At 32.1% G+C, this 70,439-nt stretch overlaps 6 protein-coding genes across 6 annotated transcripts; all 6 read right to left on the reverse strand.

Annotated features, from left to right (window-relative positions):
- Positions 1-5,568: 5,568 nt before the first annotated feature.
- LOC133173846 (uncharacterized) lies at positions 5,569-7,428 on the reverse strand. Its single transcript, XM_061308920.1, has 4 exons — positions 7,316-7,428; positions 7,180-7,224; positions 6,481-6,615; positions 5,569-6,395 (listed from the first exon to the last, which is right to left on the reverse strand). Exons 1-4 carry the CDS (start codon positions 7,332-7,334, stop codon positions 5,569-5,571), a joined length of 1,026 nt encoding a protein of 341 aa, XP_061164904.1. The 5' UTR covers positions 7,335-7,428.
- An 18,590-nt stretch (positions 7,429-26,018) lies between these two features.
- LOC133173847 (uncharacterized) lies at positions 26,019-26,897 on the reverse strand. The gene has a single exon (XM_061308921.1). The coding sequence runs from the start codon at positions 26,895-26,897 to the stop codon at positions 26,019-26,021; it is 879 nt and encodes a 292-aa protein (XP_061164905.1).
- A 3,787-nt stretch (positions 26,898-30,684) lies between these two features.
- Positions 30,685-41,363, reverse strand: LOC133173848 (uncharacterized). The gene is made up of 7 exons (XM_061308922.1): positions 41,308-41,363; positions 41,156-41,208; positions 40,481-40,609; positions 39,453-40,371; positions 32,087-32,139; positions 31,670-31,801; positions 30,685-31,586 (listed from the first exon to the last, which is right to left on the reverse strand). The coding sequence occupies exons 1-7, from the start codon at positions 41,334-41,336 to the stop codon at positions 30,685-30,687; spliced, it is 2,217 nt and encodes a 738-aa protein (XP_061164906.1). The 5' UTR covers positions 41,337-41,363.
- Positions 41,364-46,100: 4,737 nt separating this feature from the next.
- LOC133173850 (uncharacterized) lies at positions 46,101-47,641 on the reverse strand. Its single transcript, XM_061308923.1, has 4 exons — positions 47,553-47,641; positions 47,293-47,348; positions 47,062-47,193; positions 46,101-46,879 (listed from the first exon to the last, which is right to left on the reverse strand). The coding sequence occupies exon 4, from the start codon at positions 46,818-46,820 to the stop codon at positions 46,101-46,103; it is 720 nt and encodes a 239-aa protein (XP_061164907.1). The 5' UTR covers positions 46,821-46,879; positions 47,062-47,193; positions 47,293-47,348; positions 47,553-47,641.
- A 3,359-nt stretch (positions 47,642-51,000) lies between these two features.
- On the reverse strand, positions 51,001-56,472 carry LOC133173851 (uncharacterized). Its single transcript, XM_061308924.1, has 4 exons — positions 56,360-56,472; positions 56,188-56,255; positions 52,317-52,445; positions 51,001-51,815 (listed from the first exon to the last, which is right to left on the reverse strand). Exons 1-4 carry the CDS (start codon positions 56,455-56,457, stop codon positions 51,001-51,003), a joined length of 1,110 nt encoding a protein of 369 aa, XP_061164908.1. The 5' UTR covers positions 56,458-56,472.
- Positions 56,473-66,517: 10,045 nt separating this feature from the next.
- LOC133173343 (uncharacterized) lies at positions 66,518-68,537 on the reverse strand. Its single transcript, XM_061308333.1, has 4 exons — positions 68,428-68,537; positions 68,170-68,225; positions 67,629-67,766; positions 66,518-67,377 (listed from the first exon to the last, which is right to left on the reverse strand). Exons 1-4 carry the CDS (start codon positions 68,445-68,447, stop codon positions 66,518-66,520), a joined length of 1,074 nt encoding a protein of 357 aa, XP_061164317.1. The 5' UTR covers positions 68,448-68,537.
- Positions 68,538-70,439: the final 1,902 nt, after the last annotated feature.

The following is a 70,439-nucleotide window of genomic DNA, read 5'->3' on the forward strand; positions in this document are numbered from 1 at the left end:
ATTGCAAAAGATCAAAGAAAACTAAAGTTTTTATCGGGAAATCAGTCTTTGCAATGCATGTATTTCTGACCTTGACCTTTTGACCTCAAAATCAATAAGGCGTCTTCATTAGGGAGTTGTATAAAATGTTATTGTTTAAGCACAAATGCTTTTAGAGATATCGTCCAGAAAGAAGAGTGTCACACGGACAGAATGTCATTGAGAGTTATAAAATAAAATTTCATTGACAATGCTCAATCAAAACTAAAGTTACCAATGGAAATCATTTTTTTTTCAATGTAAGAATTTCTTACCTTGACATTTGACCTACTACACTCAAAATCAACAGGGTTCTTCTTTATGCCGTAGGGGATTATGATATAAAATTTCATTAGAAAAGCTTCAAGTCTTTTGAGATATTGTCTGGAAAGGAAAGTGTTACAAAGAGACAGAAGGACAGACGGACGGACTGATCGAAATTAATATCTCCCACTTTCAGTAAGAACGGGGACAAAAGAGGTGTAATGTACATGCGTATATTTTACCGAGGTACAAGTATCTGTATTTTGAGTACACTCTGATCTTTTAAGTATTTGGGATGTCTTGCTTGATAGGTACACAAAACAATATAAGGGGAATAATACAATCAAAAGATTAAAACGGTAATATACATTTGTTTTACATACATTACATCGTCACAAATACACAAGTTAACGACTGAAATGTGTCAGCAAGTAATTAGTTCATTGATTATTATTTACATTTGCAAATATTTTTCTTAGATGAACCTATTGAAGAGAAAATATGTTCAATTCTGTATGAACTTATTAGGGGTCAGAGGTCATGGCGTGATCGAATCACACAGCGAGATGATATCTTGTCTACATATTTCTGTCTTCGGGCGTCACAGGATTTGATCACATTACCAACCAAGTTCATTTCCCAGAGAACTTTTTAACATTGTTGTTTATTTCTTAAATATTGACATGGATTGAATATTATTTATTTTTCTGAAAAAAATACTCTTAATCACTCCATTAAATGTAATCTAGTTTAAAGCAATCTGTATGTAAGACTTCTAAAGCAGTGGGCTTTTTCAACAAAACATACCATAACATACAATCAACAAGCATTCTGAGAGTATTGCATTAGCAATACTAGTCCCCTACCGGCAAGTGTAATCTGGTTCCCGCTAAGAATTGAAAATGCCATAATTCCGTCAAAAATGAATGAAGCGGGACGAAATGCAAACTTGATCTATAACTAATCAAGGTAAAGCCACATACCAAAAATCAGCTCAATATCTACAAGCGTTTAGAAGAAAATTGCGGAAAACCCTTAAAAATTGAAAAGGCCGTAATTCCGTCAAAAATCAATGAAGCGGAACGAAATGCAAACTTGATCTGTAACTCCTCAAGATACACTCAATACCAAAAATCAGCTCAATATCTGCAAGCGTTTAAGAAAAAAGTGCGGAAAACCAAGTGGGACAGACTGACAGACAGACAGAGGGACAGACAGACAGACAGACGGACAGACAGACAGACAGACGGAAGGACAGACTCAGAGGAAACCTATAGTCCCCTCCGGTTTCACCGGTAGGGGACTAATAATCCAATACCTTTATACGATTATCCATACAGACAGAAATGCCTTTTGTTCTTTGTTAATGAGGGATAAACGGTTACAACCATTGCAGAAAAAAATACATAATCCGCATACGCTCAATATCAAATGGTTAATTTATAAAAATTATAATACTGATTATCTATAATCGGAGACATACTTATGAATTAAAAACACAATGAAAATATTGATGTGTTTACCTTTAAATATTCAGATTATTACATATACGTAAAGCTCCCTTATAGATATGTTTTTTTAAAATGAAGCAACCATTCAGGATCAAAAACCTTTTGTCATACTTCTTTTACGTAATTGCACAGTTGTGGGTTCAAACCCCCGCCGTGACTGATTTAAGTCGATAAAAAAGGTCAGCAACTGTTCCTTCGCCAAGTGCTTTGCACTTAGAAGTGAAAGTCGCAGGTCATTTGGATGAGACCTTAAAAATCGAGGCCCGTGTCGATGCAGACGTATACGTAGGCACAATAAAGATCCCTTACTGCTCAATGGCCCTGCGTGCCGAGTAAAGTTCTTATTTTGAATTTAAGCATGTTCACTCGTATTTGGTGTCGTCTCTATATGAGTGAAAAATTCCTTAATGGGACGCAAAACAGCGATCAATCCTTCTTTCAAACTATGTATTGATTATAAGTAAAGAAAATGCAAAGGTCACAGGAAGATTATAAAATGTGTAAATTTCTCATTTTATTTAAATTTTCATCATTTTTGGTAAATATTGTTCAAGAAAACAGAGAGCGCAAGCATGTCTTTCTCAAATATTCACATGGCATTTCATTTGAACAAACTTGAATAAAATTGGAAGAGGGACGCTTTGTCCTAAGTTTGGTCGAAATTAGTTTACTCGCACTAAGAAAAAAACAAGAGGCCCAAGGGCCTTAACGGTCACCTGAGTATAACAATTTAGAGGATCTATAAACTGAAAAATGAAGCTTTTTTTTCCAAAAGCAAGAAAATTTGTACAATTAAGATCAACAAAATAATTGGTCTAGTATCTATCTATCTGTCCCCCATTTATCACTATTACCATGCAGACTTTTAACAAAATATCTATTTTTAACCCCATATTATTACCTCTCACATTGGCCTCACTTGGCCTTTTAAGAACATTTAAAAAGATAAGTAATTTTTGTTTCATTTTTATTCATCTATTATTTCCAAGTCTACCTGATCATTAAAACTAGGAAAGTACTTTTTGTACTATACAATCAATGTTCTTGCATAATTCTCTTATTCTATTAACCTTTCAAATACCTTATCTACAGTGATTAATTATCAAAGGTGAATGGCAAAGGGGAATAACTTCACTCAGTAGAATACAAATCAATAGAGCCCTGGCCAGGACCAGAACACTTGACCAAATGGTCCAGATGTTTAAAATTCTGGTAAGAATACCCTTGCTTATTAAAACTTTTACTCTGTTTGCCTCCAATATGCCCAGGAGCAGAGAAGATTTTCAAAGAAATAATGCATTTTTACTATTTAACACAGCTCTACGCTAACACCAGAACCCATGACCCAGGGTCATGAAATTTACAAATTTAGAAGAGGTACCCTCATCATCATAACTATGCAACTAGTTGAAGATTTTCAAAGAATTCACACATTTTCACTATATTATCAATAGAGCCCCCCCCCCCCCCCTCGAGAAACAACAGAACCCCTGGGACCACAAGTTTTAAAAAATTTGTAAAAGCATCCTTGCTCATCATAACTATACACTTGTTTCTTTGTTTTATAACCAGGAGTAGAAAAAAAATATTTTGAAAGAAATTATGAATTTTCAATATATAATCAGTAGAGCCCCCCCCCCTTCACAAGAACCCCTGACCCTTGGGCCATGAATTTCACAATTTTGGAAGAGGCATTCTTGCTTATCATAACCATGCACTTCCTTTGTTTAAATAATACTCAGGAGCAGAGAAGATTTTCAAAGAATTGATGCATTTTCACTATATAATCAATAGAGCTCTGCCCTAACAGCAGAACCCCTGATCCAGGGGCCATGAAATTCATAATTTCTGAAGAGGCACTCTTGCTCACCATAAATATGTTTTTATTTAATTTCTTTAACACCCATGAGCAGAGAAGAAGATTTTCAAAGAAATAATGCATTTTCACTATATAATCAATAGAGCCCCCCTTCACCAGAACCCCTGACCCAGGGGCCATGAAATTCATAATTTTGGAAGAGGCACTCTTGCTCATCATAACTATGTACTTAGTTAGTTTATTTAATACCCAGGAGCAGAGAAGAAGATTTTCAAAGATTTAATGCATTTTCACTATATAATCAATAGAGCCCCACCCTAACACCAGAACCCCTGACCCTGGGGCCATGAAATTCACAATTTTGGAAGAGGCAATTTTGTTCATCATAACTATGTACTTAGTTAGTTTATTTCATACCCATGAGCAGAGAAGAAGATTTTCAAAGATTTAATGCATTTTCACTATATAATCAATAGAGCCCCCCCTTCCCTTCACCAGAACCCCTGACCCAGGGGCGATGAAATTCACAATTTTGGAAGAGACATTCTTGTTTATCATAACTATGTACTTGGTTAGTTTATTTTATACCCAGGAGCAGAGAAGAAGATTTTCAAAGAAATAATGCACTTTTACTATATGATCTACATAGCCCCACCCTAGCCCCAGAACCCCTAACCCTTGGGCCATGAATTTCACAATTTTGGTAGAGGGCTCAATGCTTATTACAATCATGCCAACAGTCTGACTGCTTGATGTCCGGGAGTAAAGAAGAAGATTTTTAGATTGCATTAATTTTAGTGGTTTTTGCCCCACCCCTCAGGCCCCAGGGAGCAGGGACCCTGAAATTCAGAAATTTTGTCCCCCTTCACCCATACTATATGCCATATGCCAAATTTGGTTGAAATTGGTTGAGCGGTTTCAGAGAAGAAGCTGAAAATGTTCAAATGTTAACGCACGACGCACGCCGACGGACGAAAAGGTGACCTAAAAAGAGAAAAATGTTGCAATTTAACTGACACCAGACGACAGGTACGGACAAAGCTCACTTGAGTCTTTTGTTAAAAGTGACTAACATCTGAGAGCCATATCAATCAGCTCAAAAAGTTTTCTTTAAATTTAAGAGCTGAATACAAAATATCCTCCTTGTGGGGGACATCAATCACAATTAAAGTCAACATTTCCTAAATTTTATAATGGTATCAATGACCTTGTTTACAAGTAAATTTGAGATTCTCTATTTTACGTAGAGAGAAACATACTTGTGTTTTAAGATGTACCATATATCATTCAAAGTAATATAAACTAATATACGTGAAAAGGTCTAATTCTACCACAAATCACACCAGCCATGGAAGTTTTGATATTATAAATCACTACTTCAAAATCATGAAGACTGTTGTTCAGGGGGTAAAGATGGCTTTCAATCACATGATTGTATTTCCATATCAGGAACTTAACCATGTGCTGTGGTAATACGCTTCAATTCAGGCGACATGAATTCAAATTTTGGTAGAAGAAATTGCTTTTGTTAGTAATTTGAATCGTTTTCTTATTTGTGTCTAAGAAAAAAACTTTAAAAGATGAAATTAATTTTAATGTTTTTAGTCCAACTCTTCAGAAACCCAATCCAAAGCGGTTGTTAACTTTACCAATTATATGCAACATATATTTAAATTTGGGTAAAATTTGTCAGCTGTTTCAGAAATGAAATTGAAATGTAGAAATTTGAAGGGCTAACGGTAAGGGTCGACATTTAAAAATGGATAACAGTATGTTATTAACCATTGGTGGCCTAAATTGAATTTCTGATATTTTTAATTAATAAAGGGTAATAATTATGTTATTGGTGTTTTAAGAAAAACAACTGTTACATTGTATCATTAATCAGTTAACTTAGTAATACAAAATTCCACAGCATTAGGACAAATAATTAAAAAATAAACTTTTGAATTTGTTTTATTTGTTCGTAACATCAAGATACATATTAGTTCCATCAAAAATTTGGCCAATTCGGTCCATTCGATTTACGCATACCGGATCCCGCGGTAATGCAATATCATTATACTGTGTAGAACCGTGACTTGAGTCCGAATGCGCCTGCTCAGCAGAAGGCACGTGTATTTCCGGTGTTATTTCTATAACAGGGTCTAAATAATTATCGTTACCACTTTCTGCCATCTCCCTCACATCATCGTAATTAGAATCTATAACCGGGGTATATGTGTGGAGGGGGGCGTTTTCGTTTGGTGATATATAAGATTCTCCACTGCTGTCGGAATGAACGGTTCCTCCCGATCGTGTCTCTTCAGAAATCTGTATTTGTTGAATCTCATGATATCCGCGTCCAGGTAACTCTGGCACACGATTTAATATATTGTACTTATTCTTCTCCTTTGACTCATCTTTACGTCTTCTTGAGTCCAAATCAATTTCAGGTATTTCTTCGTATGTTTCTTGGGTATGATCTTGTTTCGTAGTTAGACGGCGTTTTTTTCTCTTACATTGCAGTATTTGTTTGTACCCAACTTGAATAATAAGAATGACCAAACATAATGTAATAGCACCTCCCACTGCAATTATTACAGTATTATTATTGTTGTCCTCACCTTTCAAGGATGGAGTGGTTAAACGAGTGGAAATTGAAACATGTTTTAAAGTGGACCAAAAAATTTGTGGAGAAGAACGTGTGCTCTTTACGGATTTCCTTGTAGACTTCTCTCTGTATGTAGAAAGGAAAGGTGTTGTTTGGTAAATTTGTGAAGTTAACTCAAGAGTTGAAATTTCTGGAAAAAAGAGAGACCCAGTCGCATTGAAAAATGCTATTTCTATAGTTGGAAAAAGAATGATAGAGATATAAGATGATCATACCTGGCTTCTCACAGCCATAGACAGGATGGCATTCGGATTTTGTGCATTTTTCACATATATTAACACACAAATTCCCGTACGTCCCGTTAGGGCATGCCGTGACACAATTGTTTCCAAAGAATCCCGGGGAACACGCTAAATGTAAGACATGAACATATTGATTAATTCAAACATAAAAATGCTTTCTTTGGTTAAAAGTATGGGGATTAATGTTGCAGCTGTTACCGAAAAAGTGTCCCGCCTAAGAGGTTTATTTGAATTTATTCTGCATTAGCTGTACCATTAATTGCCATACTATTCTAACAAAGAAAGAAATATCTTTTATTGTTTATATATCTGTGTGTATAAATAATCAAATAAAGTTATTAAGATTAAGTACGTTTAATATTGCATTATTGATATGTACATCAGTGTATGTTTTATTCACGGAATAGCCAAATACAGGTGGCTTACCGTGGTTTTCATAAATAAAGGAGATAATATTCAGTGAATGTAAAAATATAAATATTATTATATATCGCATGGATATTAAGATACCACTCATATGGCAAAAAAATGTTTTTAAAAAAATTAGTATAGGTTCTCAATGACATTTGTTATCTGCATTATAAAATTTGACGAACGAGTTAATGTAAATACGTTAAAAAGTACATAATTTTTTATGAGAAATTAATGCATTAAATTTTGAAAAATACTTACGCTCGCATTTATTGCCCACAACATGAAAGTTGTAACAACACTGGTCTGAAACAGGTCTGTAATGAGTTCACCATACAATATTATCAAGTTGTATTGAAGAAATAACTTTTCATAAGAATATGTGGATAAATCTTACCTTTCCGTGCATTCACCATTTTTTGTTTGAGAGAATACCAGTATAAAGAGACCTATAAATGCGAGGACAAGCAGCTTATCACTTTGTGAACGAAACATTTTAATCAACAAGACGGAAATATTGTTCAAGTTCTTCCTGAAGATTTTAATTTCCATTATTCATCATCATGAAGTTTAGTCTCAAAATAATAAATAGTTTAATAAGATATAGGCTAGTTTTGTTTATTTTGACAGCTGTTGATGAGTAAATGCATATCTGACTAAGTAAATGGTTATTTAATTTTTTTTAAAACCTTCTGTAATATTAATGGTAAATACTGAAAGAATCGAAAAGCTTAGGATATCGATGAACGTACGTTTCCTTCCTTATTATTCATGTTATTTTAGAGATGGCAACGATGTAATGCAGAATGTGTATAGTGTCTTTCTTTTCTTTAGATTTATGTTTAAACTGGTCTATTGATATTCACAGAAATCAACACATATCAGAAAAAACTCTCTCAAACTTGCTATTTTAATTTGACAAAAGAGGATATTCTTGAGTTCTCTCTTAGAAGTCCTTACATTAAGTAAGATATGTAGAAATGAAAAAAAATCATATTAAGGAAAAAGTATGCAAACATTATGCTATACAAACACTGAGATGGTTTTTTTAAAAATAAAAGTCTATACCTAAGTCGTGTCAGAGACATTCATTCAAAAAATCTCCACATGTTATTTTAAAGAATAGATTATCGTTTCTTATCCCTGAATGCAAATAAACTTTGATCTAACATTTAAATTCGAATTACCACCTTGCAAGAAAGATTATTTGTAAATGTAATCAATTTTTTTCCCGAATGAAAAAGGTGAAGATAAGTAATCGATCTCAAATTTTTCATAAACAATACAAATCTGTGAACAAAATCACAGACCCCCGAAAAAAGATGGGATCAGGTGCCTAGAAGGAGTAAGCATTCTCTGTTGATCGATCACACCTGGCGTGAGCGCAATGCACTGATCACGTAGACGGAACATACTGCAATCAAATCCAGTATTGAAATAGGGCTAACAATTGGTATAAAACACGTCAACCAAAATACGACCCAGTGATAGGATATGTTTGCTTTCTTCAACAATGATTTATTTGTTCATTCCCTTGTACAGTATATATACGGAATTTTGTAAATTTTGTTTTTTGTTTTCTTTATTCTCAAAAGAATTATAATTCAGGAAAAATTTCGTATTTTGTGCAGTAAGTCTTTTACCTTTAAAGAAGCATAATAAATAATGCTTTCTTTTTTATATCAACTCATTAAATACTATAGTATTTCCAAAAAAAAAAAGAAAAGAAAAGAAAAGGAACATTCTCTTGAAAATAAGAATAAGAAACGATTTTTCATCCAAGGTCTCTTTGAAGCATTGGAAAGACTAAAACTAAACAGAAAAAAACACTATTATAATGTGACGATTTTCGCTTTTTATTTTATCAGTTGAATTGCATGTCTATCAGGAAACCATGTTAAAAGACAAAAATGTCTGAGAAACATATCACAGTTTATCTCGGAAATAATCAAAATCTAATTTTATCTTATCTTTATCTTTTGGAAAGATGTCCTACCCAAATACCAAATACAATGTTGTTTATTTTCTGTATCTTTTTTTAATTTTTAATGGCGATCTAAATATTAATCCACTGGCTAATAAAGACGTACAGCACAGTGGGGGAGATGACTCTTGCGATTTGAATTAAACCTTTAACTTGACGTTAATTTTTTAAGCGTCAAATTGACGATTGATACGATCCTGATGTATTCAAGGAAAATGGCATTAGAGGCATTGATTGTGGTTTCTTTATATTTACAAAATCCTATCATTGATCATTTGCGCATTTGCAATAAACCCCTCCCCTCCATAAAAGGAAGAAAAGACATATTACCCCTTAAATTTGTGCACATCAGTGAAGTCAACTTTAAAATCTCGGCAATATTTTTGTATTATTTATTGCTTACAATTTCCTGATATTCAGCTGGGCTGTTTCAAGCAGGATGTCTATAATGAATGTGCAACCCAAAACGACATCACTGACCCAAATATGATGACATATTGCCAACATTTTAAAAATATATGCACATTTGCAAGATATAAAATAGAAAAAAAGTTTAGAAGGAAACACATCTGTCTTATAAGAATGTATTGATTAATATAAACCATCTATCGCGGAAGAAAATAAAAATAAATAAATTAAATAAACAAATAATGATTATAATAAAAATATGGAGATAACAAACAATAATCAAGGTCAAAAGTCGATTGAAATAATACAAATCGGAAGCAGAGCAAACAAGGCCCAATAAAACACATCAGAGGTGGGATCAGGTGCCATGGAGGATAAGCATTCCCTGTCGATTGGTCACACCCGCCGAGTGCCATTGTCATGACCGGGCAAACGGAATAATCCGTAGACAATGCTGTGTTTAAATAATCGCCTAACAGTTAGTATGAAAAACGTCAGTCAGCATTCGACGTAATGATAATTATTGTATTTGCTGACAAGGTCATTGTAATGACCATACAGTGCAGAGAACTAATTTTGTTACATAAACCAGCATCAGCATAAGCATTAGTAGCATCAGGATTGAGCTAGCATCAGCATCAGCATTTAAAAAACAGCATTACCAGGATCAGCATCAGCAAGCAAAGGATAAAACCAGCATTGACCTACATAAAATCAGCATTATCCTACTAGCATCAGAAAATCAATGAGTTTTAATTCAGTAAAAAATTAAAAAGAAAGAAAGAATATTGGTTAAAGTATTCACATTATTGATACATAGTGAGATATTATGATCAAATAATTGTAAAAGGCACTTTTATTGCTTTAAACGGCAATGTTGAAATTCATTTTCTACTTCCGGTAGCATGATGCTACTTCCGGTAGCATTGACCTAATTATAAAACAGCATCAGGATAAGGATTACTAGCATTAAATCAGCAAGCAAAGGAAGCATTCAAATCAGCAAGCAAAGGAAGCATTCAAATCAGCATCGATGCTGTAACAAAATTAGTTTCCTGCACTGTAATACTTGCGAAATGATGACTTTAAACGAGACTGTTGATATCCTATTTTCATCAGCTTGTTTGTCAGTAGCTAGCGAGAAATTGTGGAGCGTGCTATTGCATATCAAATTAACTGGGAGATATGAACTCCATATGCATGTGATAAGGTATATTGCTACACAAGTAAGGGAAGTCGACGATAGAAAAGTTTATGTCATCACGTTAATCATAAAGTTTGGTTTTTAGGTTACCATGAACGTCTTTTTCTAGTAAAATATTCAAAATATGAAACAGATGTCTCAGACCCTATGGTATCTTTTATTTCAAGGTCACTGGGATATATCGAATCATCATATGAAGTGACTATTGTTAATTGATAAAATGTAATCGATATATTTAAATGTCGAGCTGCCTAATTCTTGACCTTTGGCCTTATGGTTTGTAATTGACACTTCTTTGGATCTGTCTACGGAAAAAAAAACCCTATCCAAATCGTTCCAGAAGCGCTGCTCTCATACTGACTTCTGTACAAGAAAGACTTAATCAAAACAAAGTTTATCATACATTTCTCACCATTGATATTATATTTTTGATGCTTTGACATTGTTTATCAGTACAAATAACACATGTTCATCTTAAATGAGGATCAATCAATCAAATAGTTCAAATAGTTTAGTTTGAAAGACTCCTGAGAACGAAAATAACAAAGTATTTAAATGGGAAAAGGAACAAGGATACTCTACGAAAAAACAAACAAACAACCCTTTAAAAGACGTCTTCTGGACTTCAGCCCTTTAATCCCGGCAGCATCAAGTTACTTAAAATATTTAAATTATCGTTAAATGTAAAAGTATCGTAAATGTTACTTTTATTTAATCAAAATATCATGATACAGTGATATCTAAATAAGTGTTACACCTTACATTGACTTCATCTAAATGCGTGTCACTGCTTTGTTTTACAGTTCCTTTTAGATTTTCATCTTGCAAAATTATAAACAGTGTCATCGTACGGAGAGGAGTTTTCAAATGCCTGTTTGGGAGGTATCCTCGCTCTTCTCCTTATCAGCTTGCACTTATTTATTTTACTAACTGTTGTTGTTCTAGTAAGTTCAGCGTAACTATCTGTTGTGATTTAATCTTTGATTCTAAATATGTGTTATTATCCAAGCCTTTGGAATTCCCTGTAATGGAGTCAGAGATCGGGGATTTTACTGACACACTTTTCATGTCTTCAATCTCTTAGCCTCTTTCTTTACTCCTCACTAAAATATTAACAGTAGTGAAGGAGAAACTTCAGGAGTACTGTGCAACAATATATTCGAGAAGTGGTGTAAATCAGATATGGATACTTAAAAATCCCAAGGAACCTTTGGAAAATTTGAAATCACAACATTTTACCAAAATCAACATTAAAACTTACGACTTTTTAACTTTATATACAATCATTCCCCACGATAAATTAAAGTCCAGGCTTTTTGATATCACTGACAACTGCTTTTTCAATAAAAATGGAACTTGTAAATTTACTTACCTTGTCAATGGGCATTTGCAAAATTATTTTGTTAAAAAAACATTCTGATTGTACACAAAAGTACTCTGAAGTTGATATTATAAAGATGCTTGAGTTTCTGATTGACAATATCAATGTGGTTTTTGGAGACCAGGTCTTCTAACAATCTATTGGAATTCCCATGGGTACTAATTGAGCCCCGTTATTAGCAGACCTATTCTTGTATTCATATGAAGCAGAATTTGTTCAAAATACGTGAAAAGAAGAAAACACATGCCGTGGCCTTCAACTCGACATTTAGATATATCGACGACGTATTATTAATTAACAATGGTTATTTCCATTCTTATGTCGATACGATATATCCCAGTGAGCTTGAGATAAAAGATACCACAGAATCTGACACATCTGTTTCATATTTAGATATTTTACTAAAAAAGACCTTAATGGTAATCTAACAACCAAGCTTTATGATAAACATGATGACTTTAACTTTTCAATCGTCAACTTCCCTTACTTATGCAGCAATATACCTTCATCACCTGTATACGGGGTTTAAATCTCTCAGTTGATTCGATACGCAAGAGCATGCTCTTTGTATGAACAATTTCTAAAACGAGGTAAGTTATTGACAAACAAGTTGATGAAACAAGAATATCAGCAGTCTCGTTTAAAGTCGTCATTTCATAAGTTTTATGGTCGATGACCTTGTCAGCAAATACAATTTATCATTAAGTCAAATGCTGACTGACTTTTTTTATACTAATTGTTAGGCTATTATTTAACACTGAATTGTCGACGGATTTTTCCGTTATTACCCGATCATGTCAAGGAAATGCTCACTCCTCCATGGCACCTGATCCCACCTCTGATGTTTTAGAGGTCTGTATTTCTTCAAGTCCAAAGTTTGTATTGTTTAATGGACTTTTTAGCTTGAATACTGTTCGAAATCTCTATACATTTCATTCTAGGAGATGCTGAAGAAGCAGTTTTTTGGTCTGGGATTCTTCAGATTGGTACGGGGTTTTAAAAAAATCCTGTCAATCATTTTTTTTTCATGTAAATAACTAAAAAAAACTTACAAGCTAACAAAAAAAAAAAAAAAAAAAAAAAAACCCAGATATGATATACCCTAACTTATTAATTTTCATATGCATACAAGATCAATCTCCTTAGGATAATGAGAACCCACGCTTTTTTACTGACTATATTAATAGTCAGCGCATGTTTATTTATTGTTCTCCGTTTCATAGTAGTTGTATATTTGCGTATATAAAGTTTTGTCAAGAGGAGATCAATAGACAAACATTTGCTCATGGTTTAAAAATGAAAAAAAACCTGTTTCTTCTTACATTGTATCCAAGCGTTGTGACATGTTGAATATTATTATTCACCACGTGATTTTTTTTTTTTACATCTAGTAACTTTTTGAATTCTAAATTCCGTCACGTGACGTGTAAGGTAGTAGGTTATGTGCTAACTAAGACATTGTGTTCGAACTTATAAAATTGTCAGACATCGATTAACAATTATCTTTACTTACGTGGATGTGGTCATATTGTTAATTTCTTTTCTAAATCGTTGTAAATTTTGCACCAATTACATAAGAGAGAGAGAGGTCACACATTTTTCTTTATATATATAGATTGCTTTTTATGCTTGGCTATTTACAATATAAGCTCCACCTCTCATGCATACTTTTAATAACCATATGATCAATCCAGGGTAGGTTTAACTGTTTAAAAATCTAACGTCCCTCTCGAGAGGGACGTTAAACAACAAACAAAAAAAAATCCTTCGGACAAATTAAATACACTAAGAAGACAGTAGACAAAATTGTTTTTGATCTTAATTGTTCGATTAAACTGGATATTGCGTGGACAACTAAGCCAATTACATATCTGTTCAAACAGATTTGATGTTTCTTCTTTAGGGACATATGATACAAGGAAAAAATAGATGCCTGGAAATGTTAATATATTTTTGAAACTATTTTGGTTGTAAATGATGTGAATAGTAGATTTCTAAAATATTAAGAAAAAGTAAACTTTCTATGATGTCTATTATGTTTTAAACCTTTCTGCAACTAACTTTTTCAGTCTACTTAGTATATAGCATTTAAGTTTTCTTTTTTAGAGTTTTGATAAATAATTGTTTGTATACACTGTCCTTAAATAAGATTTAGCATTCCTCTGATGAAGGAGAGGATCCAGGAAATCAAGGATGGAACATGTATATGGCCTATTGATTAATTGTAATTTTGGGACGAGATATAGATATCTGCATGATCTGGGTTTTTTTATTGACTCAGTTTGTTTGCAGTTTCTGGGGTTTTATAGAAGTTTTACTTGCACTTAAGGTTTAAATTGTTTGCATCTCCACATTTGATTGCCATATACAATGGATAGTTAACTAATGCATTTTCTTTTGGAATAAATGAAAATGTACCAAAGGTATCAAAAACACCACACAATTCTTATTCAAATTGTAGGATACTTTTGCTTTGTCCGAAAATTACATGTATGTACACTGTTTACTTAAAAAACATACACTCAAACGCAACTTGATTATCCCATGGAAAGACATTGTAAACAATTATCTCTGACTGCAAGTGAGGCTGTAGCGGCATGTAAGGAATAAATTACAAACTTTATCCTGGTTGTATTTATTACAACTTAAAATCTGTTTGAAATTTGCTTGTATTGTTTTAAGGGGAAACCCTTGTGATTTGTACATGGAATGTTTCCCTAAACGTCAGGTGTGACCTAGAAACAAGGGATGCTTTTAATACTGATTGTATTGGGGATTCCTACTTCTGCATGATACCTGATCCCACATTTGATGTGTTAGAGCCCCATGTTTGCTCTGCTCCCGATTTTTATTGTTTCAATGGACTTTTGAGCTTGATTACTGTTCGTTATGTCCATATTAAATTACTCTTTCTAAGTATCTGATCCCACCTCTGGAATTTTCGGGGGGGGGGGGCAGTGTTTTATGCCCTGTTCACAGATTTTTATTGTTTATAAATTTTTGGGGATCGATCACTGTTCGTTATCGTCACCTTTTTCATTAGCATCTGTATATTGGTGTGATGTACAATTGTAATTTGATTGGTTGTTCATTTACATCAGCCAGAACACACTGCTGATTTCCACTAGATATTGTCGGGTTGGATACCCTCACGTCGACCACGGGAACCTGGCAATGGGGAAGTGGCACATCTCCTCAGGGGACTGTAAGGGACAGTAATTCTGCGGGGCCTCGAGTATGGCGTTTTACTCTCCCTCGTCCAGGCTGGCGAACCCATCGGCACTTTTCTTTTCCTTTGTCTATACCGGATGCATATTTCTAAAGTAATAAACCACCTTGTTGCTGCTTGCTTGCTAAATCAAATATGTCTAGAGTTTTCTACAGGGGTGTCCGGATATTGAATACAAAATACCTCGATCGTAATTTACGCTAACGATACAGGGTGTCACAAAATTAAAATAAAATAAAATAATCTATATTGTTTAAAACTTAATTTATTATTTCTTTTTCATTACTGTTAAGCATACAAAGTTACAAATTTGAAAAATGTTATATTTAAAACGAGCATTGTAGAACCAGTACCTTTGTTATACATTTACAAACACATATATTTTTTTTTCCATTGCAACCTGCAAATATGATTTAATATATAAAAGTAACATTTAATTTTCTTGGGCATAATATGATATTATGATGAATATGACATAGTTCTAAAGAATCGTTATCAGAGAGAGAGAGAGAGAGAGAGAGAGAGAGAGAGAGAGAGAGAGAGAGAGAGAGAAATACCTTTATAAAAGTATTAGTAATATAAGGAACAGTTTAACATATTGAACTTATTTTTCTCTTTGGAATCATCTTTAGGTCTTCTTGAGTTCATTGCAATGCCCATTATTGCCTTCAGTATGATTTTGTTCTGTAGTTAAACGGGTTTTTTTTCTCTTACATTGCAGTATTTGTTTGTACCCAACTTGAATAATAAGAATGACCAAACATAATGTTATAGCACCTCCCACTGCAATTATTACAGTATTATTATTGTTGTCCTCACATTTCAAGGATGGAGTGGTTAAACGAGTGGAAATTAAAACCTGTTTTAAAGTGGACCGAGAAATTTGTGGAGATGAATGTGTGCTATTTACGGATTTCCTTGTAGACTTCTCGCTGTATGTAGAAAGGAAAGTTGTTGTTTGGTAAATTTGTGAAGTTATCTCAAGAGTTGAAATTTCTGAAAAAAAGAGAGATCCAGTCGCATTGAAAAATGCTATTTCTATAGTTGGAAAAAGAATGATAGAGATATAAGATGATCATACCTGGCTTCTCACAGCCATAGACAGGACGTCATTCGGATTCTGTGCATTTTTTGCATCTATTGACACATAAATTACCGTAAGTTCCACTAGGGCATGCCATGACACAATTGTTTCCAAAGAATCCTGGGAAACACGCTAAATGTAAGACATGAACATATTGATTAATTCAAACATAAAAATGCTTTCTTTGGTTAATAGTATGGGAATAAATGTTGGAGCTGTTGCAGAAAAAATACATAATTATCCCGCGTAAGCGGGTTATATAAATCTATTCTGAAATAGCTGTAACTATTGTACTAACAAAGAAAGAAAAATCCTTTTATTGTTTATATTTATGTATGCATAAATAACCATATAAAGTACGATAAAGTACGTTTGATATTACATTATTATATGTACAACATTGTATGTTTCATTTATGAAAGGGCCAAAAACAGGTTTTCATAAGTAATTAAGAAGATAATATTCAGTGAATATATATATATATATATATATATATATATATATATATATATATATATATATATATATATATATATATATATATATATATATATATATATATATATATATATATATAGATAGATAGATAGATAGATAGATAGATAGATAGATAGATAGATATAATATTAATAATAAAATTTGATAAAATCAAAGATATAAAATTTGATGAACGAGTTCATGTTATTATGAAGAGAGAAAATTCTTATGGGAGGTTAATACATTAAATTTTGAAAAATACATTTGTTATCTGCATTATAAAATTTGACGAACGAGTTAATGTAAATACGTTAAAAAGTTCATAATTTTTTATGAGAATTTTTTTTTTATGAAAAATACTTATGCTCGCATTTATTGCCCACAACATGAAAGTTGAAACAACACTGGTCTGAAATGGGTCTACACCATACAATATTATTAAGTTGTAATGAAAAAATAACTTTACATAAAAATATGTGGATAAATCTTACCTTTCCGTGCATTCACCATTTTTTGGTTGAGAGAATACCAGTATAAAGAGACCAATAAATGCAAGAAAAAGCAGCTTATCACTTTGTGAACGAAACATTTTAATCAACTAGACGGAAATATTGTTCAAGTTCTTCCTGAAGATTTTACTTTCCATTATTCATCATCATGAAGTTGAATCTCAAAATAATAGATAGTTTGAAAAGAGATAGCCTTTTTTTTTTTTTTTAAATTTCGTCAACATTTTAAGTAAATATTTATATGACTGTTTGAATGAATATTTATCTTTTTTAAACATAAAAAAATATGGACATAGGGGAAGGTGGTACATGTACCTCTTCAAGATCCTCCCCCACACCCCTTGTGACGGTACATATTGTCGTTTTGTACATATTGTCGTCGGCGACAATATGTACCCACCCTCACTGCACATATTGTCGTCCATCGGTACATATTGTCGCCGGCTGAAAAGTTACACATGTACATATTGTCGCTGGCGACATTATGTGCCTCCCCCTCACTGTACATATTGTCGCCCAACAAATATTGTTGCTAGAAGATTTATTTTGTTGTTTTTTGGTAGTTTTGTGGATGTAACTGGTGTGCTAATCACACTGACGTGTCTCGTATGCTATTTCAAACAGTGTGATTGTGATGGTACATTTTGTCGTCCTGTTCATATTGTCGCCGCCGACAATGTGTACCTACACTTTCTGCGCATATTGTCGTCCATCAGAACATGTCGCATGACAATGCACGGCAATGCTCCATATAATTATAGCCAGAGATACCAAAAACTTAAAAAATGGTCATATACACTTAATTTGATCGCCGAAATATGGCTGAAATATTGCCGACTAGGCGTTAAACAATCATAATCAATCAATCAATCAATCCATTTAAATATGACTAATCGTTGCTTTAATGAGTTTTTAGAAGATAATTTTTGAAGAATTTTCCATATATTCATATGTAAAACTTTGATCGCCCATTGTGGCCCCACCCTAAGCCCGGTTTGCTTTGAAGAATCTTTAATCTGCGCTACCTGAGGATACCTCCATATAAACATCACTAATCACGGGCCTACTGCTGTTCTCAGTGGTGGATCCCGACATTTCAGAACGGGGGGGGGGGGGTCAGATTATTTTTTGACAAGCAAAAAAATTTAAAGTCATTTGTATGTAAAGGTGTGTTACTATATATGTTAAGTAAATTATTTAATTATAAAATTTTACCTGTGGACTAAATTGAGAGTATATTCAAGTTAAACAAACTTAATTTACCAAAGCAGAACAAAATATTTAACCACCGGGAAAAGGGGGGGGGGGAGGGGTGCTGCATCTGTCTGGTTTTTTTGAGATTTTTAAAGATTTTCTGTATATATTCCTGTAAAACTTTGATCACCTATTTTGGCCCCACCCTACCGCTGGGGTCATGATTTAAACAAAATTAGTTTTGTTTGTTTGTTTGTTTGTTGTTATAATGTCCATCTCGATAATTTTTCATTCGTATGTAGACGTCACCACTTGTCGTTGGAGGGCTGAAAATTTAGACCTATACTTGGCACTTAGGGTCATTGAGCAGTGAGGGACCTTTTTCGTGCCAGCACCTCAAAATTGAACGCTATGTAACGAAGCATTCACATTAGTATCATCTCTTCTGAACAAGTACTTCTTGAAAAAGATAAATTGAAAGAATTTTTTTCTATATATTTTATGAAAAACTTTGATCACCTTTGAGGTACATGATCTGAATAAAACTGAATCTACACTTCATTATGAAGCTTTCACATAAGTTTCAACTTTTCTGACACGGTGGTTCTTGAGAAGATTTTAAAAGATGTCACTAAATTTTCACTAATTCTTAACTACTTCCCTTGAAAGAGGGCATGGCCCTTCATTTGAACAAATGTCAATCCCCTTTATCCACAGATGCTTTGTGTCAAGTTTACAGACAGAGGGACGGTCATACAAAATGTGATCAGGAAAGCTCATACAAAATGTGATCAGAAAAGCTCACTTAAACTTCCAGTTCAGGTGATCTAAAAATGCCAACCCCAACACCAATTATATCGGCACACGATTGTATATAAGAATAACGCAATAATTTTCAAATAATCATTACTACTGAACAAAAATATAGTACATGTATTCAATCTCAACGTATATATTACAAGAAAAAATAGTAAGCTGATTTATCAGATATCTCAAGAATTACGGTATCTTGACAAATCATAGTAATGTACATCAATCCCGGTCACAATTTTCTAACCAAAAGTTTTCTCCCTACAGTATTGCGAGTAATGATGTATGTCTCCCTCCGTGCGTGTGCGTTTGTTTGTCAATCTATCTTTCCTTTCTCAAGTAAATATTCGTCAAAACAATATATCGACGACAATATATGCCGACCTTGACTGTACATATTGTCGCCGACGACAATATGTGCTTGTGCTTGACTGTACATTTTGTCGTCCATTATGCAGGGGGAAAATAAGGCTTTTCTCGGTACATATTGTCGCCGGCGACAATATGTACCGATGGACGACAATATGTGCAGTGAGGTAGGTACATATTGTCGCCGACGACAATATGTACAAAACGACAATATGTACCGTCAAACCCCTCTTTACAGCCGTCTTCTATCGATGCCTAGCCTACTCTGTATATTAATGAGACAGAACTAAAGCCCAACTCGGACAAGCGCAACATTCCGGACTTAACATCCGCAACTAGGCATTTTTAATAAAATCAATAAAATTCAATAAAACTATAGCGCCGTTTTAATGTAACTTTCAGCTAAGTATTGTACCACACAAACAACAAAGTAATGGATTAGGGTAAAAAAAATTCAGCTTTGAATTAATTAGATGATATTAGAGGGGTCGGGAAGAGGGGCCACGGCAATAAGCTTAAGTGGAAACATACTTTCAGTGATAGGATTGGTGTCTAGGAGAAGTAAGCACCCCCTGTTGACCGGTCACACCCGCCTTGAACCATGTATATTGATCAGGAAGACGGAAACTTCTGTAGTCAAAATTAGTATATTTACCTCCACTGAATATTTTCTCCTTTATTTCTAAAGAAAACTATTGCCGTTTATCAGTTCATGAACAACACTAGGCATATCACCTGTACGGATTTCTTGATCAGTGGCTGTTCCATAAATGAAACGTACTATGACGTACATATCAATAATACAATAATTAATCTTTTTATTCCTAATTTTAATGATTATTTATACAGATATAAATATAAACAATAAAATGTCCTTCTTTGGTTGTAAGCACTGGGAATTAACGTTGCACCTATTGCAGAAAAACATTTACATAACCCGCTTACGCGGGTTATGTAATTATTCTGCAATAGCTGCGACATTAATTCCCGTACTAACAACCAAAGAAAGTATTTTATTGTTTAAATAAAAACAAATGCCTAACAATTGGTACGAAAACGTCAGCCAAAAAAGCAACAACAACAACAAAATAACAAAAAAAAAAAAAAAAAAACAAAAAAAAAAAAAAAAAACAAAAAAAAAAAAAACAAAAAAAACATAACAAAACAAAACAAAATAATAACAAATAATAAAAAAAAAAACCACACACACACACAAAAACAAAAAAAAACAAAAAAACAAAAAAAACAAAACAAAAAAGACCCAAAAAAAAAAAAAAAAACAAAAAAAAAAAAAAACAAAAAACAAAAAAACAAAAAAAAAACAAAAACAAACGAGCCAATGATAGGTTATACTAGTATTGCTAACAAGGACATTTTAACAACCATAGAATTTACGAAATGCTGACTTTTAAAAACGAGATTGTTGAAATCCCTGTAACATCAGTTTATCTGACAGTAGCCTGCTTCGATTCAAACATTGATCTTACTGAGAGCATGCCCCTGAGTTTCGGATAAGTTGGGAGACGTATACACCATATGCAGAGGAAAGCGGAATATTATATAAATAAAGAAAGTTGACGATGGAAAAAATGTAACCATCTCGTAAATTTAGTTGAAGATAACAATGAAAAACGATGTTTTAATAGCGATTCTCTGTAACCACCTAAACTTCTTTGCCACGCATGGTCACCGAATTTGATGAAACTTTGCCCATTATTAGAACTTGACACCAGAAACATATATCAAATAAAATTTCGTTGCTATGTGTCTTGGTTGCCATGGTAACAGCCAGAAAAGTTGAAAAAATTGAGATTTTCAGCTACTTTAAATATATTTATTAAGCCTTAATAAAGAATAAGAATAATAAACAAACCATTATCCCCAAAACCTGACACCTTGTTGCCACTTATGCTATAAAAACTATTTAGAATTTATCTCTAAGTAAGTGGTAACCATGGGTACATTTGGAATACATTTTAGATGCTGAAAAATGCAGAAAAACCCTCAATATTCACTAATGATAGGTATTCAATGATCAAACTCAATCAACAACCTAAAAAAAAAAACAAAAAAAAAAAACAATAAAAATATTTGACCTTAAGGAGGGATTCTTCTCATAAGAACACTTATTTCTTATATTTAAAAATCAATGAAATTTTCACAGAATCAAGAAGACAATATCACTAAGTGATGGTATCAGTTAGATTAAATTTGACCGTTTTATATTAGAGGCAAGGTCAGGTCAAGGTCAGTACCTTTTCCCTGGACATTAAGAATAAAAAATTACTGTTGCCAATTATGCGATGCCTACTTCTATTTCAATAAATTAAATGTTTTTCTTTTTGCATAAAGAGATATTACCATATAGGATCTATAAGATGATATTATCAAATTGACATAAATAATTTAACTAAAATGGATGTTGGCTAATCCGAATTTTCTCTATTTTTCTTAAAATTTTAAGATATTTTAGTTGTTTTTATATGCTTCCTATATTTAAATTTTTCTTATCTTCACATATGGTAAAGTTGTCAAATAAAGATACAAAATGATATAAAAACAAAAAAGTTTTGACCGTTTACTAAGAGAGAAAAAACACTTTTTACGGATTTTTTTGCTCAAATCTAAACTTAGATTGGAAGCTTTTAAAAGCTAACATAATTGTACTTTGTTTGGAAAATCATATTTATTTGATATATTTTAAAACTTTAGTCCCTTATTATTAATTTAACTTACATTAAAAAAATTTTCTCCAAGTCTTTGATTGTGTAAAAATTATAACTAAATTCATTGTTCTATAATTATTTTGAGAGGCAGAAAAGAAGATATTTTCATACGCCGCCATTCTGCCAAAAATATAGTCCCTGCTAGACTTCAAACTCAGTTTACCATTCCTATTTAAAGTTGTACAATTGTGATGAGGAAAGAAAAATATGATCTTTTAAATCTATTACATCTAAATATATAAAACATATAAGCAAATATACTTCAAATATTTCATCTAGTCAGAAACCAGACAAAAAATCCCTCCTTAAGTAATTAGGTATTGGCAATATTATTCTAAAAATAACTTTCATGGTTGCCATGGTAACACAGTGTTACCATCCAAAATGTGTTGCTAAGATTGGGTTAATGCTACTATCTTCAGGAAAAACAATAAATTTCATGACTGGCACATATATATCTTAGGATCTTGCAACACCGATAACATAAGAAAAATAGGATTAATTGTTACTTTGCAGTGTAACCATGGAAACAATGTACCAGTTGTTTAAAGTGAATTTTTTTTTTTTGCTGCCTTAGGAATTTACTTACCTTTTATTCAAGAAACATATTATTTGACTCACCTTGAATAGCACTTATCTGGTAAAACTAAAGTTGAATATCATATATTGATAACGTTTGTTGAAAAATACAACACTGTTGCTATGGTAACCAAGAAGGGAAAATGTTCAATTTTGTTAATTTTATATCAATAATAAACCCTATGTGCCAGCTTTTTGCATCAAGCTAGAGATTGGGTGGCAGTCAAAATTGAAAGTCAGGTTAGTTGTTCATAATTACCAATCATAAAAGTTTTGGGAATCTACATACAAGGGTATGTATCCAAGGAAACAGAATATTTTTCAGATTTTTATGCATATTTTTTCGGCTTATTTCCATAGCAACGCTCTATTTAAAGAATTGAATTTGCTTTTTTTGAAATGTGAGAATTAGGGTCACATGAACATCTTTAAAAATTGATCATTAGTTATATAGAAATATGCTTTTTTAAACGATAGGATTAGATTTAATCACTAAGAGAGTAAATTTAAAATCCCTTCTTGGTATTAAAACCATGGCAAACATTGCCAACCTATAAGAAATATCATATTTCTTCCATGGTATATGTTACAAGGATCTTTTGTCTATTATTTGCTTGTATTTCAACCTATAATTTTTTTTTATTCTTAAGTGTATGATGTTATAAAATTAAATGAGCAAAATTATTACTTTTGAATAATTTGTTTCCATAGTAATGTATGTAATAGTTGATTTACCAAACATGTTTATCATGCATTTAGAACATCAGGCCTTCTTTGCTTTGCTGCAAACGTTCACTGTGGGACTCTGAACATGTTGAAAAATGCCATTTTTTAAACTTTAGGACATGTTGACATGGTGACCATGTCACGTAGCAACCAATTTCTGCCTGATTTGAGTTTACGGTATCAAAGACTTTTATCATAGAGAGTTTGGAGAAATTCTGAGACTATGCGTGCCACAGCTTATATATAAAAGTTCAAGTCGTTACAGAGAATGGCTCTTAACAATGTTCTCTTTGAAGCATTGGAATGGTTTAACTTAAACAGAAAAAAAATCAGTCTTACATGTATAATGTGATGATTTTCGCTTTTATTTTAAATTTTCATATCCTCTTATTTACCAAATATCAGTTGAATTGCCTGTCTAAGAAGAAACCATTTTAAAAGTCTTTTTTTTTTAAATAAAAAAAAAAGCTTATGACAGTTTATCTCGGAAAGAATAAAAAAAATATTATCGTTTAGAAATATGACATTGTTTTTTTTCTGCATCATTTGTCAGTTATCATAGCGATTCAAATGCTATTAAGAGATAATATAAACGAAAAATAGCATGTTTTGAAAGAAGGAAGCATAACAACTTAGCAATATTTTATATCATTGCATACAATTTCCTGATAATAGTCATGGATACCTGAGGCGGATGTGCATCCCAAAACAACAACACCAACCCAAATATGGTGGCATGTTGCTAGCATTTATTACATAGAATTTTTAAGTATATGCAAATTTGCAAACATATAAGAAGAAATTTCTGAGAAGGAAACAGTTATTTCTTATAATAAATATTGATTTGAAATATATATATATATATATATATATATATATATATATATATATATATATATATATATATATATATATATATATATATATATATATATATATATATATATATATATATATATATATATATATAAATCATCTATTTAAAAAAAATCAATAAATAAAAAGATCAAGAAGATGGCAAATCAATCGAGAAGAGAAAAAATTCTGTAATGTTCGATTAACAATAGACATATTTTATTTGACAATGGCGCTTAATATGCAAAGGTGTATTTAATATATGTACAGTATCATGAGATCTGCTGCTTCGGCGATATTTAGTAGTTTTTTTTCTAAACATGAACTGATGTCAATATGGTGTCAATATTATTTAGGTAATTATGTATTTATGTATTGGGAAGTAAAACTCACCAAGAATAAAGTAAATCATCCCAACATCGAAGAATACATAATTGTAACCTCTATAATACTAGACAGTATTATAATCTCTTTATATTCTATGTCCTCAAAGTGGACATAGATTATTTCAGAGAATACGGGTGTAGTAAGAATTTTGTATTATAAAATTTTGTTTTATTATTCCGTCAGAATGTAATGTTCAACCCACAGAACTGTAATTAATAACCACTCTTTTATCAATGTTGTTGTTTAACTCCCTCTTGAGAATTTCCCCCTTATATGGACTCATATGACTTTGATCAATTAAGATCGTAAAAATCGCGTAATTTCAAGGGACTCGGGGGTATTCCATAGATGAATGCAATTTACATGTGATGCTAGATATTGTGACATTCTCTGTCATTTTAGCAAAATATTGTATACGAAGGATTTAATTTTGAAAAAAAAATGACATATTGAGATTTCTAATTATAAACGTATCCATTATGTAACTGAAGACGAACCTCTTAGTTTGGTGAATCGATAGTCAGGACAATGAATTAAACAGGTTTCTGATATAATTAATAAACAAGTTGGGTCTTTTGTCATTGGCTTTGTTTTTTTTTTTGGTTTTCTTCGCAATGTTTTAAGAGTGTTTAGACTATCAGATCATACATGTACTTTTATGAACTTTAAAAACAATTTAAAATAAATATCAATAAATGACCTTAACCTTTGACCAATTCAAAGGGTTCTTTCCCTGTGTGCATCCTCTATAAGTTGAACCTAATTCTTGTTCTTTGGCCTTAAGGTTTGTAATTAACACATCTTTGAATCTGTCTACAAGGAAAACCATCTAAAACGTTACAGAAGTGAGGTTCTACACAAGTAAGACTTGAAATTAAAACAAAGTCTGTCAATCATTTGGTCACTATTCAAATTATGTATTTGATGTTTGGCACTGTTAATCAATAGAAATAAGACATGCTATTGTAAAAATAAAGAATAATCAACCAAATACCGTAGGTTGAAGGACCCCTGCGAACAAATATTACAACACAGTTATAGGGGAAGGAAAAGGATACCCTATGGAAAGACACTTCTTTACAACCGCCATTTATCTCTGCAACATTAATTTACTTCGAAAATTTATTTATGGTTTGATGTAGAATTATCGCTTATGCTACTTTTAGTTGATTAAAATATCACGATACAGAGACATCTAAATAAGTGTTATCCCCTGCATTAACTACATCTAAATAAGTATCATTGTTTTGTTTTACAGTTTCTTTAAGATTTTCGTCTGCAGATGCCATTACAGAATTGTTAACAGTGTCATCATACTGTGAGGATGATCTGCTTCCTTCGTTACCCATTTGGAAGGTATCCTCGCTCCTCTCCTTGTCAGGTTGCATTTGCATTTTACTAGAAGTTGTTTCAGTAAGTTCAACGTAACTATGCTGCTGTGATTCAATCTTTGGCTCTAAATACTTGCTATTATTCAAGCCGTTGGAATTCTCTGCACTGGATTCAGAAATGGAAGATTTTACTGACACACTTTTTATGTCTTCAATCTCTTGGTACCTTGTTGGTTCCACGAGATGCTGATAGGGCTGGCATTTTTTCTTCGGAGATTCCTTTAGGGGGAAATATTTGCCACTTTTCTGTCTTTCTTCACTAATACCGTCATATCTGCGGATACTACCAAAGGTTCCTGTCTCTTTTATTTCATCATACACCTCTTCATCTTTATCAGGTAACATAACAGACACCCTCTTCCTCAATTTCCTCTTTTGAATATATAATCTTACGCAACACTGGATGACTAAAATTGTCAGTAACAGGCAAAGGAAGCCCCCTATACATAGAATACCTATGACTACCACGTTATTGCTGAATGGGGAGTCAGCTTTACTTATAATAATTGGAACTTGTAGAGTGGTCGCAGATGATATTACCATCGAAGAGGGAGTTGTTAATTCTCTCCGCAAATTTGACGTTGTTATATTGTTGTTAGTAAAATAAGCATGTGTGTTTAGGCTGCCATCTGAAGGAGTAGATGGTTTCTCTGGCATAACTTGCATATCTGTTAGAATAATTGGTCTACTAAAGCTGATTTTCCCATCTGTGAAAAATATCAAAAAATGCCAAAGATATTGATTTGCAAATGAAATTTATAAAGGGAAACTCGAATTGGTTTCTCTGATTTAATTTGAAACACGAATGAAAAGGTATTGAAAAAAAAAATCCATCATACCTAAGCACCCAATCTTTGCATCACAGATGCTGCAGTTACCACAATACTCATTACAATATTTTCCATATGAATTTGAGGGACAAGAACTAGAACAGTTGTGGCCAAATGTACCAAGTTCACATGCTGGAATTTAACATTAATATACATAAGTTATGTTTATATGGTGTTTCATTTCCATGATTACCATTATTAATAATAATTATAATAATAATGAAACAACTAAAATACATCCAGGTTCCGAAAATATACTTACGAGTGCATACACTGCCATTAAAATAATGATTGTAACAGCAAGAAGCGTTGGTACTAAAATGACATAATATTCATATTAGTTTAATATAATTTATGTACATTTAAAAAACCATTTTCTTTACTAAATATACACAAAGATCTATTTTTTCTACTAAGCAAAATACCTGAATAAACACATGTTTGGTTGATTGTTATATCCTTCTCTGAGAATATTGTTGTCTTCAAGGTCACAAACAATACAGAGATTATGTATCAGGCAAACTGTCATTGATTGACAACTTCACAGCGGAAGTAACCAAGGAAGATAACATTGGTGTAAATTACTGATCAAAGACCAAAAACTTCAACTTAATGTAAAATCTAAAAATATTAATAATTCTTACAAAAATTACTTTCATAAAAATATGTCTTAAAACACCTTTTAAAAAATTATATATATATATATATATATATATATATATATATATATATATATATATATATATATATATATATATATATATATATATATATATATATATATATATATATATTTACAATTTTGCAATTAATGACAAGAGGAAAATTCTTTGCAAAATTAAATTTTGGTCTTAATCATAAGTCCTCTTGTAAAATAGGGCCCTGATTTTTACAGAATTTTTTAAATTAAGAATTAAATCGAATATTATAATGAGCTAGAGGTGTGTACCTTTTAAATGCATTTTGAAATGTAGACAAATGTTTAAAATATTAAATGTTTTTCTGATAAATTTTATTTTTCTTAAAGCAAATCTTTGGTCACAATTTAAAGTCTGCATGTAGATGATCTGAAATATTGCTATTTATACGTACAGAATGTACTTTGACAGGGAAAAGATTAAGAGTTAAATTGCATGGAAAATAACTTGTAGTCATCTAGTTCAAAATGCAGGTAATACTGAGAATACATTTGAAAAAATAAATAAAAATAATATGAGTATGAAATTAAATAATATTTATATTTGTCCATACTTAATTTTATATTCTATCACAGTAAATTCCTATCAGCGTGCTTACGATGTAATTAAATATTTTTTCTTTATCATCGACTTTATAAATTAAAGTATATAAAATATTAAAATAATTTAAAATATTTTTAAAGTGAACATCGTTGTAATGGTACATCTGTTATATATTTGCTTGTACATCTTAATGTTTTCTATTCTATTGCTATTAGCAACATAAAAAAAATTGAATTATAAAAGTAGCATTAAATTTTCATTTCATAGTCACCACCTGAACCCTAAGGAATTGTTAGAATAAAATGACCAGAGAATATAAATAAGTAAATAAATATTAAATAATAAAAAATAATAAATATGTAAATAAAATACAATAAACAAATACACACAATAAGTAATACTTAAAAATTAATTAATAAAACAAATGTTTGATTAAAATATTAGTACTGTGTGGCAAAGGGGATAAGACTAGTAAATGAATTCAATATTTTTTGAAATTACTTTTGTCGGAAAATAATTCTTTTCTAATTTGAAAATTTATGAACAACTACCGGTAATCGAAAACTGCAATCGTGAAAAGAATATCAATTAAACCAAAACAAAATGTAGTAAAGAAGCCACAGAAAAATTAAATTCTCTGTTTTATATATTCTATCGTTAACTGCAATTTAAAAACAATTTTTGAATTTTTCTTCATTGGTTTGTGTTTTCTAATGCCATAGTCGGAGGTATTTTTTTTTTATCAAAACATTTTATTCAATATATCTAACGATTTATACAATATATCTAAATGCAGCAAGATTGGATCTTATATTGATATACATTGTACATGTATTTGGAGAATAAAATATCTGAATTCTAGGAATACAATATACAGTATCTATTGATCAGAAAATATTAACCCGAAAACTTATTTGCAAACAAACAAATAAACCGGAAATCGTATACATCAGTTTCAAACTAGTACCATGGCAATATAAGAGAAATTTCCTTTGTAAATCTATAATTGGATATTAGATAATATTACCGGCAGGAACTCATGATATTGTGTTTCCTGCTTTAGAGTACATCAACTTTTTATCAACATTATGTTGTTCTTATGAAATTGCATTCATTTATATACATGTATGTCTCTTGTAAAAAGTTTTCCCACAAAGTACAGTTGTTCAAAAACGAAAAAAAAAATACCCTCACTTTTATATAAAAAGTATGAATGAAAGTTTTTTAAATATATTATTTATACTTTCAATATCAACTATTTTGTTCTAACCATGCATTTATGTGAATTTTGATTATTATATCCCTGTTATTGAGGTATATATTTCCCTTTTTTTCATAACACATTTATGACTTTCCCTGCTGACTAATCATATATCTGTCTCTAAGATATGGTTGATTTGGTTATATATTGAACAGGCATTGTATCTTATTCATGTACATCTAGACAAACTCTTTTGATGATTATAATAACCATTCAACAATTTCTAATAATAGCAAACCTATGGCTCCTGGATCCAGTGCTTTGGCACCAGAGTGGGGTTTAGTAAGTTATCCACTAAAACTACATGACAGCTTTGAAAATGTTCTTCTTTACTCTTGGACGTCTAGTAGAAAAACTATTTAATAAACACTTAAATGTCTATCAAAAGTTTTAAATTCATGTTCCCGTATGGTGGGGCTTAGTTGGTCACCTTTAAAAACAAAATACATATCATCTTTGAAAATATTTCTGCTCATTTATATTAAGTGAGCAAAATATTTCACGATTATATTGAATCCCTTACCCCTTACGTAAATTCAAAATTCATTCTCACTCCGTCTACCATTCAGGCCATAGGGTGCGACTAAGTTGGACATTTATTAAAAATACACCACCTTTTACAATCTCTTTTTTTAAAAAGACAGAAAGTAGAGAAATGGTTTATATGATTATCATGAGTACGTACCTCTTAAAAATTATTTTCAAAAAGATATATCCATTTGGTTACGTATACGAATGAAAATATCTTCTTTCAGTACCTTATAAAAAAGAGATAACACAAATGCATTTATCTATTAATGATACTATTTCTAATAACCTTTTAACATTTAAAAAATGTTAAATATTTTTCAGCACAAAAATCCATTGTAACAAACCATTTACTTGATTAAGCTTGCAAATGGAAAATATCCTCATTAAAAAAATCAATTCTGAAGTGCGTTTTTTTACCATAAAAATCAATGCTACAAACCTAAGGCAGATGGGTTGAAAGCATTTTGTTTTATTTCAATCATTTTATTCATCATGTTTTATCATTTTTTAAAATCATGTATCTACTGACAATAATGACGAAATATGATATGATTTTCCACTTAAGAATTTGATAGTATTGGTAATTTATCTTATTTCTCTTTATGAACAACTTCAAGATATGTCGCATTATTATCATGACTGTGTTCTACGTCTAAGTAGTCTCCATCAGAATAAGCATAATCTTCTGTAGATTCTTCACGATTACCATTTAAAAAATCTAGAGCACTAGAATCGTTAACAGTGTCATCGTATTGAAAGGAGGAGTCGTCCTGCTCTTTGTCTGTTTGGGCACCTGTTACGGGAACATGATGTATATCCGGGTCCACTACTTGTATGTAGTTGTGTCTGTTTGTTGTTTTTTTAGGCTTAAGGTAGGAGGACCCATTTTCCTCTGAACTATTGCTACCTTCTGTCGAGGAATGATTATTTTCCTTCACAGTCGCTATTGCAGAATTCTCTAGGTATTGCAAGGAATTGTTAATTTTTTGATAAGGATGAGTTTTTGCTGTGTATAAATGTGACTCGACACAATACTTATTACTCTTTTCTATTTCTTGATAACTCTGTCTGTCTTTTACTACATTTATATCGTCAATTTCATGATATACTTCCTGTTCATCTGCTGGTATCTTTGTTTTTTGAGATGCAGCTCTAGTAATTTTTTGTTTCTTCAGACGCATCCTTAATGAACTCTGAATCACTAGTATAGCCAGGAATAAGGCAATGATCCCTCCTGTCACCGCTATCACGGGAGTGTAATTATATGGCGTCTCTAACTGTGGGATAACAAACTGTGTAGTTGACTTTAGAGTTTTGATAGATTTAGCAGAGGATGTATTAGACGACGATGAAAAACGTTGAAAGGTAGTAGTGGGAACTGTTATGACCTCTATTTTGACCTCTGTGGTGACCTTTGTTGTACTCCTGACGGTTGTTGTATCTATATTCGTTGTACTCTGAACTGTGGTTTCTGTATTTGCTGTGGTAGGATCTGGAAATTTCAATATTAATACTATTCTATTCATGATACACATGATTTTATTTGCATAGTATTCTTCACAATTAAGAAATTACCTGTACATCCTGTTACTGTGTCGCACCATTCCAGGGGACATGACTCTGGGCACCGCTGGGTGCACAGATGTCCGTATGAACCTTTGTTACACTGATCTTTACAGTTATCTCCATGGTATCCAAGAGGACATTCTGGTAATAACACACTTTCATTATCAGTTTACAATTCATTTACTAACGTTAGAAATATTTGTAATATATGGTCAATTCAGTATCAATATGGTATTTTAATATCAGTAAACCTTAACAACTAAGCGTAGGTCCTTACAAGATTTTAATACACCTAAACAAATTATAGAAAGGATGTAAAATACGCATTTCCTTTAAATCATAGCGTTTTCTTTTCATGTACATTAAAGGAATGAAAACTCTTTAACATTTTATCAACTATGATCGAATAATAAAAAAATCCCATACCTAAGCACACTGTTCCGTTGTCGTAATAGTTGTAACAGCATTTATCGGAGTTTCTGTGAAAAAAGTACCAACTTAATTTTTTTTTTTAAATAAAAATTGATACATGTTCCAGATGAAAATAATTTGAGCAAAAAGTACTCACATTTGCCTGCACATAGTAATGAACCTGCACTGTAATTTGATAAAGGAAAATACAGGTACATTAATCGCCTTTACATGTTCCTAATTGTAACCATATATATGGGACTTATTATGACGAACTATAAAGTCAATTCACCAGGAAATTAAAACAATGTATCACAAGTTTTTAGAGCCGGAATAAAAAGACTTGTCCTTTTATACTTTAAAAGTAATTTTGTTACTTGAATCTTAATTTTTCTCTAATCATCTTTTTTCTTACATTTATTTAAATAGCATTTTTAAATTAATTTGTTGCAATATTCCTGTTATATTAGTAATCATTGTCATTGAAAGGAAATAGAACAGTTCCTGAATCAGGGAATACGATTCTTTTGGGTATATTTTTTCATGGTTCTGAGTAAAAAACAAAGATGGTTTTGGTAATTTGACAAGTAAAGTAAACTTCTAACACCAGAACCGTGTTATCCTAACATTTGTTATCCTAATTGTAGGACAAATAAATGCATACAATTATCCAGGAAGTCATAATCATGTAAATGATAGGATCAAAATACATATAATATGAAATGTGGAAATAACAAAAAACAAAAAGTAATCATGCTCAAAAGCTATTACAACGATATAAATCGGGAGCAGAGCAAACACGGACCTCTCAAAACATCAGAGGTGGGATCACGTCTCATGGAGGTGTAAACATCCCCTGTCAACCGGTCACACTTGCCGTGTGCTCATTGTCATGATCGAGCAAACGTAACAATTCGTAGACAATTCAGTGTTTAAATAATGGCCTAACAATTAATATGAAAAACGTCAGTCATTATCATTGATTCTTAAGAGTTGCACACACTATAAATATCTGCTAAATCAAAGATAATCAATTTTGATATTCAAAATCTTACACAGATTATATCCAATTTTTAAAATATCGCTCTGAGTATCAAACCACTTTTTTGTTGTAAATAATTACTACAGTTATGATGATTTTTTGTCTGTCAGAAAAAATAGCAGAGTTAATTACGTCAACATTAGATTTAAAAAAAATTGGACAGAATCATTATTCACAATTCCATCCCGACAAGTCTCCTGCTTACTGCCTATATAAAATGCCTTACCCGTTAACTCATTGATGCTGAAATATCAGATAACACAGACCCATGAAAACACCAGAAATGAGATCAAGTGCCTAGGAGCAGTAAGCATTCTCTATATATCGGACAAACCAGCGGGAACCCTCTGTATTGATCAGATAAAGGTAGTAATCCGTAATTAAAGCAAGTACCAAAAAATGGTCCAACAACTGGTATGAAGTGGGTTAGTGAAATTACGACCCATAGATAGGTTGTATTTGTAAATAAGGTCATTTTAAGCCTATAGAATTTGAGAAGTGCTGGCTTTTGACGAAATTGTTGAAAGATCTGTTACATCAACTGATTTGTCAGTAGTCTGCCTTGCCAAAGTTATCGTAATCAGAACATGCTTTTGCGCACCAAATCAACATGTAGACATAAAGGCCATATGCAGGTGATACGGAATATTCCTCCATAAATAAGAGAAACTGTTTATGGAAGAGGTGAAGTCATCCCCATATAGTTTAAATGTAAGTTGGCCATAACATCTTGAGTTACTAAACATTCAAATATGAAACACATGTGGCAGACTTTGCAGTGTCTTTTATTTCGAATCCAGTCAGATATATCGAATCGAAGAATGAAAAGGAATATTGCTATTGGTTAAACATCATTGATAAATCTAAATGTCGAATTGAAAGCCACGGCAAGAGTTTTCTCTCTTTGTAAAAGTTTTTTTTAAAAAGTTCTGCTTCACAAGAATACAGGGCAGGTATCGATTGGCAATGAAAGAAGCAGCCATGTGACAGTCACGCTCTTCCAAATAAGTTATTAAAAGGTAGTTCTTTGTGTGTAATTTCTTTGAATAAGGATAGTTATGTACAATATTTTAAAAACAATGAATATTTTTTAACAATAAGAGTTTAATGAACAGCAACTTTCATTAAGCTGAGATGTACGTTTTCTTGTTATAGTCGATACGTTTTTAAAAGGAAGATATATAAAGGCTATATTTTATAGATGTAAATATATAGAAATGAAATAAATCAAATCAATTTATTTTTATCAGCGTGTAAAGACAGATGTTTGAAACTTGCTAGTTTATGCAAGCGGAAATGTCGAAAAAGACATATTGATTTCCTGCTCATCAGGAAGATTTATATCATCCCAGTATCTATTTTAGTAAATTGAGTGATTTAAATTTGTATTGATTACGTTGTGTTTTAATTACCTCATTGAGCTAAAACAAGGCTCAATATATAAGTAAGAAGAAAAACAGTGTCATCTATTATCAACCACGTATATGTACATGTACGTACAAAATCAAACTCACTTTAACCTTTCTGATGTGATCCACTTGTCAAATCTATTATGCACTGTCATTTTCAATAAAATCGTTACTTTATTAAATCCCCCTACAATTCGTAATTTTGTTTTCTCATTTATTGCGAATAGGTGAAAACCACTTTCCTCTGTCTCTTTAATAAACTATTTCTGTTGTCAGTCATTTTCTTCTGTCTCTTTAATAAACTTTATCAATTCATATATTTCTGTTGTCAGTCATTAACAAACATTATTTTTTCCAGGACTAAATCAGTTAAATTCGTTGTGTATTAATTACCTCAATGAAAAAATGGACGCTACTCTAAATTTCGAGGTTATAATGCTTAACACAAAGATATTGAATTCTTCAAATTATGAAAAATGAAATGACGTTAAAACATATATTTTAGTGTAATATAATCCATTTCATTTTTCTCATCCTATATATTGTATAGCATGTATATGTTACATATACTTACCATCCAGAAAAATATTGTTAAGTGTTTACTAAATTTGACAACTGAGTACTCTGTCTACCTTATCAATACATAGAACTCATGACGGATGTGACCAGTCGTCCGGGGATGCTTACTTCTCTTAGGCACCTAATCCCACCTCTGTTGTTTCCGAGGGTCCGTGTTTTGGCACTGTTCGGATTCGTTTTGTTTACTGGATTAAGAGATTGGTCACTGTTTGTTATCTTCACACCATACCAACGTGTAGTGATGCCTTGTTTAAAGCTAATAACCAAGTTGTAGATCTGTACAGCAATGAGTATTAACTTCACTGACTATTTTTGTATACCAATATAAGATAGAAAGAAATTGTAAAATATCGATAGTTTTGAGATACATTATACAAAAGTGAGATTATTTTCAGGGTATTTACATTTATATTTACATATATACATTTATTTAATTATGCCCATACAAAATAACGCATGGGGTCCCTTGTATGGAAGGTCATTTTACAAAATATCAATTATTATTGTTATCTATCTAATATGCTGAAAGGAAGAGTTATCACTCGTAGGATGACATTTATTCTTATGAAGAAATAGTGTTCAGAGTTGATAGTAAATATAAATAATTGTAACAAAGAATACAACTGGAAATGATCCAACGTAAATATAGTTAAATATAATATATATACAACGATTGAAAGTTCCTACCATATTCTTTTAGCATTTTACTCTCGATATCTCGAATCATCGAATATGTCAAAGTTTTTTCCTTGGTCCCATTGAGTTCGAGATAACGAGGTTTGAATGCATGAAATAGAATTCTAGCGGTTACCAAATTAGACTCGGTTAGGTATATTACTTGTCGTTCATCTCTGTATTTTGAACTCCGGCTTTTGTCTAGGAAATCGTATGAAAAAGTAATTAGATATACTACACGATCAGTATGTACTGTTCCCAGCTGACAAAGCAGGTAACATCATTGTCTTTGTTTGTAAGGCTCGTTATTTTCATTGTATTTTAGAGGAACTGGGATTTAATTCTACAAGTGGCAATCCAACTATATCCATAGCTCCCTTTTTAGGGAGGAAATTCTTCAAAATCATATGTCAGGTTTTAATAAATTTAATATTCCCAACAACCAGAATGAATTTGAATTATCATATTTATATTGGATTTCGAAACTTCATAAGAATCCCTACAAAAAAATATACATAGCGGGTTCCAGTAAATGTTCTACCAAGCCCCTTTCTTTACTCCTCACTAAAACACAATGTAATAACAGCAATGAGGGAGAAACTTCAAGAGTACTGTGCAACAATATATTCAAGGAGTGGTGTAAATCAGATGTGGACATTTAAAAATTCCAAGGAACTTTTGGAAAATTTGAATTCACAAAATTTTACCAAAATCAATAGCATAAAAATTTTCGATTTTTCAACTCTGTATACAACCATTGCCCACGACAAATTAAAGTCCAAGCTTTTTGACAGCTGCTATTTCAATGAAAATAAAACTCGTAAACCTTGTCATTGGTCAAAGTTATTTTATTGAAAAGACATTCTGATTCTACACACAAGTGCTCTGAAGTTGATATAAAAAAGATGCTTGAGTTTCTGATTGACAATATCTATGTAGTTTTTGGAGACCAGGTCTTCCAACAATGTTGGAATTCCCATGGGTACCAATTGCGCCCCGTTGTTAGCAGACCTATTTTTGTATTCATATTAAGCAGAATTTATTTAAAATCTTATACATGAGAAAAAATGTCTTGCTATGGCCTTTGACTCGACATTTAGATATACCTACGACGTATTATCAATTAACTTTAGTTATTTCCATTCATACGTCCACACGATATATCCCAGTGAGCTTGAAATAAAAGATACCACAGAGTCTGACACATCTGTTTCATATTTGGATATGTTACTAGAAAAAGACACTAATGGTAATCTAAAAACAAAGCTTTATGATAAACTTGATCACTTTAATTTTTTAATCGTCAACTTCCCTTACATGTACTTATGCAGCAATATACCCTTTTCCCCTGTATATTGGGTGCATATCTCTCAGTTGATTCGATTCGCAAGAGCATGAACAATTTCTAAAACGAGGTAAGTTATTGACAAGTTGAAACAAGAATATTAGCAGTCTCGTTTAAAGTCATCATTTCGCAAGTTCTATGGTCAATACAACAATACAATGCAAATACAATCTATCATTAAGTCAAATGCAGATTGAGTATTCATACTAATTGTTAGGCCATTATTTACACACTAAATTGTTGACAGATTTTTCCGTTATTTACCGATCGTGACAAGGAACACACGGCACGGCGGGTGTGACTGGTCGGCAGGGGAGTCTCAATCCTCCATGGCACCTGATCCCACCTCTGATGTTTCTGGAGGTCCGTGTTTGCTCAGCTTCCGATTGTGTTTTAATGGACTTTGAGCTTGAATACTGTTATCTACATATTTCATGATAAAATAATACTGAAACTCTTTAAATACTCTTTAAATGAGAAGAGGATAGAGACGGTAAAGTAATATGAGTATATATGGAGAGATGGAAAACGGGAGGAAATAAGTCCTGGGTGGTATTTTCTCAGTTGTTCTGAGAACATAACGTTGATCTGTATTGGGGCAAATTCTTCTAACGTTCATAATGAAAGGGAGACACTCAATGTAATTGAGTTTTTTTTTTTTATCATTTTGTACATTTATATAATTTCATATTATTATAAAAAAATATTTTGACTGTAATTAATATTATTGATATTATCAAATAAAATACATTGCAAACCTGTCACGATTTCCTAGTGGTAGGGCGTTCGCTTCGTGATTGAGAGGCTCGGGTTCGATTCTCGTTCCCCACACCGCGTCAAACCTGAGAGGTATCACAGGTAGTGACTGTTCCTTCGCTAAGTGCCCGGCATTAGAATTGAAAGTCACGGGTCTTTCGGAAGAGACCTTAAACACCGAGGCCCCGTGTCACGGTTGGCGTTGGCACGATAAAGAACCCTAACTGCTCAAAGGCCCTGAGTGCCGAGTAAAGGTCTAAATTTGAAGTCCTATACCGGTATATCATGTGATGCTTTTAAGTGCAATTTTTATTTATTTATCTATATCTAACTACATTGTTTTAATTAAACAGATTTTCTTTTTAAATTTGAAAACATTTTTTAATTTAATTTGAATCTTTCATAATATAATACTAACAACTTCAGCTGATTAACATATTTTGCAAACAGTCGTAAATGACCGTTTTAACATTCATCAATCTCATGTCTATACATCTTTTAGTATTGGAAAATGCCATATATTGCATATAAAGTATAAACTGTTGATTGACTATGATTTTTAAACCTACTTATATAAAAATGTTTTATATATCAAATTCATCCTCTTTAAAGAAAAGTGGCATTTAATACACGAGGAAAATATGATAACCTAAAAAAACATTCACATAAAATACCATTTTCTGTTTAAAAAGGTTGAAATTGGTTATTTTATGTCTTTATTCACATTTATCATATTTTATTTATGATTCTGACATTGAAAAACTCCATTATCCTCTTTAAAATGTATACTCCAAAAATATAGGGAAGATGGTATACCCTATATATTTTTTAAAATTATATATTTTTTAAATGGACAAGTGACTCGAAAATGCGAAATCTTTACAGTTTTCTTTAGGAAAATAAAGAGTTTATCTACAAAAAATCTACAAAATATCAAAATTTCAAAATATTTTAGGAAGGGCCGAACACAGCCTTATCGAAATTTCTCATGTTTGAGTGTATCTACTATGTTTTAATGCAATATCATGCCAAAATGATTAATGATTTACACCATTTGCTAGAATCCCTCCCTCCTCCCCCGCAAAAAAAATCATGAAAATAGATACTTAATCTATTTTAGTATAAAAAATGATGAAGTTTAGACACATTAAGTAAAATAAGTTAAAAGATATGTATATATAGCAATTTATTTTGCAAGAACAGAAGAATAAATAATCATGGTTTTTAATACCAAGTTCAAAGTATTTCAGCCACAAACACAGAGTTCACGAGGATTAAAGCATTATTTCAGAGTGAAACACCAAAATAATTAGGTTCTACATGCACTTGATGTTCCAGGTTATTTTTGGTATAAAATATATGTTTGAGAACAGTGTTTAACAAGATTCCGATGAAAACATTCCAATTTAACTGGAAATTCATTAAATATCTTCCTCATAACAAGGAAGAATTGCATCTAATTCCAGTATCTCTATTGCAAAACGACTTGAAACAAATAAGTGGATACTATAATCACAAAATAAAGTGAGCTCTTTAGAATTATTGTTTGTTATAGTTTTATTAATCGTCAACTACATTGATATGGGATCAATATAAGAAGATTCTGAAAATAATTCACTTGTAACATCTAAATATGCACCAGAATATATATCTTTATTATTTTCAGACATCACATCTTGAACTGGATCTATGTATTGAGAACATAATTCCCCTTCGTCGCTATTGTCTTCCCTTAAACCAACAGCGTCTATTATACCACTAGCGTCCAATCCCTCTGCAGTAATACCGGGGTCAACTACCTCTATATAACTGTGATGATCCATTTTTTTGGTCTTTGGTTTGAGATAAAAAGTTTGACTGTCATATGAACCATTACTTGTTGATGAAGGATTTGATTCGCTATTTTCCTTTTCAGCTTTATTTGCAATTTCTTGATATTTCGACTCCTTATTTCTCATTCTTTGATACGGCAACTCTTTAACAGACTTTGTATTTTTAAGTTCATAGTACTTTCCAAATTGTCTGTTGTCATTTTTTTCACTGTGTTGCCCATTATTACTGATCAGAATGGCTTCATTAATTTCTTGGTAGGTTTCCTCTTCTTTCACTGGTAAACTATTCCTTGCTATCCTTCTCAATTTCTTTTGTCGACCCTGATACAGTTTTATACAGAACTGTATCATAATAACGCCGAGAAATAAAGCTATGACCGCTCCAATTCCTATAATGATAGTGAAGTTATTGATTGGGGACTCTGTACTGGTTGGTTGTGGAATAACTGTTGGTTTGGATGTAATTCTCAGGGCTTTTGTACTTTGGGTCTTTTGTTCCACTGTCACTGACGTAAAATGGAAGGGTAATTTTGTCGTTTGATTCGTAAATTCATTTTGAAAACTGGAGGTGATTTTAGATTCGGTTGTAGTGTGGAAAACATAAGTTGTCTCTCTAGGGTATTTTGAAGTATTAATCTCAAGTTTTGTAAATGCATTTTCATCTGAAAGATTTAGTTAGATTGCAGTAGCTCAATTACTTATATCATTTCTTCGAAAAAGAATTTTAAAAAATGAAAGATAGTTGATCAGAAATGCACGGAAACAACTCACCTGGCGGGCACCCGGTCTCATGGTTACAGCTCTCTGCAGAGCAGTTGCACATTTGGCTGCAAATGTAACCATAGTAACCAGCCGTGCATGTCTTGTCACAGTTGTGCCCAAAATAGCCATTAGGACACACTAAAGGTAATTGATTTTGTACAAAAAAAGACATTAGTTTGACAGATGAATAGATATAGAACTCTTTCTGCATAAAATAATATACAGTCAAACTTCATCTTCTCAAACTCGATGGGACCAAAAAAAAAAACTTCAAGAAACCTGATGATTCGAGATATCGAGGTTAAAATAGTAAAAAAAAATAAGCCGTTGGGACTTCCAAAATCACTTCGACATATCTATGGTATTCGAGATATCAGTGTTCGAGATACCGGTCAACTCTCTCTCTCTCTCTCTCTATTGCTTTCCTAAATGTGATTTTTATAAACATAAGAAAGCTTATAACCTATGTTGAAGTATATTTTTCTTTAATATAACCATTTTTTATTTGCTTCTTTATCTATTTGTTGTTAAAGCACAATTATTTTCAGTAAATATCATTAATCAATAAATCTACTTCAGATCTTGGGAATATGAACACACCATTTTGTTGCTCGAAAGATGGGAAACTTAAAGTTGTTACTGCTTTTACAATTATATAAAATAGGAATGAGGAACAAAACATACCAATACACGCTGATCCATTAAAATAATGATTGTAACAGCAGTCTGTCAAATTTCTAAAAGGACAATACAAAATGAAACTGAAATTGAAATTGCTTGTAAAATAGAATTATTAACTATTGAAGTGTGTAAAAAAAAAAGTTAAATGGCGTTACCTTGCCACTTCCAGATTGCGCTTACACATGTCTGCAGTGAACAGGAAGAAGATAAATACTGTGTGTCCACTGAGCACATAAATCCGCTATAATTTGAAAGGACAGCAAAGTGAAGAAACTCCTTCTGAGTAACGTGTGTTTTCTAGGAATATTGATTCTAAATTATTTGGTCATAGAGATAACATTTACGTGTTCAAAAAAATTCTTTTATTTTTCAGAGGTCATTTCGATTGTGAATGAAAGAATTATCTAAATAATATTTTTTGGACTGTTACATATAATTTTGTGATGTATTGATATAAAATTTTGAAATTAAATAAATACTGTGAAAACAACAATTCGTCTTTGGATTTCCGTTGAAAAATGATTGTTCTTTTATGTCGACACACAATAAAAATCGTGATAAATTTTCTCAACAAAAAGAGTATATATATGTATATATTTTAAATCTGTTGAAATTCAAAAACTCAATTTTGTGGAAATATAAAAAAACTTTAGTAAAATTCATTTGTAACAGTCAATTTTCATTCAATCAGACGAGTCATATTTAGAACAATTTTTTTTGGTCCTAAATTTTTTATTAGGAAATATTGACATAAGTTCTACATTTAGGCATTTAGGCAAATTATGCAGGAAATAAAGGAGGAAGAAAAAAATCATTCAAGTAACTGAACACCAATATCGCATCTTCATGAAATTCATAAAATTAGATGGGATTGCATAGCACATTTAAATAATTATCAACAGTCATAGTAAGTTCAGTTCAAACAAGTTTCATATCAGAAAGATATACTTGGGAGAACAAGTATCTTGTTTACATGGTGCACAGATTTACATGATGTTTCAGGAATTCTAGTCATGATAAGAGACCTTAACTCTATGAAATGGGTTTTTTAAGAAACAACTTTTCTACAATTTTAGAAAAAAGAATTAAAAAAAAAACAACAAAAAACAAAAAAAAAAAAAACAACCATAATTATGAATTTTATTCCATTTTTAACATAAGGATTTTGACCCTCCCATTTCTTTTTAGACTCTCTCTCCCTTTCTCGTTCTTAGAAAAAATACTGCAATGAGAAGATTGTATGTTAACTTTATATTTACTCATCTAGTATTGCATTGTTATACAAATTTTAAAAGAAAAAGAAATATTTAAAAATATGCGGACTGTAAAATTTAACTTATATTACAACTGTGATTCATTTATATACATGGATGATTACAATACAAATATATGACTTGCGAAATTTGGAAAAGAAACACATTCCCATATGAGATAAAAATCAGATGATATACCGGTATAAAATAAACCATTTGTTCTTAGAAAATTCTCTTGAGAAAACATGCATGAAATCGACACCAATCGTAGGGAAATTGGAACTAAGAGACAACGGAATTTAATATCCTATGTAGAAAAAATATGCATAATTCTTTTACCATTGATATTATTTGCATCTTAATTATCTTTATCAAACCTAGCCCTATGATGACCTCTGTTTTCTAAATAAATGTTTCAAGATTATATGCTCGTGTCCCAGAGTTAACCAGGAAAAAAGCGCATTGACGATAATAGTCTCCAGCTGAAGTTTATTCTTTACAAATAAAACAAGCATTCTGAGAGTATTGCATTAGCAATACTAGTCCCCTACCGGCAAGTGTAATCTGGTTCCCGTTAAAAATTGAAAATGCCATAATTCCGTCAAAAATCAATGAAGCGGAACGAAATGCAAACTTGATCTATAACTCTTCAAGGTAAAGTCACTTACCAAAAATTAGCTCATTATCTGCAAGCGTTTAGAAAAAAATTGCGGAAAACCCTGAAAAAATGAAAAGGTCGTAATTCCGTCAAAAATCACTGAAGCGGAACGAAAATAAAATCAAACTTGATCTGTAACTCCTCAAGATACACTCACATAGTAAAAATCAGCTCAATATCTGCAAGCGTTTAGAAAAAAAAGCGGAAAACCGAGTGGGATAGACTGACAGACAGACAGCTAGACGGACAGACAGACAGACAGCCGGACGGACGGACGGACGGAGAGACTCAGAGGAAACCTATAGTCCCCTCCGGTTTCACCGGTAGGGGACTAGCAAGACAAACGAAAAACGTTCTAAAATCTTAGTCTATGGATACTATATACATAGAATATATTATTAGTCCCCTACCGGTGAAACTGGAGGGGACTATAGGTTTCCTCTGAGTCTGTCTAGCTATCTGTCTGTCCCTCTGTCTGCCTGTCCCACTTGGTTTTCCGCACTTTTTTCTAAACACTTGCAGATAGTGAGCTGATTTTTGGTATACGAGTGTATCATAATGAGTTATAGATTAAGTTTGCATGACGTTCCACTTCAATGATTTTTGACGGAATAACGACCTTTTCAATTTTTTCAGGGTTTTCCGCAATTTTTTTCTAAACGCGTGAAGATATTGAGCTGATTTTTGGCATGTACCTTTACCTTGATGAGTTATAGATCAAGTTTGCATTTCGTTCCACTTCATTGATTTTTGACGGAATTGTGGCATTTTCAATTTTTAACGGGAATCAGATTACACTTGCCGGTAGTGGACTAGTAGTGCTAATGTAATACTCTCAGAATGCTTGTTTACCACTTTATATGTGCAGTTGATATTCGAGAAAAGACACTAGCAAATGAGACTTTAAAATGAATTTAATGTACAACTTTAATAACATTTTTACGACATTGTACTTGATGTTGCAATATTTATATCTTAAATTTTAAAATCATCCAAAAACTATTCAGTCAAAGACTTACTTTGGAACTGTTTTTGTTACTAGGATCTGATGTATAAGCCCTTCAGTATCGTTTTGACACTATGTCACCATAACAATACTCGTCTGTGTTGACACTTACAGTCGGATATCTAAGGTGGTTGCAATTTCTGTCTGATAATTTCTCTGTATCATTTGTATAGTTTAAAAATTCTATCATTTTCCAGGAAAAGAAAAACGTGTATTGAGTTTGTTGCTCTGGTTATTTCTCGTATTATGTTTATTTATTTGTTTGTTTGATTATTGTTTAACGTCCCTCTCAAGAATTTTTCACTCATATGGAGACGCCACCACTTGCCGGTGGAGAGCTGTTAATTTTGACCTATACACGGCACTCAGGGCCATTGAGCAGTGATGGATCTTTTTCGTGCCAGCACCTACTCGGTTTATATGGTCTCATCCGAAGGACTGGTCTCCACGTCCCACAGTGGGATTCGAACCCGCGACGTAAGGATCAAGTCCTTACTCTGCGACTCTAGAGCGAACGCTCTAACCACTGCGTCACGCGGGTGACTTCTCGTATTATGACAAAGCGTGTAAATATGATGGGTCAAAATAACACCTCCTGCTGCGGTTTAATTTTCTCAGATCATGCTTAAAACATTTGAATATGTCTCATTATTAGTCATTAGACTTGCCTTTGAAACAAATCACTCTAAACATTTCAATTTTGCATTGAATTGTTTTTTGTGTTTTGCATCCTTTGAGTAGAATGGACAGATTTCCGAACCCTTGATATCAAGACTATTTCACTTTTCAGCAATATGTTATAAATTAGGTAACTGCTACTGATGCCTGCGATGTAATCCTACTCCAGTGATAAAATTATCAAGAGGGGGAAGTATGGTCACCTAGAGTGGAAGATCATGTTCCTCCCCAGAGACATGTACAAATTGTAATGATGGGTTCTACTGCACAGGTCCAAAGTGTCAAAGTAAGAATTGTCAGTTCTTCTTAATACTCCAGCTTATCAAAACTTTGATATGATATTATGAAAATATCTGTAATTTTAGAATAAAAAGGCCTTTTTTCATTCTCCCCAAATCTTTATTTCATACTTATACTGAATTTTAATGCAAAAGCATGAAAAAATTATCCCCATAATTAATTATAAATTTTCTCTAAATTTACCTTGAATAAATTAATTTAAACCAAAAAATTAACAAAATATAAGAAGCTATAATAATACAAAAAATACACTTTCGCCAGATTTCGTCTATTCTATGACCTAGATCCTGCATTCAGGTCTGCTCAAATTTTCAGTTACTCTACGTACTGCAGCATACACATAAAAGTAGTTGCATGGTGTCGTAAAAAAACTACTGTGACAGATGATGTTGTCAGTAAAGGAAAATATCACTAAACTGAGGTCCACTGTCATACTCTTTTAGTATACAGTGAGAAAATATCCTAAAAATAAACTATAACATTTAGGCCATATAAATATTGCGCCATGCATCACAAACCCTTGTACTGGCATTATTTCTATAAGATATACTCACTGTGTCAGCCTTTCTTGATCATTTTTTGTGAAAATTTTATTGAGACATCAGTATATGCTAAAAAGGAATGCCTATTGTTATTTTATGATAAAAAGTCAAAACAAGCTTCAAGGGATCAATATCAAGTTTGGAAAAGAAGACTGAATCCTTTTGGAACGAAAAAGAGTTACTTTTTCAATATCTACATTTTCAATGCACATATTTTCGTTTACCAGATTATGACAAGGGACACACGGCGGATGTGACCGATCGAAAGGGGATGTTGACTCGTCATGGCACCTGATTCCATTGCTGATGTTTTAGATGTCCCTGTTTGCTTTGCTAACAGTATGTAGATTTTTGTCTAGATTATTGTTCGTTATCCCCACATTACATTCAAAATGAATAAAACACTTGTTTTTCAATTATTTTTGTAGAACCAGTCCCTTAAATATGGTATTAGAAATGTTTGTAGCATCTAGATAATTTCATCAGTAGTCTTATCCACTACTTTTTAAAGTTAATAACAATGGAAATACTTTTCTGTCCTATTTGGTAGCACATCATCATACTGTATTGATAATGTACAGTCTTGAGACTGAGTTTTATCACTGTCAGCTATACAGTGTACTGCATCTAAATATGGATTCTCAATAACTTCTGTATATTGATGAGGTGTTGGGCCAGCAATCGGCTCTAAATACGAGTCTTTGTCTCTATCAGGAGAGTCTGTGTTATTTGATAACTTACTCAAGTGATCATGAGATACAGGACTTGTATTTGCTGTATCTGATGAAGGTGCATTATAATTTTCCTTATTATTAATGTCTGGTGTTTCACATTTTATAAATAAGTATTCGTTTTTTGTTGCTTCTTTTAACTCGTCATACTTTGTCTGTTGCATTCTAGAGTCTTGGTAACGATTACTTCGGACACTTGAAAGAATAGCAGACTCCTCTATTTCATCATAAGTTTCAGGATCACTTTGCTGTGTTGATGTTCGTTTTTTCAATTTCGGTTTACATTTACCATATATCTGAATCAGTGTTAGAATTGCCAAAAACGAGGCAATAATAGTGCCAATGATAATTATCACATTATTATTATTTTTTACTTCGTTTTCTGATATGATAACAGTTCTTGTCGATATCTGTCGACCATTTTCCGACTTGACCGTTGTCACATGTTTTGTATCAGCTTGTACCATATGTATCTCTGATGTTTCCTCATTGATTTTCATAAATGTTGATGTAATGTGTTGAGATGTTGTAATTTGGTAAACTCTGGGAGTCGTTGCATCTGCAAGTTGATTTATTTCTATTTCATTTCAAAATTATTTATTCTAACATATATCTCAAAGTCTACAATGATATATATTTTCAATCATTTGCTAGACAGATAGAAAATCTGAAAACCAAGTTTTTATATCAATGTGGTAGTCCATAAAAACGTAACATTAATATAACATACAGCTCTTTTACCTATTGCTTGACATCCATAGACATGGTTACATAGTTCATCGGGACAGTCGCACTTTTGCCCACATGATTTTCCGTACTCAGGAGCAATGCATGTAACACTACAATTATCTCCAAAGTAACCGTCATTACAAGCTGATTTGTTGAGAAAATATCAAAAAATAAAAATATGTTTATAATGTTTTAAGTTAAATACATATTAATCACTAATACGAACAAGTATCAATGACTTACGTTTGCATTGGTCATCACTCAGGTAGAAATTATAACAGCAGGTTAAAGTTTGTGACCTATAAATAGTTTAAAAGTTTTGTGTGTTTGTTTGTCGTTTAACGTCCCTCTCAAGATATTTTCACTCATATGGAGTTCAAAAGTATATGACTAACACACCTGTCAGATACAAATAATACTCATTTTGTTTCGTAAAAAATACGTTAAAAACAGGATATTATATCAGAATTAACAAAACAACATACGTAAAATGTTCTATTTACCCTTCAGAGCAATTTCCACTTATCTCTTGGGACTCGGTGTAAGTATAATAGATATAGCTAAAGAAAATCAAGGCAGAAATACCCGATTGTCTCACCAGTTTTTTCATAACACCAATTTAACAAACTCATTAGCTCATATAGACGGAATTTCTCGAGTAAAATGAACCGGAAGGAAAACAAATGATGTAGTTTTCATGTCAGATACGACAACCATTTATGAATTTAAGGATGACGGCTAATAAAACATTAAAGAAAAACCCCAAATCTTAAAAGCCTTTCTATTTATTTATTTTTTTTTTAAATTCATCCATGCATTTTGACATTCTAATTATTTATGATCACACAGTAATCTTTGAAAGCGTTTTTATTTGCATAACACTGAAAAAAAAAAATGCGCAAAAATTAATTTAGACATGTTACGTTGAATTCAGATGATATAAAATATCTGTCAATGAAAAATCAAATCCAAGTAAGTTCTTTATCAATGATTTCTAATCAAAGTTAAAATGAATGACTGTATCCGGGATGTGTGATTCTTCAACGAGAGACAATGATATTATTTTGTTTCTGTTCCACTATTATTATTAAGGTCTGCCGTACTCAACGGAATACCTTCTTGCTATTCTTAGCTTTCTTTTCCAACCGTGTTATTTTTTCTTTCAAAAACAGCTGGCTAAATTTCATGAAACTTTCTGATGATATAGAGCATAGAAAAATCTATATATGAAAATATGTTTTGTTGTTGTCACTTCCATTCAGAGATTTGCGTACATAAGTGATATTTTGATGGTTTTTCCTTGCGTTTACTAAAAACGGTTTCAGGTAGAAACGTGATAATTTTAGCGATGACAAGGCTATATGTGTAGATATGACATTTATTTCACAGGAAGTGCTGCGTGTCATTGCTCGCTATTAAGCGAAAAAACATATCGAAAATTTTTTATCTTTTTAGACGTGTCCTTCAATACTTCATTACCTATGAATATCGATAAAACATGTAAAAAAGAAGTTGTTCAAAATTAAAAGTTCTTTCGATTAGTATCAGAAAAAAAGGAATGACCCTTTAAATCAGGGATCTAGCGGATTATATGTCCTAGAAAGATATTGGGAATTTGCGATATAGCATAAAAGCAAAGTGGTTTACATCACCGAGCAGCAGCTAGTGAGGTATTTAAAAATCGTCTAATGACGTCACATCCGACAAACCGGAAGTAGTCAAAACTTGCTTATATATCGACCATAAAACTTGCGAAATGATGACTTCAAACGAGACTGTTGATATCCTTTTTTCATCAACTTGTTTGTCAACAGCTTGCCTCGTTTTAGAAATTGTTCATACGTAGAGCATGCTCTTGTGTATCAAGTCAACTGCGAGACATAAACCCCGTATGCAGGTGATAAGGGTATATTGCTACATAAGTAAGGGAAGTTGACGATTCGGATTGAAAAGTTGAAGTCATCACGTTTATCACAAACCTTTGTTGTTAGGTTACCATTTACGTCTTTTTCTAGTAAATTATCTAAATACAAAACAGATGTGTGAGACTTTGTGGTATCTTTTATTTCAAGCTCACTAGGATACATCGAGTCGCCATATGAATGGAAGTAACTATTGTTAATTGATAATACGTCGTAGATATATCGAAATGTCGAGTTAAAGCCCAAGCAAATGCCTTCTTTTTCTCATGTAGAATTGTTTGAATAAATTCTGCTTCATATGAATACAAACATAGGTCTGCAAATAACGGGGCGCAATTGGTACCCATGGGAATTCCAACAGATTGTTGAAAGACCTGATCTCCAAGCACTAAATAGATATTGCCAATCAGAAACTCAAGCATCTTTTTAATATCAACTTTAGAGTACTTGTATGCACAATCAGAACGCTTTTCAACAAAATAATTTAGCAAATGACCAATGGCAAGGTACGTATATTTACGAGTTCCATTTTTATTGTAAAAGCAGCTGTCTATGATATCAAAAAGCCTGGACTTCAATTTATCGTAGGGAATGGTTGTATAAAGTGTTGAAAAGTCGTACGTTTTGATGTTATTGATTTTGTTAAAATTTTGTGATTTCAAATTTTCTAAAAGTTCCTTGGAATTTTAAAGTTTCTACATCTGATTTACACCACTTCTCAAATATACTGTTGTACAGTTCTCCTGAAGTTTTTCCTTCATTACAGTAAGTATTTTAGTGAGGAGTAAAGAAAGAGGCTTGGAACATTTACTGGAACACGCGATGTATCTTTGTCTGTAAGGATTTTTATGAAGTTTAGGATTCCAGTATAGGAATGGTACATGTAATTCAAATCATTTTGATTGTTGGGAATATTAAAAATATTTAAAACAGACATATAATTTTGAAGAATTTCATCCAGAGAAAGGAAGCTGTAAGTTGGATTTCCACCTGCAGAATTAAATCCTAGTTCCTCTAAAATATAATTCAAATAATGAGCCTTACAAACAAAGACTGTGTTGTTACCAGCTTTGTCAGCTTGGACCAGTACATGTACATACTGATCGTGTAATCTATCTAATTCCCTTTTCACTTCTGAATTATTAAAGACAGAAGGATAAATAGTTTCATACAGCCCCTCAGTCGCTTAATGCGAGATTTCAACATCCATCTGATGCCATTAATCCATTCTGACAAAGTGTCTAGGTCTTCTTTTTCGTGTTTGACCCATCTCCTGGCGTAACCTTCAATATAATTCATAATATTTATAAAATTATGACGCCAGTTGAAAGAACAGGGTTCCCTAAATTTCCATATGGAAAGGCTATGTCTTGTTTCCTAATCCAGTATTCTTCTTGTTGTCTACGGAAAGGTGTACTTAATGATGGACTATTAGTATGATGGTAAATCTTTTCTAGAATTCTAACTTTCTATGTATAACTTTCTGTATATCAATTTATCAAACTAATATTTAATATTTAATTGTAATATAACTTATCAATTCATAATATAAAAATTCTCTAATCATTAACAGAGGTCTTTAATTTATGGTACTCTGTAATTCATTAAACAGATGTGTATGATTGCTGATTTGCTCAGGATCATCTTTGAAGTAAACTATCATTTGTGGAAGAGTCTATGCACTTGTTCAAAATTCGAATTAATGTAAGAAGCGAATAACAACAACAAATATTTATTGCTCAAGAGAAAAATGTCTTTTATTTTGTAATAAAATATGGAAATAACGAACAGTAATCAAGCTCGAAGTCCTTTTGAACAATACAAATCGGGAGCAGAGCAAATACGGACCTCCAAAAACATCAGAGGTGGGATCAGGTGCCATGCAGTAGTGAGCATCCTCTGCCAACCGGTCACACCCGCCGTGTGCTCCTTATCATGAGCGGGAGAAACGGAAAAAAACCCGTACACTATTCAGTGTGAAAATAATGGCCTAAGAATGACAATTCAAACACATTTTGCAAAACATTCTTTAATTCAGAATAGCTATAAAATCATCATACGACTCCGCAATCTTTGTTCTAGTCCTGTCTATATTGGAATTAAGATTAAAATGCAAGGTATGACAAGAAGACATATTAGCATATATAAATTTCCTACATTCTACAATATCTTTTAAAGCATAAACAGCTTGTAAATATGTATCGTCTTCACATATGTCAATGTAACTGTTGGCTTTCTTTGGGGAACTTGACATGCTTGATGTGTCTAATGCATGGTGCCATGAGAAGTGTCGTTTTAATTTCACCTGGTTCTGCAAAGCTTTGTGAGTGGTAAATGTCTTGTATTTCTCAATATCAGTGTAATATTTACCGATTTCATTGTATCTGGAGGAGTCTGATACTGATTTAGATAACTGATCATAGCTTGTCCTAGTCGTGCTCTCATCTTCTATATTAATATTTTCTTCCCCTAAAATATCTGGGTTTTCTTCAATTTCCATATATATGTCAGTTTCTTGGTTTCTAAGCGACGTTTCAACAACTTCGTTCGAATCAGGTCCAGATCCTTCTGTCTTTTGATTAAAAAAAGATACTTTCTTTCGAGTAATGCAACAAAAAATTGCAAATACCACAATCCATATGACTATAACACCTGACGCTATAGAAATAGTAAGCACGATCACCAGGTTTCCGGCGTTACTCTCTGTATTTTTGAATGCCCGTGTATTTTGAAATGTTTCAGTTGCTTGACCATAGGGAGTCTTTAAGTCTTGTTTTGATACTGGTGACTCGTACATTCGAGTGAAAGTTGTGCTGGCAGGTAACAATGTGCTGAATTCACTCTCTATGAAAAGAATTAATTACAAGTAATTTTTTTTCTTAAAATGAACTTTGAAAATTTTTCAAAGTCCTTTGTATCTTAAAAATAATTCATAGCTTTTCTTCAACATATTCTCTACTCAGGCAAATATTTCTCACGTGAATTTCATGAGAAATTTTGAACGTTAAATTAAGTAAACGTAAATAGATTACAAAATGAGTATCTTTAAATGCTATCATGTGGATTTCCGTTCAAAGCTTACCTGAGTAATCTTATAATTTTTAAATACAAAATTCAGTGTGACACTTTTTCTGTGTTAAACTCATATGAAACAAATTTGACTCTGTATAAGTTGTTTTGATGTATATCAAAATATGGAAATATTATTCTTTACATTATTTAGAGAAAACTCTGGTAATACTTAAAGAAAATGTTGATGCTTTGAAACATTGTAAATGAACACACTCATTTCCAATAAAAAGTGAGGATGTGTGATAGAGACATGCATAAATATGAATAAATTACCGTTGAGGCACCCCTTTATGATGTCACATTCATCAATATCACAATCGCACGTGTAATAGCACAGCCAGCCGAACTTGGGTTTTGTGCATGCCTTGGAACAATTTTGGCCATACGAACCAAAAGGGCATTCTGGGATAAGAGTGTTACATGAAAATATAACAAAATAGTATTACTGTAAAGTTATAATAAAAAAGTATTCAATTTTCATACTAGAAGGTACTGAGAGACCAAATCCTTACTAATGCAGATTTCACAAAATCAGAATAGTAAATAAATATATTACATGTATTTTCATACATTGTAAAGAGCTTTCTCATTGGTTCGTTTGATATCACATGTCAGTGTAAAGAAATGCGGATAGATCTGGACTTTCTAATTATAAGCATGAAAAACTCGGATAAATCGGGACTTTTTATAAAAAAATACACCAACTCCTTATTTGTAATTTTCATGTCATAATGGATTTGACAAACAATGCCTTGAATATGGATCCACTCTTCATGGTTCACATAGATGTTTATATACTAATTATAAATTGATAGAAAAATAATCAAACAAATTAAGCATTTTGATTTGGTACATTCCCTCAATATTCCTTTGGTATGAAGGAAACGCAATAACATTGAAACAGCTTCCTTTATTTTGACATCAGTAGTCTCTCTGAGTTAAAAAAGAAAGAAAACTTGTTACGATTTTTCAAATTTTGTCTTGTAAATCTCTTAATATAAATACTATATCAAATGTAGCCCTTTCATAGCGGCAATCCAAAGATAAATCAACTTCAAAGAAAAGCATATCGACATCGTACTTCGTACTCGGTCAATATGCTTTCTGTGAAGTCAATATCTCTACATCATGGAAGGCTATTTTTGCAGAAAATTCATAGTAAAAAATCCTGCGCGGTAACTTTTGTTGGATGTACCAGAAAATCAAAACAATTGGATGTACCAGAAAATCAAAACAATCTCGTTGCTTACATTTCCCAAAACGTGCTAAATCTGTGTAATACATATACTTTTCAAGACATTTGGAAAAAGTGAGCATTAAAGAATTCCATCAAGGCTAGTTTCTACATTTTCATCCTTAGGCATAGGTTTTCCTAAGTGTCTCTTTTTTAAGACCCTTTTTTCAATATACCGCAGACAAATGCGGATGTACAAATACAAAGAAATGAGAAGGAAAACATTCTCCTTTCCAATTTGTTGGCATATATTATACATATATTACGTGGCTTCGAGGGCAACATACCAGAATATTTGCCCCCGAGGTGACAGGAAAGCCCTGGAGTGTTATGTCGCCCGATGCCGAAGGCAGAGGGCGACATAACATTCCAGGGCTTTCCTGTTACCGAGGGGCAAATATTCTGGTATTGTTGCCCGAGAAGTCATGTAATATATGGTATATAACATTTTTAAAGAACCAAAATCGGACATATTTATTGACGACTATATACATGTATGGACCTGTGTAAATATCTAAAAAAAAACAAACAAACAAACAAACAAACAAACAAAAAAACACGCAAATCGTTTTTTTAAATACATGTAGCTGATTGGTGGGTACTAATAGTTTCGATAATAATGCTAAGGATCATTAACACTATTGTTGTTAAAATGATAACGGGAGACGGCTGAAAGTTATGAAGGCCGATTTCTCTTCCTTTATAAATAATTCCGAAATATTCCGTCTTGTTTCATTGCAGAATGTTTTCAGCACGCTGACATTTGTGTTTATAATTTTTGTTGTATTTACGGAATTTTCTCCCCAATCAAACTGTCTAGTTCCTCTGAATTTAAATGAACATAAAAAAACGCAGACGTACTTCCTCTGTGAATTTCGAACCCGACTTAATCAATATGCAGAATGACTGCACGCGAGGGAATATAACGGTGTTCGGGAGGGCAATATAACTGTTTCCGGTGTAATATAACTATATCCGGCGTGATTCAGCAGTTTTTCAGGGCATATGGATAAAAATATCATATTTGTGATATAATGGGAAAATTCTTCAAAAATGTTATATATATATATATATATATATATATATATATATATATATATATATATATATATATATATATATATATATATATATATATATATATATATATATATATATATAATAGGGATGTCAATTTTGTCAATAATTTATATTCGAATATTCAATGAAAGTATTCGAATATATTCGAATATTCGATAAAATAAGTAAAATCTGTTTTATCTAAAATATGCATCATCCTACTCTCATGAAAGGTTTAGCGTAGGTATGCTTATATTGGAAGTAAAATTGTATGTAGGTGTACAATGAGAAATACCATTTGATATTTCTCAATGTTTGAAATAAATAATTTATTTGAATGTAGAAAAGTATAATTTTAACAAATGAAACGTGTATTTATAGTAGCTCCAACTGAGGAACCAGTCGTCTTACAAAAGGCAGGACAGTCGTAACGGTATACTGTTCAGATTTCAATACGTGTAATAAATTACAATTATCTGCCTGATAAGAGATATGATTATAATCTTTGATACAATGTAAACAAATATTTCCATAGACAATTTTCCTAGGTAATTAACTAATTTCCCGATAATGAATATAAAATTCATGATTATGTACAACCCTAGATAATCATGTTATTTGCACATTTATTCTGAAATTAAGCCCTTTACAATATTAATTACAGATTAATTCTATCGGACATTCATTCAATGATCAATTAATTTTATTTTGATAAGTATACTCTTCACGCCTTTTAGACATTCTTAGGTTTCATTTGTTGTCCTCGATTCTAGATCCGATCGTATCTAACTAATAAAAACTATGAAAGTACGTTTTGTATTATACATAAAGCATTATTGTACAATTCTTTAACACCTTACTCAAAACAAAATACATGTTATTTAGTAGATTTATAAGCTAAGAAAGTAGTGAAAGAAATCAGGCGATCGAAATTGATCGCTAGTAAATTAAACAGGGATAATTCCAGCATGGTTCTAATAAAAAAAAATATTAATCAAAGTACTTCTTTTTATGAAATCTGAAAACACCGAATATTCGAATCTTAAATTCATATTCGAATATCAACTCATCGAATGAATATTCGAATGTTCGAATATTCGTTGCCATCCCTAATATAAAACCATCCATACCATAACATTTGAATATCTATCAAATATCACGGACATGAAATAAACAATTTTGTGAAATGCATAGGTTCCAATTCACATGAAATGAAAGAACAAGGTTCACTTAGGGCCTTTTTGTGAATTTCTGAAAACTGAAACTGCTTAGTTTTAGTTAACAATGCATTAAATTTCATTTAGACATTTAGTGATTGCGAATCTACCAAAAATGACGTAATTTTCTGGCTAGTCAATGCATTATGACGTCATGAAATGCGTCATTTTCCTCATATCCTGAAGAATTCTACAAAAACAGCCAATTTTTAAAGCTATTTTTCGATATTTAATATAGAGCGCAATCTCTGATCTAAAATATGCAATTATTTACTGATAGAACCGTTTCTGAAGATTGCAAAACACGTTTTATTTTTTTAGATCAGAGGGTGCGCTCATATTATTTTTCTTCTCTGAAAGTATTTAAATATACCTGTTTTCCTTAAGATTCAAGAACATTGCAATTCCATAAAGCTTCTTTTCCAAGACCTGGACTTTAAGGAGAAAAATTTAATAGGAAATGAAAGCACTTAGTCTCTACTTTATCTTGATGTTTAAAATGGAACATAAGGTGTTAGTCAATAAATTGGTATATCAACAGGACCATTGAATGCCTAAAGTGAACCTAGCTCTTTCATCGTATTATAATGTATATTTTAAAAAAAACGTAATGATATAAAACGTGATTGTTTACCAATACAGTCATTCTTCACTCGATCGTAGTAATAATTATCACAGCAGTAATCTAAACCACCAATTCTGCTGAAAAGGTTTAAAAAATGAAATTAAAGGAAAAAAGGTTTTTTTTCATTTAATTTAAGATGAAAATATTTTAGAATGGGTATTTAAAACTGAAAGTTACTCACGTGCCACAGAATTGAGAACTGGTCAGCAATTTGAGATTCAAAAATATATGAACATGAATGCAAATATAGATTTTTAAATGAACGAAATGCATCTTCATTAGTCAATGAAAAAGATGAGGCTTTCAAAAGCTTTCCCATTGAAATGGATAAAACAAGGAAACAATTACGTAAAAGTTTAAACTAGTGTAAAAAACGCTAACATTTACAGCAAGTATTTCTATGCAAAAGACCAGGGAATATACCTGATAAAAAAAAATTACAGAGAGTATCTCAAAATAACGAGAAAACAAATTTAAGATCAATGCCCTAATTTAAAAATGGTATCAAGAGATATTTTTTATAACTATGAGATATTGCATAATTACAATATCTTACCTTCATGCAAAGATGTTGTAACAAGATCTTCCCTCATTTTGTAAGTATTTCTCGCGAGATTTTTTGTCTTTTTGATTTTTTTTCGAAATTTCTTTACGTAATTTTCAATTTCTTTTCTGGCTCTAAATGGTTTTTCCCTATTGTTGAGATCTTTTTTTTTTTTTTAATTTTAACAATAATCCTATTTTCGGTAAAAAACGATAACTTTCTTCCACGAGCTCTCTACCGGCTGAACTACCACGACGACCAAAATGAATAGAAGATATCTATATTGTGTGATTTAATATCTATTTTATCCGAAGAGTTGAAATGGGGAATGTTCTCGAGGTTTGCTGAACGAATATACACCAACGAGCTGGTCATTATCTATTTATGTTTTAGTCAAAAAAAACTTTGAGATAACCCCTGTTAAACTTTGTTTATTAACGTCAGCAACGTGATGCCATCAATTTTTACCAAAATCAATGGCGTCACCTTGCTGACGTTGACGTGCCAAAAGAAACTTATTTTTAAATCTATACAAAATGTGAAATCTTAGAATGAGATCAGCAGCGTCTTTTACAAATATATGACAGTCTGTTGGAGATTTATTTCAAAAAAGGGTAACATCTATCATCGCAGTAGCCACGCGGTTACACCCAGATATTCTACTTACCTATACAATATGACGTCATATAATATAATAATAATAATTATAATAAATAATTTCTATAGCGCCCTATATAATAAAACTATCACCCTAAGGCGCTTTACATAAAATGTACATAAAACATTACATAGATTGCTTTCAAAATAAAATTAGCCTAATATTGAAACTATTAAAAAAAAAAAAAATACGGTTGATTAAAAGTCTAGTAGTAAAAATATTTTTAAAAATCACAAAAAAGATAAATCTAAAAAGTCAATCAAAAGCTAATTTATAAAAATAGGTCTTCAATTGTCTTTTAAAACAATGAATGGATTTGGCTTGTCGAATGCGCACCGGAAGGCTGTTCCACAGATGGGCAGCGGCATAGTTAAACTGTCCTTCGCCATACGTTCCGGTGCGCACCCTCGGTAAATTGAGTTGCAGACTACCGTCCGATCGTAGAGTACGGTTAGTTTTACGGATAGTAATCAGTTCCTGTAAGTATGTAAGCTATATGACGTGAACTTTAGAAATAACGATTTTTTATGATTGATTTGAGGTCCTAGAAATGAATGGAAACATGAAAAAGCTTAATATCAACAACATCTTGTCGTTTCTGGGTGGTATAAATACATGTAGCTATGCATTTGTCAAGGAGGTTAAATATCAAACCCATGACGTCGTAACTGAAGATCAATATTTGCAGTTTGAAAATGAAACGTAACGAGAATTCATGTAAACAAACACATGAAATCGGAGTTTAAAAGCATTTAACATGAATATCATTTGTGATTCATGCGGAAATAAAGCTTATTAATAAGGTATGCTGATTTATCTTAACAATTTCTTCGTATAATGAAGGCAGACAGTGTTTTTACATCCCGATTAACCTTTCCTCTGTTGTTCGTAACAACAAAGACGCAAAAGTTCAACAGTACGCCACATACTTTGAAACATAAATTTTGTTTCTATCGAAAGGTTTTATTCTATAGTTTTTGGAAAGTGCTGTTAGAATCGTGTGATTAACGGAAATTGGTGAAATTATTTCGATCTTATGTACAAAATGTATAAATTTTGGTAAGGTTTCATCCGAAAGTATGGAATAACTATTTCTGTGATAGGCGTGTCGGATTCTAGCAGCACTTTTCATGGTCCAGAGATATTTTTTCATAAATATTTTAGCAAAAAGAAATTAATTCTCCGCGGAGTAGTGTTCAACTTTTCACTTTTTCATTTAGGATTTATTTCTATTTATTTATTTATAGACGTCACATGATGACGTTGTGGTGGAGTGCTTGCTTTAGTCTCATTGAAGTCTATAGAATGGAAAATCAGGGCTCTAATTGGCGACTAATTTAGTCGCCATGGCGCCGAAAATTTTTTCCATAAGTCGCCAATTTGGCGACCATTTTAAATTGACTTGGCGATCGTCGAATTCTGGAAATTTTCACATTTTTAACAATTTTTCTGAAAAAGCGAAAAGAAATATAAAAGAATAGGAAATTATTTATAAAAAGGGATATGTCATGTTTTCTTAGACACGTCATGGGTCCCTATATTCTTTTAACTTTTTAAGTTGGCGCCTTAGAGAAATTGTCTGGCGGCTAAAAAATTGCCTTGGTGACTAAATTTTTTTTGATTAGGCGCAAGCTGGCGACTTAATTTTAGAAGCCACTTAGAAGCCTGATAATGGTAGTAAATGTTTTATCCATGACATTTCCGATTTATCAATATTACATTTTCAAAAAAAAAAAAAGGTGTAAATTCTCCGAATTCTGGTCTGTGTGCTGCCTTAACATACATGCGCAGTACGATACATTAATAATTTTTGACATTTCATTGAGCTGTAATGAATCTTTTATTATTTTGAACGAATATTTTTGCTCATTATTATTTATTTCATAAGATCAGATCTTCCAATAATCTGTTGGAATTCCCACGAATACCAATTGCGCCCCGTTTTTAGCAGACCATTATTTTTGTATTCATATGAAACAGAATTGATTCAAAAACTTCGACATGACAAGAAGAAAACACTTGCTGTTGCCTTTAACTCGACATTTCGACATATCGACGACATATTATCAATTAACAATAGTTACTTCCATTCATATGTCGACTCGATATATCCCAGTGAGCTTGAGGTAAAAGATACCCCACAGTCTGACACACGGGTTTCATATTTAGGTATTGTTCTAGAACAAGACGTTAATGGTAACCTAACAACAAAGCTTTATGATGAACGTGATGACTTCTACTTTTCAATTGTCAACTTCCTATACTTATGTAGCAATATACCTTTATCACCTGCATATGGGGTTTATGTCTCTCAGTTGATTCGGTACGCAAGAGAATGCTCTACGTATGAACAATTTCTAAAACAAGGCAAGCTATTTACAAACAAGTTGAAACAAGGTTATCAACAGTCTTGTTTGAAGTCATCATTTCGCAAGTTTTAATGACCTTGACAACACATACAACCTATCACTGAGTCAAATGCTGACTGTCGTTTTTCATACTAATTGTTAGTCTATTATTTATACACTGAACTGTCTACGGGTTTTTCCGTGTTTTCCGATCATGACAAGGAGCAAACGGTGGGTGTGACCGGTCGGCAGGGAATGCTCACTCTTCCACCTGGTCCCACCTCTAAATTTTGAGGTCCGTGTTTGCTCTGCTCCAAATTTGTATCGTTTCATTGAACTTTCGAGATTGAATATTGTTAGTTTTCATCATATTTCAATAACTTTTACAATAGAAGTTTCGAGAAATTTACTCTTAAAGCAAGGGATCGTTCAATTCCGGAAGAGCTTTTGACAAAGTATAATCGTGTATAAAGCATGGGTTTATTTAATGGGTAGAATCCATTATATGCATGAGATAAATTTATATACTGCAGTGTCACATTGGAAAAGTTTATTTTACAAAAAATATTCTTTTTTAACTGATAATGAAAATTCATAACACGAACCAACTTTAATTTTTAATATTTCTTGATAATACCAATGAAATCGTCATATTGAGCTTGCGTCTTATATAATTTAATATTTTTATTTGAATGAGCTGTAGATGTATCAAAAACGGCTTCCAGGTAGTTATCATCTGAGAGTTCTAGGTAACTATTAGTTTTGTACGATGTTATATTCTGTGGAACATTGATCAGATCATGCCAAGAATGTGACCTTTGATTCGAACTCTTTTTAAAATCCATTGACGACGGATCCATAAAATTAAAACAAACTTCCTTGTTTTTCAGTTCTTTGTAAAGATTATTATATTTGCTTATTTGCTTTTCCTGTAAAATGTCATAGTTTTTTCCGGGAATATTTGGCAATGCTATCTCTTCCCTTTGTTCCGTATGCACCACACATTCGTCGATCTCCATGTAAGTTTCCTCTTCACCATTCAATGTGTTGTTTCCGGATAAATCTTGAACTCTGTCGCTTATGGGAACAGAAATAATATTTGATCGCTTGGATAGCTTTTTATACATCATAGCAATTAAGAAAACTATAATTATAATTGCTATGGTGACAACACCCCCTGATATAATGACATATATGTATTGAATCTGATTTTTTGATATTTCTGCATGTCTAGTTGTCACGTCAATTTGATATAATAATGTACTTATTTCCGTTGCTGATGACAATTCTCTATATTTTTCGTCTTCTATTCTTAATCCTTTTGATGACAATGCTGTAATTTGTAGAGGCGTCGTAGTTGACTCAGCAGGGTCGGATGTATAAAAGTTAAAGCTATCTAAAAGAGACCAAGTGATATTGTATTTGACAATATTTTTTTTAAAAATGTGTATGTTTATCAAATGTTATTAAAGAAGGATGAAATAATGTATATTTTAACCACGTTGTTCATTTTTTAATATTATGAAAAAATACTCTAAGCATGAAGATTAAATTCAGGAAAAGCTTTCTTTCCTTTTGAAAATACGACAAATAATAAAGCAAGTGCAGAAGTGCAGAATTCGAAATTAGAAATACGAGATTCGAAATTCGAATTTCGAGATTCTAGATCTAAATTAACCAATCAAAACTTGGATTCAAGATTCGATTACTCTTCTTTGCTAAGTTTCGACTATCAAGAAATCGTTGTATTTACTTATATTTAACAGGTCAATTGAATAAATAACAATGCAAGAAATAATGCTATATACATATATATGTATATCAAAATGAAGTTTAAAAAAGTATGCTTAGGCCGAAATAAAAAATACCTTTGTTTCCCCTAACGCGACCGACCCAATTAAAACGCGCCGACTGGAAAGTTTTTCTCATAAGATTATTCCAATATTTTTTTTATGTGTATCAACTTTTATAAAATAGAATTCCATCAAAATCCGTTTTTATCAGAACGACTGATTTTGTTCTGTGATTTTCAAGCGTTTGTTGGAAACAAAATGGCACCCACAACATGTCTCGGTCACGGAGGGTTAGTTCATGTTTTAAAAGAAAGACGACGTATCAACCTTATGCGTTTAGTATATAAGAATCCTACACTCTTGAAACACGTTGTTAATAAAATAAAATATACAATGACCTATTAAGCGTGTTTCGGTTGTATTTACCATCTGTCGTAAAATGAAGTACGTAGAGATCATGCTTAGCCCCGTAGGCTCTCCTCATGATACCCTTCATGAACAAACCAATCAATTTCACTGCATTTTATTTAATTTGTGTTTTGATCTTATAAACAGTTCATCAATATTTCTTTGTTTAATACATGTATATGGGACCATAAGAGTTATAAATAAGTCTGCATATTTCATCCTAATGAATAGAATTCAAACGTCCTTTCTTTATGTCTTTTATTCATAGGTTAAACGTCATGACTTTGACATTGTGTATGTCATTTTATCATTTTTAGTTATAAGTTGTCTCAATTAAATATAGTTAACATACTTTTTCCAAATAGATTTGAAATTATGATGCAAGCTTCCTAAGACGTCCGTGTATTTTTCTTTAATAAGGCCCTTGAATTCAAGATTGGTTGTTTCTTTGATTTTAATTCCTTTGATAATTATTGGGACAACAACATTTATTTGAACATATGTCTGGTGAAGGGCTCAAAACTTAGACTTGTAACGGGAATTTTAGGCCATTGAGCAGTGAGGGATCTTTTTCGTGTTAGTATCTACTGCGACACAGGACCCAAGTTTTTATGGTCTCTTTCGAAGAACCGGTTTCAACGTCCCGCATTGGGTTTTGAACCCGTAACTTAGAAAATAGCTCCTTACTTCGAGACTCAAAAACGAAATGCTCTAGAATCAATGCACATTTCGAAGCCCTTGAAAAAGTACATTGCATGTATAAGCACTGGAAGCTGATAGTAAGTATGAAAAAATACCCGGATGTCCGGTCTTTGCATACCCGAGAATCTTTTAAACAGATTTATGTATTCAATTTCAACAAATTTACTCTGGTATATGAGACATTTCACAAGTTCGATTGAATTAATTTACCTTAAATGTTAGTCGAAACGGCATTTGTATGGTATTCTAGCTGTTTATAAATGGCTTTCCTTTGTACTTAACTTACTTATAAGGGTATAATTCCATTTAATTTTAAGAATGTATTTTCAAAGCCGCTGTCAAAAAAAAATTATTTGCCTACCTACCTACCCAACTTGAGGTTTATAGGTCGGGTTAGGGGAAACAAAGATATTTTTAATGATGGCCTTAGATTTCTCATTTTAACTTGTTAAATGATATAATAGATTTATATCAGGAGTATCTGTATGGCAGATTAGCCATGTATTTACTCAGCAGAAATCCTTTAGTGACTTGTTAGTTAATAATGTCGACTTGTAAGATGTTATGTAGACTTGTCAGATAATGATGTCTGATCACCAAAAACCACATAGATATTGTCAATCAGAAACTCAAGCATCTTTTTAGCATCAATTTCAGAGTACTTTTTTGTACAATCAGAATGCTTTTTAACAAAATAATTTTGCAAATGACCAATGACAAGGTAAGCATATTTACGAGTTCAATTTTTATTGAAACAGCAGCTGTCCATGATATCAAAAAGCCTGGACTTTAATTTATCGTGGAAAGTATTTGTATAAAGAGTTGAAAAGTCGTATGTTTTGATGTTATTGATTTTGTTAAATTTTGTGATTTCAAATTTTCTAAAAGTTCCATTGCGTTTTTAAGTATCCACATATGATATACACCACTTTTAGAATATATTGTTGTACGGTACTCCTGAAGTTTCTCCTTCACTGCTGTAAACATATTAATGAGGAGTAAAAAAGAGGCTTGGTAGAACATTTACTAGAACCCGCTATGTATACATGTATTTGTATGGATTTTTATGGAGCTTTGGAATCCAGTATAGGTATGGTAATTCAAATTCATATCGATTGCTGGGAATATTTAAAATATTTAAAACTGACAAATGGTTTTGAAAAATTTTTAATAGTAATTCTAAAGATTGTACCAATATCAATTGATATTTCGTATTGCTTTCAATCATTTATGTTAAATAATTTATCGTCGTAATAAAATTGCCATTCCGCCATCAGGCTATTTATATATTCTTAATATTTATCTCTTGCTTTGTTTAACAGACAATAATTAGAATTTATGCATACTTGGCTAAACTAAACCACAAAGTCATTTTTATTTCGTTTTGATACATTAAACAATTTTTTTTCTTTCATTGTTTTTAATGAAATGACCTATTCGTTATAAATAAAAAAAAATGATTTCTTGAAATTCAGAAGTTAGCAAAGGGGAGAAACCGAATCATAAATCCACCTTCTGATTGGTTAATTTAGACCTTAAATCTCGAAATTTAAATTTCGAATTTCGATTCTTCTGGGCTTTCGCAAGCAAGTGTTTACCATTGATGCAGCCAAGCTTGATATGACACAACTCAAGAGGACAGTCACACTCATCATAGCACAGATGGCCGTACTTCGGGGGAACACACACTTTGGAACAATTTATGCCGTATGATCCCAAAGGACAAGCTTGTAAATGGACATATTTATGTTAACGTTGCTTGAGAGATGATGAGTAACACTGAAATGAAATATTTAGACTACATTCTGTACATACCTAGACATTGCTTCTTGTTACTGTTATAGAAGTAGTTTTCACAGCATGGTCCTTTTCCGTTTCCACTACAACAAACATTTAGAAATAACATACTTGATGTACCTTATGCAGATATCTGTACTCTTCACTAATGTTTTCAGTTCAAATATGCAAAGTCCTTTTAATTCAAAGAAGTCTTCGTACAGAAACTTACTGGCTTCTCCATATGAGGAACGTTAAACAACAAAAAAAAAAACAAACAAATAAACAAAAACAGAAACTTACTTTCCACAAAATTGTGAATTTATCCTAAGAATGAATATAAAGAGAGGAACGAAACTGCAATCTTTAAAAGATACATAATAAAGTATAACCATAATGTATACTCCAAATATTCCCAGTATGAGATAATCAATAGAATTTAAATCATTTCCTCATAAAACACTGGTTTAAAATATGTGTACGAATTAATTTAACACGACAGAGAAAAGGGCACCAAGAGTGTTGATTCTAAAAGGAAAATAATTAAATTGTTGTTAGAGTTTTTCTTACTTGTCAGAAAGGTGGTATCCTCTGAGTATGTGCTATGACTCGAATGAAATATGGAGATAACGAACAGCATTAAAGCTTAAAGTCTATTTAAACAACATAAATCGGGAACAGAGCAAACAGGGACCTCCAAAACAATAGAGGTGGGATCAGGTGCCATGGAGGAGTGAGCATCCTCTGCCAGCCGGTCACATCCGCCATGTGCTCCTTGTCATGATCGGGAAAAACGGAAAAATCTGCAGACAATTCAGTGTGTAAATAATGGCCTAACAATTAGTATGAAACGTCAGTCAGCATTTGACTTAATGATAGGTTGCATTTGCTGACAATGTAAATGTATCGACCATAAAACTTGCGAAATGATGACTTCAGACGAGACTATTTATATCTTTGTTTCATCAACTTGTTTGTCAATAGCTTGCCTTGTTTTAGAAATTCTTCAGACATGGAACATGCTCTTGCGTATCGAATCAACTGGGAGACAGAAACCCAAAATGCGGGTGATAAGGGTATATTGCTACATAAGTAAGGGAAGTTGACGATTGAAACATTGAAGTCTTCACGTTTATCATAAAGCTTTTTTCTTCGGTTACCATTTAAGTTTTTTTCTAGATAAATATCTAAATATGAAACAGATGTGTCAGAATTTTTGGTATCTGTAACTTCAATCTCATTTTGATATATTGAGTCGACATATGAATGGAAGTAACTATTTTTAATTGATGATTTGTTTTAGGGAACCTAAGGATGGAGGGGTTTTCTTTTAAATTTTGGACAACAATTCTTGTATCATCCACTACTTGCCCTTGTCTTTTAATGCACGTGGATTAAGGGACTCTTAAAATGCGAATCTCTCTCGGATCACACTTTTCCAATACTAAGGGCGTTGGATGAAGCAACTTCTAGATTATGGATATCCATGATCCTCTGTTTTAGGCCATGTGTAATATTATTTAATTGTCGACTCCTTATATCTAATTTATCAAATCATGGGGGAATGGGGATTTTTTTTTTAACTTTCCAAATATGAGGATTTTTTTTGTAAACCTGCTAGTCTTTAGAGAAAAACTCAGAATATTTGCCAACTCCGGCCGCAACTGACCCAAGTCGATAAAAAAAAAAAAATAGATAGTAACTGTTCCTTCGTTAAGCACTCTGCACTTTAAAGTGAAAGTTCATTGCGGGTCTCTCGGATGAGACCTTAAAAACGACAGGCATTGACACGATAAAGATCAGTGCTCAATGGTCCTGAGTACCGAGAAAAGTACCTAGAAAAGTATAAATTTGAAGCCTTTCACATGTACATGGTGAAGTCTCAATCTCTTCCAATGCATGCATGTCTTAAATTTCTATCCAAAATATAGCAGTTGCTATGATAACAAAAATCCCCCCAAAAATCAATGAAACAAAAAAGAAGAGACAAAAAACCATAAAGAAAATGATAGATCCACAAATGCCTCGATATTTACTTAAAATGCAATTTTAAAACTATAACTTCAACAATTAAACAATTAATTTATTTAAATTTATGGGATTTACAACTTCAATCAGGCAGAACTGTCAGATATACATTCAGGGATTCTTCGTTTATTTTATTGTTTACGTCAGCGCTGTCTAGATAGTTTTCACTAGGAGAAATGGTTGGAGATGTGTAAGGACTAGAACACAATTCTTCCCCAACATCATCGCTCATTCCACAAGCCTCAGAGTTTGGTAACATATAACCATCATTATCGTGCGAGGGACTCCTTTTCTTGAGATCCAGTTTACCATGCTGTGAAGATGGACTTGATATATACCTAGACCCTGTCACACAGATAGGTGGATTTACAGAGGATGTTTGTTCATCATCTTTAACCTCTGAATAATCATTAACGCTCTCTATCTGGTAGGTAGAATTTTCTATCACACTGCTCTGAACTACAGTTACGAGTTCCAGGCTGTGTTCTGGTTGGCTTTTCTTTGAAGGTCTGTTATGACCTAAAGGATCATATCCCATAATGTTTCCTTCTGTACCAAAGTCATTTATCTCTTGGTAGGTCTCAATTATCTCAACACTCGCTTTATGTGGTATTTTAGACTTTCTTCGTTTTGAACACTTCTCGTGTATATGTATGCTGACGTAAATTGTGAAGATGATGAGGAAAAGCGAAGAGACACCGAAGATACCCAATAAAACAGGATAATAGGAATCAAAAAAGGAAGGTGTTGCTGTCGTTGAAGCTAAAAATGATATAATTGTGGATTTTTGGAAAGAAGTAGATTTCTGAGCTTCAAGGGTGTTAAATTTGCTTGATGAATACGTTGTGGCTTTTGAAGCAGTGCTTGTTTGTTTGGGAACTGTAGACAAACTTCCTCCTCGTGAAGCTAAGATTGTTGTTGTTTTTGTTGACTCTGTTGACTCTACTTAACAGAAAGGGAAATGTTTTATGGCTTCCATATGCTTTTATATCATAACTTCCTAAAAAATCACAATTTACAAAAATGTGTAAATCAAGAGGAATTAAATCTTTTAAAAAGGTATTTTGTTGTATTATCAAATGATGTTCAATCTTTTATTTGCATCTCATGGTACACTGATTACAGGTAATAAAGAATCAGGTTCACAAATCTTTTATGAATGCTAAAAAGTATTATGTCAATTGTTTTGGTACCTGTGTATATTGGACAACCTGTGGAAACGTCACATAAGCTCTCATCACATTCGGAACATTTCTTTTGGCACCCATAGCCATAAAAGGGCTTTACACATGATTTCGAGCAATTCAATCCGTAATAGCCTGGTCTACATTCTGTGAAAATGGTTGATAATCAAATTTTATTCATGATATTTCCTTTATACTCATAAAAAGATCCACAGCTTAAACTTTTCCTAGCATTTCATTGGATCTAGAATATATTTTTCCCCATTTTACACATATATCATTCTAAATGGATAAAAATATGGTTTCGTTCTGTACCCGAATTTTAACACTTTTACATTGGTAACTTTGTCACATTCAAGAATGATAGACAATTAAACTGTAATATATTTAGGTATTTATCAAATAAAAAAGTGAAGATAACGAACAGTGTTCGATCTAAGAAAATCTACAGTCAATACGAACAGGGCATAAAACACGGACCACCCGAAATTTCACAGATGGGATCAGGTGCCTAGGAGGAGAAAGCATCCCCTGTTGACCGGCTACTTACCGACACATTTGCCCATTTTAGCATTCCATTCAAACTCTGCAGGACATTCTCGTTCCCTGTCAATTCAATTTATAAGATTTAAGATTATACTTAGCCATTCTATAGAACAAAATGATTTTAAATAAAAAATTATGTTTATTCCATAAGACAAAGTCTTTAAAGAAAAAAGAAGAATATCTATTTCTGAACGTTTTAAAAGAAAATTAATCATAGGAACAAAAAAGGCTTTCTTGGAAATCAGAAAAAAATGAAACTTACCTTTTCTTTCTCTCTGGCATTTCGACTAAGAGATAGTAAAACAAACTGAAATATGAATTCTGAAACTGAAATATGGATCAACAATTTCCTTTATCATAACAAGAAAAGTATTAGAAAATCTTGTTAGTAACTGCAAAAAATGTTGCTATGAACTTTGCTCAAACCCAATTTAAAAGAAACTGATATATTTTTTAAAAGGACCACAAAAATATTTTAAGTAATACTGCGAGAGGAAATCAAACCTATTCTAGCTGATGTGCGCTTTCGTTAGGCAACGGAAACAAGTTGATAATTCTCAATGGAATGCTGTACATTCATTGTACAAGGAAATTAGATTTGAAACAATAAATAAATTATAAATGCAAAAGCATTTAAATGGTTTTTAACTACAGTGTATTCATAATATCTATGTTTATCAGGAGACATAAAACACAAATAAAAATGTAATATTCTGAATTTATTTGCAGATATAACAAATTGACTGTGAATTTTGGCTACTGTTTTTTTTTGCTATGTAGTCTTTCTTACCTGAAAATACTACTCCCTTATCAATTTCTGTCCGATTTCAATAATACTCGTTGAACAGGAGACAACATTAATTTTGTATAATTATGTTTTTAATTAAATTCGAGTAACATTTATGTCATGGTTACTTTATAAATAAATCCTGTGAAACTCTTTTAAAACGCTCCTTTGAGTCCAATTTCATTAAAATGGTAAATCTGTAGACTACACAAAGATACATAGTTTTTTAATAATATAAACCTATTTATGAGCTATGAGTTCAATAGCAAGTTTATTGACCCCCCCCCCCCCCCCGCCCCGACAGCAACTTTTTCCCGCAGCTGCGCTATGGGAAATAGTTGCTGTCCAGGGAGACAATTAACCTTGCTATTGTCCGAATAGTCATGAAATAGGCGTTTTATCATACCGAAGCAGACATTAATTACGTCACCTCAAGATCGGAATAAAACCAGAATAGTTCTAAGACGAAACGCCAGGGAAATGGAATGCTGCCGGTAAATAGTTCGATGACTATTTCACCACGGGCAAATAGCACAAAAAACTATTCCACGGTGGGGCTTGTTTAGAAAATTTAGCATGTTTATTCCTTATATTCTTATTAAGGACCCTCTATACACTGATGAAAAATGTTTTTGGGACTTTGAGAAAATTATTTTGCATAAAGGAGGATATTTTGAAATTAACTAACTTATTTTTAATATAGGGAGCGTGCCTTTTTTATTCAGGAAAAATCTTCAAAGACAATGGAGTAATAGAAAAGAAAAATTGCCTTCACTTACTCAAATGGATAAAATACATGCAAATAAAGTTTTCAAATACTCTATCTTGGTCTAATATAATGTTTAGAATACTAAGATTTATTTCAAATTAAATGATTTAGTTCAGATTACTATTTATTCTACTTGTATGTCAAATGGTAGTTCAGTCTAATTACACAAAAGTACCCTGAAAATAGAGTGCAGTGTAGAGAGGGTCCTTAAGAAAAAAAATCACAGAGGTATGATAATATTGGTTTTCAGTTTCAACTTTTTTGTGTTCGCATGGTAAATAAAAAATATTTGTTAAACCATTGATTAAGTGAAGCCTACATGATTGAACATGCATTTATGCTTCCCATCACATTTCGTTTTTGTGCAGTTTCCTCCATGGTTAAATTTTCAGATCTGGAGAAGCCTGAAATTTTGTTCAGATATTGTAGAACAGGTTTTAGCACTTTCATTTCCTTTATTGCAAAAAATTCATCACAAAAAGTAAAGCTTTAGTGTCATTTCTATTGATTAAATTATGCATTTTGTTTGCAAATGTCGTCCTGCTTTCTTTTAAAGACATCTATGACACATATTTTTGAGATCGATCACTGTTCGTTATCTTCACCTATTTCATATGCTTATTTATAACCTCGATAAGAGAACCTTGTCGCTTATGTGAGCCAAAAGCTTAACGATTAAAGTTTCTCTGCCCGTCGGTCTCTTTGTTAGATGCATTTT

This window comes from Saccostrea echinata, unplaced genomic scaffold (genome assembly GCF_033153115.1).
Source record: "Saccostrea echinata isolate AGI-Se365-2 ecotype Australia unplaced genomic scaffold, CSIRO_AGI_Sech_v1 ptg000056l, whole genome shotgun sequence".
NCBI classification, from domain to species: Eukaryota; Metazoa; Mollusca; class Bivalvia; order Ostreida; family Ostreidae; genus Saccostrea; species Saccostrea echinata.

Coding starts and splice junctions, on each gene's coding strand:
- LOC133173846 (XM_061308920.1), bottom strand. Junction 6,616..7,179: donor TGTGGGCAATAAATGCGAGC/GTAAGTATTTTT, acceptor TCTTACATTTAG/CGTGTTCCCCGGGATTCTTT. Junction 6,396..6,480: donor CTATGGCTGTGAGAAGCCAG/GTATGATCATCT, acceptor TCTTTTTTCCAG/AAATTTCAACTCTTGAGTTA.
- LOC133173847 (XM_061308921.1), bottom strand. CDS start 26,897: ATGCAAGTTATGCCAGAGAAACCATCTACTCCTTCAGATGGCAGCCTA.
- LOC133173848 (XM_061308922.1), bottom strand. CDS start 41,336: ATGTGTAAGCGCAATCTGGAAGTGGCAAG. Junction 40,372..40,480: donor TGAGACCGGGTGCCCGCCAG/GTGAGTTGTTTC, acceptor TAAATCTTTCAG/ATGAAAATGCATTTACAAAA. Junction 31,587..31,669: donor CACAGTAACAGGATGTACAG/GTAATTTCTTAA, acceptor TGAAATTTCCAG/ATCCTACCACAGCAAATACA.
- LOC133173850 (XM_061308923.1), bottom strand. CDS start 46,820: ATGAAAATCAATGAGGAAACATCAGAGATACATATGGTACAAGCTGAT.
- LOC133173851 (XM_061308924.1), bottom strand. CDS start 56,457: ATGAAGATGCATTTCGTTCATTTAAAAATCTATATTTGCATTCATGTT. Junction 56,256..56,359: donor AGTTCTCAATTCTGTGGCAC/GTGAGTAACTTT, acceptor AAACCTTTTCAG/CAGAATTGGTGGTTTAGATT. Junction 51,816..52,316: donor CATAAAGGGGTGCCTCAACG/GTAATTTATTCA, acceptor TTCTTTTCATAG/AGAGTGAATTCAGCACATTG.
- LOC133173343 (XM_061308333.1), bottom strand. CDS start 68,447: ATGCCAGAGAGAAAGAAAAG. Junction 68,226..68,427: donor ATGCCAGAGAGAAAGAAAAG/GTAAGTTTCATT, acceptor TTGAATTGACAG/GGAACGAGAATGTCCTGCAG. Junction 67,378..67,628: donor AGGTTGTCCAATATACACAG/GTACCAAAACAA, acceptor TCTGTTAAGTAG/AGTCAACAGAGTCAACAAAA.